The sequence below is a fragment of the Artemia franciscana genome, chromosome 5 (assembly GCF_032884065.1).
Source record: "Artemia franciscana chromosome 5, ASM3288406v1, whole genome shotgun sequence".
Taxonomy (NCBI): Eukaryota; Metazoa; Arthropoda; class Branchiopoda; order Anostraca; family Artemiidae; genus Artemia; species Artemia franciscana.
Genome location: NC_088867.1, coordinates 18609223 through 18681311, shown reverse-complemented (window position 1 = coordinate 18681311; position 72089 = coordinate 18609223). Strand labels below are relative to the sequence as shown.

At 34.7% G+C, this 72089-nt stretch overlaps 2 protein-coding genes across 3 annotated transcripts in view; both read right to left on the bottom strand.

Moving 5' to 3' along the window:
* LOC136027050 (uncharacterized) overlaps window positions 1-10614 on the bottom strand; it is a 21239-nt gene extending 10625 nt beyond the window's left edge. The window contains exon 1 of one of the 2 annotated variants that reach the window (XM_065703976.1): window positions 10526-10614. The gene's annotated coding sequence lies outside the window, so the exon portion shown is untranslated. Of the gene's footprint in view, window positions 1-46; window positions 157-10525 lie in introns of those variants that run through there. The other variant, XM_065703975.1, reaches the window with a different exon arrangement.
* Window positions 10615-38352: 27738 nt separating this feature from the next.
* LOC136027049 (large ribosomal subunit protein bL21m-like) lies at window positions 38353-55960 on the bottom strand. Its single transcript, XM_065703974.1, has 5 exons — window positions 55837-55960; window positions 46797-46934; window positions 45511-45674; window positions 41564-41720; window positions 38353-38500 (listed from the first exon to the last, which is right to left on the bottom strand). The coding sequence occupies exons 1-5, from the start codon at window positions 55889-55891 to the stop codon at window positions 38397-38399; spliced, it is 618 nt and encodes a 205-aa protein (XP_065560046.1). The 5' UTR covers window positions 55892-55960; the 3' UTR covers window positions 38353-38396.
* Between the last annotated feature and the right edge of the window lie 16129 nt (window positions 55961-72089).

Below are 72089 nucleotides of genomic sequence, written 5' to 3'. Positions count from 1 at the left end.
GTACTAATGTCAGTGTACTAAATCACGAGTTTTGAGTTAGACTTACCTTTAAACACACCAAGAACGTAAAATGTATAGAAGAAGTTTATTGTTTCCACTGTGTTTACTAACTGATTAAGAAAAAAAGAAAAAGCAAATGTATAGTATTTTGAAATCTGATGTTGTAGCAGGTGCAAACTGAGTAATTAGGAAAAAGTGCGGGAGAAAAAAAGTTCAATAAGCGGGAAGAATGAAACATAAGGGAATGTTGCGGTCAGGGATGTTCTCTTCTTTCGTAATTCATCAGCGGTTTACCCAGCATTTGACTCGAAAAGTGAACAATCAGCGAAAGAAAGAAATATTCTTTTGATGCTTATGACTTGGATGGTTTATCTTATTTAATGCCTTTAATACATTTAAAGGAAAAACAAGGTTTTTCAACTAAAAGTAAAGAGCAACATTAAATTGAAACTCCCCCTAAACGTTCCCTAAAAGTTTCACCTTAATACTCTTAGCGTCATGAGTTACAGTAACTGTAATGGTAGTATTAATTGTGTACACATAGTGCCTCTTGGCTAGTTCGAAATCCACCACTACTTACCATTAAAGGTTTAACTTTATAATGTAAGCCGTTTTGAGATATTGCTTCATCACCTTTTTGAAAATCCACATGCTCATGGTTTGTTTTGATTTAGTTCAAAAGCCACCTAAATGTAAAACAGTTCGTGGTAACGAACTGTAGTAAGGAGTGACCAGGCTCAATAGTAACCGAAACTCTAAAAATGGAATTCGATACCAATGAATACATCAAAAGAATTAAATTTTGATGACGAAGTTAGGAAAAAAAAAGTTACGAGCCTGAGAAAACTTGCCTCATTTTATAAAATAGAGGGAAACACCCCCTAAAAGTCATACGATCTTAACGAAAATCACACCATCAGCTTCAGTGTATCATAGAACCTTGTTGTAGAAGTTTCAAACCCCTATCTACAAAAATGTGGAATTTCGCATTTTCTGCCAGAAGACAAATCACGGATGCGTGTTTATTTGTTTGTTTTTTTCCCAGGGGTGATCGTATCGACTCAGTGGTCCTAGAAGGTCGCGAAAGGGCTCATTCTAACGGAAATTAAAACTTCAAGTGCCCTTTTTAGGTGACCAAAAAAATTGGAGGGCACCTAGGCCCCCTTCCCACGCTCATTTTCCCCCAAAAGTCACCGGATCAAAATTCTGAGATAGCCATTTTATTCACCATAGTCGAAAAACCTAATAACTATGTCTTTGGGGACGACTTACTCCCCCGCAGTCCCCGTGGGAGGGGCTGCAAGTTACAAACTTTGACCTGTGTTTAAATATAGTAATGGTTACTGAGAAGTGTACAGACGTTTTTAGGGGGATTTTTTTGCTTTGGGGGGGGGGTTGAGGAGGGGGGGTTACGTGGGAGAATCTTTCCACGGAGGAACTTATTATGGGGGAAGAAACTTCCAATGGAGGGGGCGCAGGATTTTCTAGCATTATTTAAAAAACAATGAAAAAACAAATATGAAAAGTTTTTTCTACTGAAAGTGAGAAGCAGCATTAAAACTTAAAACGAACAGAAATTATTACGCATATGAGGGTTTTACCTCCTCGTAATACCTCGCTCTTTACGCTAAAGTATTTTTAGTAATTTCAACTATTTATTCTACGGCCTTTGTAATTCAGGGGTCATTCTTAAAGAATTGGGTCAAAATTTAAGCTTTAATGTAAAGAGCGAGGTATCGACGAGGGGTGAGCCCCCTCACATACGCAATAAAAACATACGAATATAGAGGTTCGCCACGTAATTTACTTCGTAAGTTACGTATATTTTTTACTTATGAAAACGTTCGTAAAAAATTAACACCTCGCTCTTTACGCTAAAGTTTGACTCTTTCTCTTAACTCTATTTTTAAAACAGTAAGAAACTTTAGCGTAAAGAGCGGGGCGTTGAGGAGGAAAAGCCCCTTTCATATACAGAGTAAATCGTTTTAAGTTTTAATGTTGCTCCTTACTTTCATTTAAAAAAACTTGTTTTTTTATTTAATTTCTGGACGTTTTTGAATTAATGTATGTTTTGATCTTGGCTCTCCGCACATAAATAATTAAAAGGAAATTTGTATATTAATTAATTGCAATTAATCGGAAGATTTTGAGAAAAAGGAGCGAGGGAGGAGGCCTAGTTGCTCTCCAATTTTAGGATTACTTAAAAAAGCAACTAGAACCTTTAATTTTTTACAAACGTTTTCATTTGTAAAAATATACGTAACTTACGAATTAACTTACGTGACGGACTTCTATATTCGTATGTTTTTATTGCGTTTATGAGGGGGTTCAACCGTCGTCGATACCTCGCTCTTTACATTAAAGCAGAAATCTTGTCCCAATTGACCTCTGAATCACAAAGGCCGTAGAATAAATAGTTGAAATTACTAAAAATACTTTAGCGTAAAGAGTGAGGTATAACGAAGAGGTAAACCCCTCATATGTGTAATAATTTTTGTTCATTTTAAGTTTTAATGCTGCTCCTTACTTTCAGTAGAAAAAACTTTTCATATTTTTGTTCCTTGTTTTTTCAAATAATGCTAGAAAATCCTGCGCCCCCTTCATTGAAATTCTCTTCCCCCATGAGAAGTTTCTCCATGGAAATATCCTCCCACATAGCCCCCCTCAACTTTCCCCCCTAAACCAAAAAAATCCTCCTGAAAACGTCTGTACACTTCCCAGTAATCATTACTATATGTAAACACAGGTCAAAGTTTGTTACTTGCAGCCCCCCCCCACGGGGACTGCAGGGGAGTAAGTCGTCCCTAAAGACATAGTTATTAGGTTTTCGACTATGGTGAATAAAATGGCTATCTCAGAATTTTGATCTGGTGACTTATGGGAAAAAATGAGCGTGGGAGGGGGCCTAGGTGCCCTCCAACTTTTTTGGTCACTTAAAAAGGACACTAGAGCCGTTAGAATGAGCCCTTTCGCCACAATCTAGGACCACTCAGTAGATATAATCACCCCTGGGAAAAAAAACAAAAAACAAATAAACACGCATCCGTGATCTGTCTTCTGGCAAAAAATGCAAAATTCCACATTTTTGTAGATAGGAGCTTGAAACTTCTACAATAAGGTTCTTTGATACGCTAAATCTGATAATGTGATTTTCGTTAAGATTGTATGACTTATAGGGGATGTTTTTCCCTATTTTCTAAAATGAGGCAAATTTTCTCAGGCTCGTAACTTTTGCTATGTATAACTGATCTTGATGAAACTTATATATTTAAAATTAGCATTAAAATGCGATTCTTTTGATGTAATTATTGGTATCAAAATTCCATTTTTTAGAGTTTCGGTTACTATTGAGCCGGGTCGCTCCTTACTACAGTTCGTTACCACGAACTGTTTTAAAAAAGTGTAAGAGCCTAACTATAGATAAAATTAAATCATAGAATCAGATTTTTATGACGATCCTAAATATGTATTTGTTTATTAGTAATTAGTGCAGTTATTAATACAGACGAAAGTTTGCATAAATATAAAAAAACAAGGAGAACAACTTAATAAGGGGCAATTTTTGTTACAGTTATGAAGTACAAAGGTGTAAAATATATTGGTTTTTGGTATTCAAAATGAAATTAAAAATACTGAATTAAAAAATTTTATTAGATTTTCTTAATCTTAGTTTTAATGTTTTACTCTGAACAAACTACGTTGAAAATGCGTTACTTTTTATAAACACTGAATCTAAAGGCATTAAATATTTTGGTGTTTTATAACCATGTTCATAACTACCGATGTTGCTAAAAAAATATCCATCCAACGCTTCGGAATTGCTCAACAGAACTGAATGCTGGGAGTTGACATTTTATTTTTCATAAGTAGTTTATTGTTTTGTGAATTTTTTTTATTTACTTGCTTTTTTTTATTTTTATATGCTTTTACTTTAATTGACATACTTTTTTAATTGCCTTTAGACAAATGTTTGTCTCTAAGCTTCATTATTCATCAAAAACCAAACAGGGATCACTGAAATATTGACCGTTTTTTGAGTGTTACCAAAAGCATTGTGTTCATAAAACTTTACAGTTACGTGAAATATAATTCAACAAATACAAAAAGTTTTTCAACTAAAGTAAGGAGCAAGTTTAAAACTAGAAACAAATTGAATTACTCTGTTTATAAGGGGGGCTACCCCATTCTTAACACCTTGCTCATTAAACAAAATTTTTTATTAGTGCTTTGAAAAATCTTTTTATTGTCCAACGGCAAATTTTCTTTAAAAATTTAGACAAAGGCCAAACTTCACAGTACATAGTAAGGAGCTAAGGAAGAGCAGCTTCCTTCATATAAAGAACAATCTGTTCAAATAGGTTTCAAAACTGTTCCTCGCTTTCAGTTGAAAATCTCTTTTTCTTTGTTTAATTTCTGATTTTTTTTTTCTAAATTATACCCAGGCCTAAATAAAATATAATTTAAGTACCAGTCCTTTAAGTCCCTGGTTAATTGCTATTGAAATGTGTATATCAATAATAGTGCGTTGATTAGTACCGTCCCTAGTTTAAATTTGCAAATTGCAATTTTGGACAAATTTTGAATATACTTAAAAAATTGGCGTGAATAGTGTTTTTGGTAAAAAGTCCTTGTTAATATTACTACTAAGGAATTACGGTTGAATGAAAATGAATATTATTGTTTCTATGAATGGATATTCTCTACAATAGGATTTTCTTATCGATAAATACATTACATGCGTTTGTTGAAATACAGTTAAGTACTTCATATGAATAGAAAAAGAACCATATTACCATTTAAAATTTATGAAAACCAGGTTCTAGCAAAACTTGCCGCCCCAAAGAAATTTCCTGGCGGAGCTGATGATGGCCTGCCTTACATTTCCCACATCTGTGCTGGTAGGTGCGGAAATGGAACATTTTAGCTGTATAGAAAAGAATTTAATTAATTCCTACTCCCCCCTACCTTTTTCAAAATTTATCTGAAGGCTTATGAAGAGTAAGCAGTTTGGCCATTAAAATGTATTCTTTTAGGCATCTATCCCACCCCACACTAAAGAATGACTCACCCCCCTATTTATAGCTGATACCAACTTGCATATCACCAAACGTAGTTTCATTACAATTAAAATTACAAGTGAATAAACTTTGTTGAATCGAGTACTGTCATCGTGTGGCATTGCTTCTTTTGCAACTTGGAAGCCTAAACTGTAATTTATTGATACTTTTAAATCAATTAGCTTCTCAGAATCTTAAATTGATTACAAATTCGTCTTCTTTGGGGTAAAGTCATAGTTTGGTGCTTTAAAATGACAGACAACAAGACTTTCCCCTGGTCCAATATCTATGGTCAACTAAAAAAGAGCTTTAAATTTACGTCTGAATGAGCTTCCTCCCAATTATCTATGACCTTCGGTTTGATATAATTTCTCCTAGGAAAAGACCAAACAAATAAACATGCATCGACGATGTTTCTTCTGAAAAAAAAAAAAAAATGTGAAATTCCACATTTTGAAGATCGGAGCTTTAAACCTCTGCGTTAGGGTTCTCTGATATGATGTATCTATAAAAGAGATTTTCAATAAGATCATTTTGTTTTTTTTTTTGGGGGGTGTATAAACGTCAGAGGTGGCTCGTTTGATTGGAAATTGAAAGTTCTAGTTAGCTTTTCCAGAGTAATCAAAACTTACTGGAGGGTATCTACCCCCACACACCTTTTACCCCAAATATATCCGATAAAACCTTTGAGATAGCCATTCTGTTCAAAATAGTCCAAAATTCAAATTACTATATATTAGGGATTGAGAAATCCTCAAAAGCACCTAAGACAAGAATTGTAACTTACGTAAGTTGAAAGTTCTTAAGAATTGAAAGTGATCAAAAAGTACGACGCCCCCTCCCCTTCCCTTGTGCCTTTTTTCTCAAAATGCATCTTATCAAAATTTTGAAATAGCCATTTTGTTCGAAATACAAATTACTATAATTTAGGGGTTGAGAAATCTTCCCTAGCCCCCGGGGCAAAGATTTTACCTTATGTAGGTTGCCCATTATTAGAATATAAGGCTCTGTGGAAGGGATGGTTTGGTTTTCCTCCAAATGGTGGTTTGGTTTTCAAAATAGTCCAAAATTCAAATTACTATATATCAGGGATTGAGAAATCCTCCAAAGCACCCAGGACAAGAATTGTAACTTATGTAAGCTATAAGTTCTTAAGAATCAAAAGTAATCAAAAAGTAACAAGCCCCCCCCCCTTGTGCCTTTTTTATCCAAATGCATCTTATCAAAAGTTTGAAATAGCCATTTCGTTCAAAATAGATATCTTCCCTAGCACCGGGGGCAAGGATTGTAACTTATATAAGTTGCCCATTATTAGAATATAAGGTTCTGTGGAAAGGGTGGTTGTGTTTTTTTTTACTTTGTTACTTGAATTTAGCGATTTACGTGGTAGCTTCAATTTACGGTGCAAGGGCTGTAAGTTGTGCAAGTTGCTTATTGTTACTTTGATACCTTGTTATCTTTGATCCTTTCTTTACTTTGATACTTTGGTATTTTGATATTGTTACTTTGATACTAGTATTGATACTTTGATGAATGTTTGATGATGAAAACAAAAATATAAATCTTATTTTAAAATAAGGAGTTTTTTTAAACCTCAAATTTTTTGCAATCACAAAACGAACGAAAATTAATTAAAAAAACTTTCCGAAAGTTCTTCCCCCAATTATTTCCGATAGAATTCGGGTTATGTACTTCTAATGAATGGTTTTTTCACTACAAACAAGAGCATGGCTACTGCCCGTTTCCCTAACGGTAAAAGTATCATTCTCTTACTTAAATTAAACAAAAAAACAAGTTTTTATAACTGAAAGTAAGGAGCGACATTAAAACTTAAAACTAACAGAAATTACTTCGTATATGAAAGGGGCTGCTCCCTCATTAAGGCCCCGCTCTTTACGCTAAAGTTTGACTCTTTCTCTCAAATTTACTTTTCAAAATAGTAAAAAACTTTAGCGTAAAGAGCGGGGCGTTAATGAGGGAGCAGTCCCCTTCAAATACGAAGTAATTTCTGTTCGTTTTAAATTTTAATGTCGCTCCTTACTTTCAGTAAAAAAACTTGTTTTTTTATTTAATTTCGGAACATTTTTGAATTAATGCATGTTTTGATTTTAGCTCTCCGCAGATGAATAATAAGCAAAATTTGCATATTTATTTTATTGGCTAAAAGGCTTTCTCATAGTTTTGATCGAACGATTTTGAGAAAAAAAGGAGCGAGGGAGGAGGCCTAGTTGCCCTCCAATTTTTTTGTTACTTAAAAAGGCAACTAGAACTTTTGGTTTTTTACAAACGTTTTTATTAGTAAAAAATATGCATAACTTACATATTAGCTTACGTAACAAACTTCTGTATTCGCATGTTTTATTATGTATATGAGGGGGTTCACCCCCACGTCAATACCTTGCTCTTTACACTAAAGCTTTAGTTTTGTCCCAATTCCTTGAGAATGACCCCTGAATCAAAAAAGGCCGTAGAATAAATAGTTGAAATTACTAAAAACACTTTAGCGTAAAGAGCGAGGTATTAGGAGGAGGTGAACCCCTCATATGCGTAATAATTTCTGTTCGTTTTAAGTTTTGATGCTGCTCCTTACTTTCAGTTGAAAAAACTTTTCATATTTATTTTTTCATTGTTTTTTTTTAATAATGTAGAAAATCCTGTGCTCCCTCCATGGACATTTTCTTCCCCCATGACAAATTCCTCCATGAAAAGTTCCCCAACATATCCTCCTCTTCACAACTCCTTCCTCCAACCAAAAAATCCCCCTGAAAACGTCTGTACACTTCCCAATAACCATTACTACATGTAAGCACTGGTCAAAGTTTGTAACTTGTAGCCCCTCCCACGGGGACTGTGGGGGAGTAAGTCGTCCCCAAAGGCATAGTTATAAGGTTTTTCGACTATGTTGAACAAATGGCTATCTCAGAAGTTTGATCCGGTGACTTTGGGAAAATAATTAGCGTGGGAGGGGGCCTAGGTGCCCTCCAATTTTTTTGGTCACTTAAAAAGGACATTAGAACTTTTCATTTCCGTTAGAATGAGCCCTCTCGCAATATTCTAGGACCACTGGGTCGGTACGATCACCCCTGGGAAAAAAAAAACAAAAAAAAAGCAAAAAAACAAACAAACAAATAAACACGCATCTGTGATCTGCTTCTGGCAAAAAATACAAAATTCCACATTTCTATATATAGGAGCTGGAAATTTCTACAACAGAGTTCTCTGATACGTTTAATCTGATGGTGTGATTTTCGTTAAGATTCTATGAGTTCCCCCTATTTTACAGGGGTGTTTCACCCTATTTTCTAAAATAAGGCAAATTTTCTCAGGCTCGTAACTTCTGATGGGTAAAACTAAACTTGATGAAACTTATATATTTGAAAACAGCATTAAAATCCAATTCTTTTGATGTAGCCTAGCTATTGGTATCAAAATTCTGTTTTATAGAGTTTTGGTTACTATTGAGCCGGGTCGCTCCTTACTACAGTTCGTTACCACGAACTGTTTGATAATCAATTCTCTTACTTAGAATTATCATCTTCCTACTTAAGTGGCTACAAAGTTCTGAAAAATTAGTTTACCTTTTTTATTATAATAATTGGGGAAATAGAATTCAAACCCAAGTGAGAATTGGATTAAGGATTGGTTGTTAGACCATAGTCGTTTTCAGGGAGTAGGGTTGTGTACTTCTACTGAATGGTGTCTTCAATACAAATAAGAGTATGGTTTCTGCCCGTTTCTCTAACGGCAAAAGTATAAAGCCTACTGCGTATTTGGCTCTTTACTAAAAAGAATTATATTATAAATATTTTCTGTCGTTCTCATTACAACATTGAAAATAAAATCAAAATTGCAATGAAACCAGACCAGGATTTACCAATAGGCCCACTAGGCCCTGCGGCTTTCACTATTTCCAAAGTTCTGGGGATTCCCCCGAAAATCTTGCAAAAACAGAGCGGCGAAAACGCTTGAGCCAAGAGGCCTCAAAGCTTTAAATCCGGCCTGGGCGAAACAAAATCTTGAGCTGGTGAGCTTTCAGCAATTAATGTCATTACATATCCAAAATTCAGTTTAATTTATTAGTTCTAACCAAAACTGTTAATTTATTTTAGAATAAAAAAATATCTCGAAATAGGGTGTTTTGAAAAATTTGAAACTTTGGCAATCAAAACGAACAGAAATCAATTAAAAAAAAAATTTCCAAGGAGAAGTAAAGGCCATATGAAACTTAAGATTAGAAGAAATAGAAACCTCAAAAAACTCTAACTGAAAACAACCAGAAATTACTATTAAAGAATAAATGAAACCAAAAATGAACAGAAATTAAATAAACATTCATAGAAAAAAAATACAACATGTAATAATATAAATGAAAGAACAAATCTCAAAACGAGTTTTATAAGAGGGTTTTATGTTTTACACTGAAAGAAGGAGGCAAAACCCAAACTCTTCTTTGTAGAGATTTTTGTTCGTTTCAAGCTTTTTTCCATTGTATTTGTCTCTAAGCTCAATTAAATAAAAGAAACAAGTTTTTTCAACTGAAAGTAAGAAGCAATATTAAAATTTTAAACAAACATGAATTATTACGTATATGAGGAGGATTGCCCCCATCTTCAACACCTCGCTCTTCACGCTACAGTTTTACAGGACTTTAAATAAAGTTACTTATTGTTCTAATTAAACAACCGTTGCGTCTCAGGATTCGTTTTTAAGGAATTGGGACAATATTAAAACTGTAGCGTAAAGAGCAAGTGGTTCAGGAAGAGGCAACCCCTTTATATAGGTAATAATTTATGTTTGTTTTAGGTTTTAATATTTCTCCTTACTTTCAATTGAAAAAAAACGTGCTGTTTTTTATTTAGTTTCTGATCGTTTTTTAAATAACGCCAAAAATTACTGAAAACAAAGTTACTAGCAGTATTTGCCACAAGAAATTTTCTGGTGGGGCTGATGATGGCCTGCCTTGCCTTTTCCACCTCTGTGCTGGTAGATACGGAAATGGAACATTTTAGCTGTATAGAGAAGCATTTTAATTCATTCTTGCTCTCCCCCTACCTCTTTAAACATCTGAAGCCTCATGAAGATTAAGCAGTTTATCAATTAAAATTTACTTTTTTTCATAAATTCACTCTACCCCACCTAAGCAATGACTCATGACTTACTCCCTCCCTCATTATAGCTGATACGCAATTACAGTTCACCAAACGTAGCCTAATTTCATCACAAATAAAGCGTATCAACTTGGTTGTATTCAGTACTGCCACTGCCAGTGTCCTAAGCTTACATGCAATAGTATGTATCCAAATCAAAATCCTGAAAAGTGGACAGTGACATGCTTTGAATTTGGCTGCTCACAGATTCCTTCCTTCTCCCTATTTGTGTTACCATAATTAAGCTACATCAGTTGTTAGATAAATTTAGCTAGCACACATAATGTTTTTTTTTAACATTTACAAAATAATAAATTTTACCTTTAAAATAGTCCTTTTAAGTTGAGACTACTGCACATCAGCTTGAATGTTAGCGTATAGCTTCACTGCAAAGAAGTGACAGCGATATTTCTTTAATTACGAGAAGCTAGTTTGTTTTGAGGCATGGACTGCGGAAACTTCTACGCAACTAAGCATGGAAAATTCTATTCCAGAAATTAAGTTTAGAAGTTGTTTTTTCTACCCTCTATCCTCATTTGGTTTCAAATAGGTTAGTGGGTATTTTAAAATAATAATTGAGGGCTGTCGTGTACCTATTTTCTTCAAAAATTTCCTTTTAGTAGCTTTATGACGGTTTTCATTTAGAGACTCAACGATTTGTTATGTTTACACTAATTAACAGCCATCGTATACCCACTGGTCATTTATTATTTAGAGCCCAATTTAAATGGAAAAATTTACACAAAATGAGTAGAACTGATTCCAAGCAGAAAATTTTCATAGCAGACATGCAAGAGAGTTCAAATTAGGTCCAACTAAATCTCGTAGTTTACATAGCCTCGTTTTGTATGACCATCATGCTGCACTCTTTATATGTCCTTTTTTTGTAAATCTCTTCCCAAAGAAAATCGTCCCTTAACCGTAAAAGGAGGTACGGAAATATCACTTTGAAGAATGTAGCAATAGCAAGTCCAATAAATTTGTTTTATTAATATATTTAATTACAGAAAGCTGCACAGATCTATTTTAGTTCCGTATTTTGTTATTTCTGATAAATTAGCTCTTAACAGTATTAAATAAAAAAAAAATTTTACTGAAAATAAGGAGCGACATTAAAACTTAAAACGAACAGAAATTACTTCGGATATGAAAGGGGCTGCTTCCGCATCAACGCCCCGCTCTTCAAGCTAAAATTTGACTCTTTCCCTTAATTTTACTTTTTAAAACAGTAAAAAACTTTAGCGTAAAGAGCGGGGCGTTGATGAGGAAGCGGCCCCTTTCATATATGAAGTAACTTCTGTTAGTTTTAAGTTTTAATGTCGCTCCTAACTTTCAGTTAACAAAACTTGTTTTTTTTTATTTAATTTCTGAAGGTTTTTAAACCAATGCATGTTTTGATTTTGGCTCTCCGCAGAGGAATAATCAAAACGAAATTTGCGTATTTATTTTTTTTGGCTAAATGGCTTTCTCATAGTTTTGATCGAATGATTTTGAGAAAAAAATGAACGGGGGAGGAAGCCTAGTTGCCCTCCGATTTTTTGGTTACTTAAAAAGGCAACTAGAACTTTTAATTTTTTACGAATGTTTTCATTAGTAAAAGACATACGTAACTTATAAATTAGCTTACGTAACGAACTTTTGTATTCTCATGTTTTTATTACATATTAAATAAAAAAAAACTAGTTTTTTTTAACTGAAAGTAAGGAGCGAGATTAAAACTTAAAACGAACAGAAATTATTCCGTATCTTAAATGGGTTGTCCCCTCCGCAATCCCTCGCTCTTTACGCTAAAGCTTTTAATTATTTTAAAAAGTAGAATTGTGGCAAGGAGTCAAACTTTAGCGAGTCAAGGAGTCAAACAATCTATTTATTTTATTTCAAATAATGCTAGAAAATCCTGCACCCCCTTCATTGAAATTCTCTTCCCCTATGAGAAGAGTCTCTATGGAAATATCCTCCCACATAACCCCCCCCCCTCAAATCTCCCCCCTAAACCAAAAAAATCCACTTGAAAACGTCTGTACACTTCCCAGTAACCATTACTAGGGGAGAGGGTGGCGCAGTCTGCTACAGTGGCGCACTTGATCCCACTGCCACCTGTAATTAGATTAAATTCTAAAAAAATACGCACTAGGAGGGCAGTCACGTGGTCTATGATCGTCTGCCATTTTCAATTTTTTGGGGCGATTGCAGTTTTTGAGGTATGTGATTAAGTGCTTTGAAAAATAAAATCTTGGACAAATGGAAAATATTTTTTGACTTTGCTAAGGTTTGTAGGCTACAAATAGTGCCGAATTCTGGCGAATATTAGTTCATCTGGAAGCTCAAACATTTCTAAACATAGAGCAGCCATCTATTTGTCTCTCGGTCATTATTTCAAATTTTGGTTCACAAAATGGATAAAAGAGGGCATTTCGGCTACAGTGGCGCATTTTGGTGGAGGGTATAGTGGCGCACCCCAAAATTTTTTAAATTCATAAACTTCATGCGGTAGATAGCCTATATGATAGTTTTGACCTCTACTACTACTACTACAAACTCGTCGCAGCCTTAAGCCGCCTGAGACCGACACACTGGCGAACACTTCTCCTCCATATCACCCTGTTTAAGGCTTCTGCCCCCAAAGATTTTGGGTAATTTCTTATGATCTCGCCCTAGTCTAACATGGGACATCCTGTCCCCCCCCTTCAGACCACTAAGTAGAACTAATCTAGGAATTTGATTGCCAAGGTTAAGCTGGGGTTCTAGGTTAAGCTTGGTTCAGGTTAGGCTACAAGTTCAGTAACAAAGGCTACATCCCCCAAACATTAAATATTGGTCTTTTGCAGAATGCCTAATGAAGTATAGCATATGAAGCTTGCCGTGCACGCGGTACTGGAATTGAAGCTTTCACAACGGGCTGCTGCCAAAAAATATGAGATACCAGAGACAACACTCCGTTGATATGTAAATAAGGCTTGCAACGCGTCGGACGATAAAAAGCTGACTTTAAAATTTGAGCCGAATTACCAAGTCCAGTCCATCAAGTGTTAACTGATGAACTTGAACAGCAACTTCACAATTATTTGATAAAGGCATGCAAAATGCACCATGGTTTGACACGGCTCAACGTCCGCCAATTCACTTTCGAAATTGCAAAGATGAACCAATTGAAGGTGCCATCAACATGGCATGAGAAAAAGATGACAGGGAAAGACTGGTATTACAGTTACATGAAACGCTTCCCAGACCTGTCTATCCGCAAAGCAGAGGGAACAAGCTTGGCCAGACCCACGGTGTTCAACAGAACAACTGTAAACGAGTTCTATGACAACTCAGCCTAGTGATATTTATAACTTAGATGAGACGGGGGCAACAACGGTGCAGAGACCACCAAATGTGATAGCACCCAAGCAGCACGAACAGGTGGGCCAAGTGACTTCTGCTGAGTGAGGCGAACTGACCACAGTCTGCTGCACCATCAATGCTCAAGTTAATTTCTTGCCACCTTACTTTGTCTTCCCAAGGAAAATATTTGGCTCCCAGTTGATGAATGGTGCACCACCAGGCAGTGGCGGTAGCGGTTCTGCCAAAGGATGGATGACATCTGACATCTTCCTGCTTGTCCTTGAACACGTTGTGAAACATGCCCGCTGTACAAAAGAGAGATCCATATTGCTGATAGAAGACAACCACTCTTCTCATGTGTCGATCCAGGCCATTCAGTACTGCAAAAATAATGGGATAGTGGTTCTGACTTTGCCACCCCACAACAGTGGAAAGCTACAGCCACTGAACAGAACAGTCTACAAATCATTCAAAAACTACTACAACATCGCCTGCAATGACTGGATGGTCAGCAACCCCGGACAGACAATTGGCATCTCTATCATTGCTCAACTTGTTGGAAAGGCCTTCCAACTCTCCTTTACACAGAAAAAAATAGTCAGTGGCTTTGCTGCTACTGGGATTTTCCCCTTTAACCACCTACTTTTCACAGACGACAATTTTCTCGCATCAGCTGTGACCAACAGACCAGACCCTAATCCCAGCGCAGCTCCAGAGGCCAAAGAAGTTGAGCAAGAATTGAATAGTCATAACGAAGCGGGTCCAAGCTCTGCCTTCCCTACCGCTGTTACACCCGAAGCTGTAAGGCCCTACCCAAGAGCGCCCCCCAGGAAGCTGCCAGAAGGAGCTCGGAAGAGGAAGAAAACCGTTATTGCCACGGATACCCCAGTGAAAGATGCTTTATAGAAAGAATTCATGGAAAGGGAGGCAAAGAAAAAGGCGAAGACTTCTAAGATTAACCCCAAGACAAAGAAAGCCGTTGTCCAAAAGCCAGTGCCAAAAAAACAGGATGTCCAACCTAAGAGAAAGGGCAGTGCTGTTAGATCCTTTGCTAAATTTGACTGCAATTTCAAGAGAAACAGTCATGTAAAGACCCTGTTTTCTGATTCTTCATCTGATGATGACTTTGGTGACTCTGCCACAAAAGACAATAGTAGCTGTGATAGTGATGAAAGCCTCCACTGTGGCCTTGAAGACCAAAACGATTTTTTGTGTGACGATGAAGCCCGTGTTGGAGATTATTTTCTTGTTTGCAAGGGGGAGATAAAAAAAACAACAAAATTTACTCCGTGGGCAAAGTCCTCTCTGAGTCCAGCTTTGACATTGAGCTTATGTATATTAAGAGAATGGTTCCTTTCTACAAGTTCATCAGGACCAGTGAAAATTACACTTTCAGGAAGTCGAGTGTTGAAATGAAGCTACCTGCTCTGAATATTTCTGGTAGCACAGAAAGACAGGCGGGGCAACTGGTCTTCACCATTGACCTGACTGCTTACAATATTAACTAGTGTGCCTTCTTCTTTTATTTTCAGTTCATTATTTTTTATTTCCTTACTCATTATACGAAGTATTCATCTTTTAGGTATTTTCAGTTCATTATTTTGTACTTCCTTACTCATTAAACGAAGTATTCATCTTAGCAGTTTGATTGCGCCACTGTTCCAGATGGGTGCGCCACTGTTCCAGATGGGGTGCGCCATAGTTCCCGCCTAGTCGGCAACAATGGCGCAAAAAGTGGCTGTCAGAAAACATGACTCCATCAAACACTGGTTCAAAGAAGAAGTGTGAAATAAATCACCAGTGTAGAATAATAAACTGCCTGCACAACAGTTTAAAAATCGTCCAAAAATATTAATATTTGCCAAAGTTACGATGCTTTGACCTGAAAGTGCGCCACTGTACCCACTGTAACCACCTCTCCCCTATATCTAAACACAGGTCAAAGTATGTAACTTGTAGCCCCAGCCAAGGGGACTGCGGGGGAGTAAGTCGTCCCTAAAGACATAGTTATTAGGTTTGTCGACTATGGTGAATAAAATGGCTATCTCAGAATTTTCAGCCGGTGACTTTTGGGAAAAAATGATCGTGGGAGGGGGCCTAGATGCCCTCCAATTTTTTGGTCACTTAAAAAGGGCACTATAACTTTTAATTTCCGTTAGAATGAGCCCTCTCGTGACATTCTAGGACCACTTAGTCGATACGATCACCCCTGAAAAAAAAAACAAACAAATAACACACATCCGTGATCTGTCTTCTGGCAAAAAATGCGAAATTCCACATTTTTGTAGATCGGAGCTTGAAACTTCTACAAGAAGGTTCTCTGATACGCTGAATCTGATGGTGTGATTTTCGTTAAGATTGTATGACTTTTAGGGGGTGTTTCCCACTATTTTCTAAAATGAGACAAATTTTCCCAGGCTCGTAACTTTTAAAAGGTATAACTGATCATGATGAAACTTATGTATTTAAAATCAGCATTAAAATGCGATTCTTTTGATGTAACTATTGGTATCGAAATTCCATTTCTTAGAGTTTCGGTTACTAGTGAGCCGGGTCGCTCCTTACTACAGTTCGTTACCATGAACTGTTTGATATGAGGGGGTTCACCCCCTCGTCAGTACCTCGCTCTTTACACTAAAGCTTAAATTTTGTCCCAATTCATTAAGAATGAACCCTAAATCACAAAAGCCGTAGAATAAATAGTTGAAATTACTAAAAATACTTTAGCGTAAAGAGCGAGGTATTAGGAGGAGGTGAGAGCCTCATATGCGTAATAATTTATGTTCGTTTTAAGTTTTAATGTTGCTCCTTATTTCCAGTTGAAAAAAACTTTATCATATTTATTTTTTCATTGTTTTTTTTTTAATTGTTTTCCTGAGCTTCGTTCATGGAAATTTTCTTCCCCCATGACAAATTCGTCCATGGAAAGTTCCTCCAACATATCCCCTCTTCTCAACCCCTCCCCCAACCAAAAAATCCCCTTGAAAACGTCTGTACACTTCCCAATAACCAATACTATATGTAAGCACTGGTCAAAGTTTGTAACTTGTAGCCCCTCCCACGGGGACTGTGGGGGAGTAAGTCGCCCCCAAAGACATAGTTATAAGGTTTTTTGACTACGCTGAATAAAATGGCTATCTCAGAATTTCGATTTGGTAACTTTGGGAAAATAATTAGCGTGGGAGGGGGCCTAGGTGCCCTCCAGTTTTTTGGTCACTTAAAAGGGCACTAGAACCTTTCATTTTCATTAGAATGAGCCCTCTCGCAACATTCTAGGACCACTGGGTCGATACGATCACCCCTGGGAAAAAAACAAACGAACAAATAAACACGCATCCGTGATCTGCCTTCTGGCCAAAAATACAAAATTCCACATGTTTGTAGATAGGAGCTTGAAACTTTTACAGTAGTGTTCTTTGATTCGCTGAATCTGATTGTGTGATTTTTGTTAAGATTCTATGACTTTTGGGGGGTGTTTCCCCCTATTTTCTAAAATAAGGCAACTTTTCTCAGGCTCGTAACTTTTGGTGGGGAAGACTAAACTTGATGAAACATATATGTTTAGAATCAGCATTAAAATGCAATTCTTTTGGTGTAGCTATTGGTATCAAAATTCCATTTTTTAGAGTTTTGACTACTATTGAGCCGGGTCGCTTCTTACTACAGTTCGTTACCACGAACTGTTTGAAAAGGAGGTACGGAAATATCACTCTGAAGAATTTAGTAATAGCAAGTTGAATAATTTTTTTATTAATACATTTGATTACAACAAGCTGTCCAGATCTATTTTAGTTCCGTATTTTGTTATTGCTGATATATTAGCTTGGCCTGTCTTCAAATTTTTATTCAGGTGCTATAATTCTATTTATATTTACTGGTGTAGCAATTTTCTTCTACAGCTCATTTATTCATGAATCCTCGTTCTTCAATTACCCATCTTTGTCATATTCACCTATATTTTTCCGCTTATTCTTAAAATTTCCATCTATATCTTCTTCATCCAGTATATTAAGTCAATTGAAAATCCAGTACTTGTATTACACCGACCACAACTAAGAAGTGAAGTTGGTCGTAAAATATGATGAAAACATTAACTTTATTAACACAATTATGGAAACTACCGCAGAGAATCTATAGATTTTGAAAACCTGAGATTTTTTCCCCAAAAAACCAAGGAATTAATCAAAAACCTGTGTACACTTTTAAAGCGTGTTCTGACCCTCTTACTATAATTTATTCGTAGTCAAGTCGTCATAGACAGGTCCCAGAATCTGGACCATTGAAGACCAGTAATTTTTTTTTTTTGACAGATTTGCCAACATACTACGAGTCTCCGTTAACCTGGAATCAAATGCCAGAATTCACCACTGAAGAATGAACGTTTAGGCTTTAATACTCCAAAGTAGTAGCTATATGACGTTACTAATTGCTGGATTAGATGCGACTATGTCCAAACGGCTGTAGTAACGAAATGTCTATTTTGCTTGATGTTACGAAAGAAGCGATACCGAAAACAACCATATGCTTTCCAATCATGGTAAGAGAGTTACTACAGTTCAAGATCCGAACGTACTCTAGAAAGATGAGGGTTTTTATCCTAAGGTCCAAATTAAGGGCTAATGGTGCGATAACAGGATTCGGAAAACCATGTGTTTGAAAATAAAACTTTAGCCCATGGATTCTTTTTCAGTCAATAGCGTTGATTATGGGCCTGAAGCTACGTGTATTAAGTAAATATATGACCTATTGGTAACCTATGGCTAAATATTGACAAAATTGTTCCATCCACATGGAAAAATGCGTGATAATCTCCACAGAAAAAACGCGGTTTCCCACATCGTGCAAATTGCACTTTAAGTTCAGAATCATAGAATTTCCTCAGCGCTAAAGATGCGTAAGATTTTGACAAAATCCTAAAATGGCAAAGGAGGTTCCTTGAGGTTGAAGGAAGATTTATTCAGGAGTAAAGAAATGTTTGTACTGAAATCCTATATGATTTAATTTATTTTCTAATAATTGTAATTTCCCATCTTTTTTCGAACCATGCTAAGACCCACCCATGACAGTAGTAGTAGCAGTACCATGACTAGTAGCAGCAATAGTATTGTTACATTAGTAGCAGTGTTAACTGTAATAGAGGTAGCAGCAGAATTAAAGGCAGTAATAGTATGAACATGTTGTCTTTTGGTCAGTGAACATCGCCCTCATGGTTTCCTGGAAGTTTCAACTTGATACTGTAAGCCGTTCTAAAGATATTGCTTATACGCCACTTTGACAATCTGTATGCGTATAGTATGCTTTGATTTAGTTCAACTCCCAGTAAAGGGTTAAATTTCACGATGGCGCAGAAGAAGAAAATCCTCGTGAGAGGATTCTCTATAGGAGGACAACTGCGGCAAGGTGTAAGATCCAGATCTATGGACAACGGCCTCTGCAAAGAGCTGCCTCAATCCTTTCGGGGTACCTGCAAAACTAGGGACCTGACGGTCAACTCTATTCCCACTTGAGGAGTAGCACACCTGGAGGAAATTATAGCCTATTAAACGACACAGCTCTCGCACGGGATTCTGATTAATAGATATTTCTTCTGGGCTTGGTCTGTCTTGACGGACGTTTTTGGGCTGAGTAACCTCTTCCTAGCAAATTTATCTACTATGGATTGCCTTCCAGTAGCAGCATAATATTTATAGGGATGAATATATAATGAGTCAGAAGTAATAGGCTTGAGACGGTCTTAGCAGGAATTCGACTCTTGTTGATAGAAGAGCATCGCGAACTGCTGAAAACCAAGTTATGACCAAGATGCGCCCAGGATTGCACAAAACCTCAATTCATACTGGAGGTCCCAGTATGAATTGGGACTTGGCCAATTTTCACTCTTAGATAATAATTAAGAAGTGCCTGAGTTTTCAAACACCTTTGGTTTTAAATTTTATAGATCGTGAGCAAGTGTTCAATTCTGTTAATAAAAGAGCTTCAGCGATGTTCTTATCCGTGGATTGTATACCAGACAAATAAACTAATTAGTGCTATATACGAGAATAACACTATTGCAGTTAAGTAGGAAATGAGGTTAGCAGCTGGTTTCATTTTAGATTGGGAGTTGAGCAGGGTTGTATTATACCCCCCTTTATACATATGATTTTGACGGATTTTGTCTTAAGGAGCACAAGAAAGGAAATGGATGAGTACAGGATCAAATGGGAAGGAAAAACTCTCCTGGACTTAGATTATGCTGCTGATTTAAGCATCCTAGATGAAAGTGTGAACAAAATGAATGAACTTACAGAAGTTTTGAAAGTTCAGGGTGCTAGACTAGGTTTGGAAATTAATGTTAAGAAGGCTGAGTCACTGAGGCTAGGGATAAGTGAAAATGAAAAGGTGGCGTTGGGTAACGAAAGGATTGACCAGGTGAGCAGCTTGACTTACCTTGGTAGTATTATTAGTAAAGAGGGTAGGAGCAGTGAAGATGTTAAAAGTAGAATAACCGAGGCTCAGGGTGTTTTTTCACAGTTAAAAAAAAGTTTGGAAAAATAGGATGATAATTCTGCAAACCAAGACTAGAATATTGGAAGCTACAGTGATGACAGTAATCAAATATGGCTCTAAAGCATGGGCGCTCCGAAAAGCGGATGAAGCTTTACTAGCAGTTTTCCAAAGAAATTGCGGACGAGTTTTTCTGGCTACCGGCTGACTGACTGTATTACAAACAGTAGGCTGTACGAAAAAAGCGGTTCAACCCCACTTTCTAGGGCTATAATAAAAGAATAGTTGAGATGACTAGGGCACATTCTGTGGATGAAAGATGACAGATTGCCGAAGATCGTCCTTTTCGGCCAATCGTTGAGGCCTAAACGGAAAACAGGTCGTTCTCGTTTGGGGTTGAAGGTTACCATAAAGAAAAATTTAAAGAAAATAAGAACTTCCCTGGAGCACGGGCAAATCCATGGGGGGGAGCGGGGATCTTCCCCCCAAGATTTTTATGGCGACCTCATGCGCATTCTGTTCATTTTTTCTACTCTTATTAAGTAAACTTGTTTATTTGATCAATTATTCGTAGGTGATTTACCCAATTCACAACAAAAAGCAAAGTTTTCCTATGAATGTAAAGAGCAAAGTTGAAACTTTAAATGAACAAAAATTATTTATCTTCACCCGGTTCAGAGTACATCTGCCAAATTTGCATAAAAATCTTTGATAGCTGCAAAGATTTTTCTACGAACATGGAACTTTCCCCTATTTCAGAAAACCTGTTGAAAACAAACGTGGTATCTATTAAGACGTTTCATAAATGTGGTAAGACAGTTATATAGTTATTTGTCTGTTCACAATGACATATTGAATTGTAGCCTTGTAGCTAAAAGTTCAAAATGAATAAAAATAAAAAATCTGGACACGAGCATAGAATGGATAAGAGACGAAGACTGATGGCTGAATGTGCAAGGGGATCGAAGGATATTTCCGGATAATAAACCATTTGCAATCATAAAATAGTCTAATATCTTCATTTTTTCAACATACGTAGCTATTACCCTCGAAAACTAAAACTTTTGACATAGGAAAAGAGCCTTTAATCACATTCTTTACCATGTGCAATCATAAAATAGTCTAATGAAAAAATTAAAAGCAATTTAGGCCAGGAACAGATACATGAGGTCGGAGGGGGTGACCCTCCTCCTAAGACACTTCTGGCACACTTAATCCGCTCTTTTTTCTTTTTTTAAATCTTTTTTAAAATAAAATTTTTAATTTGGTGCCCACCTCAAGTCACATTGGCGCCCTTGGTTCGGCAGCTCCCTTACCCAAGATTTTGCTCTTGATGTGTTAGAGATTCAGACATGAAACTGCTCGCATGATCAGTTTACGATTCATTTCGTCATAAAATTATAAGATAAACCTAGTTTTCATGAAAACTTAATGATATAATTAATTTTGCTTGCTAGATCTTCATCTTCAGAATGTGTTTTTTCTCTTTTTTTTGGCGGATTTGTGTTATTCTCTTTCTTGTAAAGCGACTTACAACATTAATTTATGTTAAGGAGTAATTTTTTGAACTGCCCCTGTTCACTCCCCGCTCAAAAAAAATCTTAATTTTAGTTTTGTGACTAATTAAATAGCGAATGGCCCACCAGGGCTTTCGTGTGATAAATCTGTCTATCTATTTATTTTAACTATATAGCTAATTTGGTTGAAATTAGATGAATGAAAGAGTTAAAAGCAAGCTGGCCTCTCGGTCATGCCAGCCTTCCATCTCCTCCAGAGCGGAAATAATAGACGACAAGGAATCCCAGAACCGACTAATTGCCTCATGCCTCTCTACGAATCTTGTGGTACAAAGACCGCATCAGGGTCTCAGCTCTACAGTTGTCTGACATTAGATGTTTCTTCAGAAGCCTTGTTCGTTTGGCACTCGAGCTAAAACGAGAGACAGTTTCTCGTATGACATCTTGCGAATTCCGTAGAATTGGGACAAAAACTATCTTCGAGCATGAACGATTAGTGGCATGGCTTACGCAATGAAAATAATCCGCAAGTTGGTAACTCCGCTTTTATCGCCAGCAGCCCCATTTACCAAGCTTGACATATAGCAGCTTTGTCATAACCTTGGCCGACACATTATGTCATGTCTAAGCCAGATTTGGTGACTTCACTTAAAAGTAGGCTGCCGAGGCTTTTGCCACCTAGCCTTTCTTCAAAACTTTGGCTGGTGTTGGTCTCTTCATCTTTTGAGAGCCCTGGTAAGGTTTGAAAAGTGTCGAATATGGCAACAGGATCTTCTCGGATTGCGTAACCCTTTTCTGATTTGTAAACATAACGACTACTACGTTCTTGCATTGAGAAACCAGACACGTTGATCGGACTGGTCTGCTTGAATTCGTTTTCATCTGTAGTGAAACCATTGTCAGAGTCACTTCAACAAAGGACGGTGATCTTGTGAGAGCTTTAGAACTCATAAGCAGCGTCAAGACAACATTAGAGGAAATGCGAACCCGTGCAGAAACCGGGTTCCATTGTCTCTCTACGGAGATCGAGAACATGGCAATATACATCGATGTTGCCATGAAAGTCGTCCAGTCACGCATAGCCTCGCGTTCTGTGTACCGAACGGGAGTACCGAATCTGGATCCAGAAAGTCACTACAGGATGGCGGCACTCACCCCAGCCATGGATGCCATTCTCCTTGATTTCTCGGTAAGATTCAGCTCCCATTTTGCTCATGTGGCTAAACTTTCATCACTAATTCCAACAATTGTCCATAGCAAGAACTAGGGCGATTTGAAGGAAGGGTACGAGAAATACAAGGACTTTTAAGTGGAACATGTACTGATTTGAAAATGAAATTCCAGATCTGGAAGAGCCACTGGTCGAACGTAGCAAAGGAGAAGCCAAAAACGGCTACTTCGGCTCTCAACGGCTGTCAGGAGCAGATTATCTCCGATATCTTTGCATTGCTCACAATCCTTGTGACGCTTCCAGTCTCAACATGCGAGGCAGAAAGAATTTTCTTCTAAGGTCGACATAACGTGTTCTGCACTCAGAAGCACAACATCAGAGGAGAGATTAGAGGCGTGTTTATGCAAGTATACAGGAACGAGCTGCCGAAAACAGAAGATGTAATAAATTCATTTTCGATCAAAAAAGCTCGAAGAACTGATTCTGATACTCTAGTATGGCCCTTTCTTTCTTTTTGTTAAATTTTTCGCACCTTGAATTTGATAGAAGAAACGAGAATAGCCCAGCTACAACATTTCTCATCCTACGGTACGAACCAAATCTGCAGAAACGAGACTTACAGACTAACCAAAAAATCTATCAAGAAGAGAACCGGGTCTGAAAAAAAAAGGAATGCTACTACTACTAGCAGTGATATTTAGATTAGTAAGGTGATTTAGGTGATCTAGAAAAGTAGAGATGGGATGGTATGATATAGATTAGTACATATAGGATGATCTTACACTAGTAGAGGGAGATCTATTACTTTGATTTTTATGTGTGGGAGAAGAGAGTGGGATGAGATAGGGAATAAGAGTGACATAGAGTAAAAAAATATTAACGAAAGAGTACACCCACATAAACCTACGAGCACATACAGAAACACACGCACAAATACAAACTCACACACATACACACACAAAAAAGTAAAATTGGACATATATTATCTATATACATACTAATACCTATAGTCTTTTCTGCTCTACTACTACTACTACTACTACTAATTAAAAAAAATAAAAAAATCCTACTTTGGTAATTAAGACAGATAACCACTTGAATGAGGCCTTAACCTTACTCACCCATCAAATTACCTAGGATAAATAATTTTTCGAAATTCATATTTTGGAATATCAGATAGCTTCATATTACAAAAGAAAAAAAATAGCTAAGTGTTGGGAGCTGGTTTTATTGTTAGGAGTGCGGGGGTGGCGGGGCGGGGGCGGCGCTGGAGAACCTTCACGTTGGTACACCTGCTACTATTTTTTTAAATCTCTGCACTTTTTATGGAAATTTAAAGGAATGAAACAATAAGTTTTTGGGTACAAATCATACAATGTAAGGCTAATAAAGGTTAGTTTTAAGGGCTAGTAAGGGCTAATACCCCTTAATCTCCAGTTACCACCCTTATGAGACACTGATTTTTTTTGTAGTTTACAATTCAAACAAGGAGTAAAAAATACTTTCAGTGATGGGTAAACTGATCTTCCTTATAGTTTACATTTCAGATAAAGAAGGGGGAGATGTACAAGCTCAAGATATTACATTAATATCATTTCATCAGAATTCTCCTGCTAAAAACAAAACTTCAAATGGCTACGACATGAGTTTATAATATAAATACTTTCCTTTTTAAAAAAAAACCAGCTTTGACAGTGGGGGCCCATTCCATGTTTTGGTTCTGGTTCCGATTAAAGAATCCTCGATAAAAGGAGCCCTTGACACAAGTAAAAACCAAATATTCCTTTGCTTGTGGTGGAACGTCTTAAAAACATTTTCTAACTTCCAAAGCAACAAGGCAGAACCCGCAAATTTCAAGTGCTGCTCAGATATCCCGCAGCAACCAGGCTACCAGCAACCAGGAAAACCAGGGTTGGTTTTCAGTCTCTTTATATGAAATGTTGGAATCTTGTAGCGGATCAAGGGGCTGCTTTACAATTCTCTACCTCTTGTAAAAACAGTTGTATTTCCACTCTTAGAAATTAGAGGTTTCCCCATTAAGTATTTTTTTTATCCAACTCTAGAGAAAAAAAAGTCTTGTCTACTCATTCAGAAAGTCTCAAAGAAGCCATAGTAATTTATTCACCAAAGAATCTGCTCGCGTCTGTTGTTTATACGCATTTTACTGCTATAGGAAAACATTATTGGCTTTCAAAGAGGTTTCTTTGTCATTTTTCATCAGCACCGACCACATTCACAGAAACGAACTGGTCTGAAGAAAGCGTTATCTATACCCCCTATCATTGCTCTCGAATCATATTGGTGCCCTTGGTCCAGCGCCCCCCTCAAAGATTTTTCTCTAGATCCGCCCCTACCTGGGAGGGTGTAAAGAGCAAGGCTCTGAATAGATTGGGATGGAGCAGGAGAGTGCTTAGCTATATTGGCCCCAGGTAACTTGGCGCTGTGGTGACTTGTTAGGAGTAGTAGTAATCTTAACCAAAATCGCACCATGAGATTCAGCGTATCAGAGCATCCAATTGTAGAAGTTTTAGACTTCCATCTGCAAAAATGTGGAGCTGTCTATTTTTTTCCAGAAGAAAGATCACGGATGCGTGTTTATCTTTTTTTTTCAGGGGTGATCGCATCGAACTAGTAGTCCTATATAATATCAGTAAAGAGGTTACTTTTTAAGTAACCAAAAGGATTAGAGTGCAACTAGCCACCCTCCCACCTCACATTTTCCTCAAAGTCGTCTGGTAAATATTTTTAAATAGCCATTTTGTTTAGCATGGTTCAAAAGTCCAATAACTAAGCCCTTGGGTTTGACTTGACTACTCACAGCCCCTGGGGAAAGGTTTGTAAGTTATAAAATTTGCCCATTGTTTACGTAAAGGTTAGTATTGGTTATCGTGAAGTATAGAGACATTTTTTCCTGAGGGGGGGATTTCCTGCAGGGCAGATTTTATACGGGAAGATTTTACGTGGGGAAGGACGTGCTCGGGGAATGAACCTTCCAGGAGAAACTTCACGCTGGGAGAATTTGCTAGAATTCTAAAGCATAATTCTTTTTATTTGTCTCTTTTTCTCTTTGCCGACTCAATTTTACATGTGGAGAAGTTAAAGGGAATTGTCAGGGGAAAATTTTTAACTAGGTTGAAATTGTCTAGAGTATCTTCCCATGAAGGGGAAGTGTGGATTTTCCACGGGAAAAATTCTTCATGGGAGATTTTTCCACAGGATAAATTCTACAGAGGGAATTTTCTGGAGTAGCTTTTTCCTACTCGGGGACGGAGTATTTGCGGAAGAACTTATCCACAGAGGAGGAGATTTTAAGTACGATTTTAAAACAATAAGAAATTAAAGTTTTTCTCAAATGATAGCGCACTAAGAAGAATTTTCCGCCTGGAATCGTCCATAAGAAATTATCCGGGGGGACTTTTCAGCTAGAAGGGAATTGTCTCGGGAGAATTTTCCTGGCGGGGAGGGGGGTATTTTATGTAAAAAAGAATTTCCATGGAGAGACTATCCGTAGGGGAGGGAAGAGGAGCCAGATTTCACGGCATTATTTAAAAGCAATAAGAAATTAAATAAAAGAAATAAGTTTTTTTTAACTGAAGTAAGGAGCAACATCAAAAATTAAAACGAACAGAAATTATTACGTATACGAGGGAGCTGCCCTCTCCTCAATAACTCGTTCTTTACGCTAAAATTTAAATTTGTGTCTCAATTTTTAAGATCGACTCCTGAAACACAAGGGCCGTTTAATTAGAACAATAAGCTTTTTTTTAAAGTTCTAAACAAAACTTTAGCGTAAAGGGCGAGGTATTGAAGAGGAGGCAAACTCCTCATATACGTTACAATTTCTGTTCGTTTTAAGTCTGATGTTGGTCCTTACTTTCAGTTGAAAATCTTTATTTTATTTAATCACTGTTGGAGCAGTAATAGGATCAATATTAAAAGCAGTAGTAGTATGCAAATGTTGTCTTTTGGTCAGTGAACATCCCCCTAATGATTCCCAGAAAGTTTCATCTTGATACAATAAGCCGTTCCAAAGATATTGCTTATATGCCTTTTCACAATCTGTATGCACATAAAATACTTTAATTTAGTTCAACTTTTCCCTCAATATTACGTCATATTTTCACTTCAATATCCTCAGCCTTTGTAGAACTCGCTACAGAAGTAGTAGCTGTAGTGGTGGTAGCAGTAATAGTAGTTTCAGTGGCAGTAGTAGCAGCGTGCAAATAATGCTTTTTTGGTCAATCTATAATCCCACTCGTCATTCCCAGGAAGTTTTAAATCAACATACTCAGTCATTCCTGAGTTACACCCTTTTGACAACCAGTATGTACATAACGTATTTTGATTTAGATCAATTTCCATCCAATATTCTTTAAAATTTTCCCCTTCATGCTGTTAGACTTAACATTACTAGTGCCATACTAGGAGCAGTAGTGGCAGCAATATTAAAAGTAGTAGTATGCACTTGTTGTCTGTTGGTCAATGAACATCCCCCTCATGATGCCCTGGAAGTTTCATTTTTATATGGTAAGCCGTTCCAAGGATATTGCTTATACGCCATTTTGACAATCTGTATGTACATATTATTTTTTTATTTAGTTCAACTTTAACCCCAATATTTCCTCAAGTTTGCACTTCAATATCCTCACCCTTCGTAGTGATCGCTATAGAAGCAGTAGTTGTAAGGGTGGTAGTAGTAGTGGTAGTTTGCAGTAGCAATAGTAGTAACGTGCAAATATTGCTTTTTGGTCAATTGGTTATCCCCAGGTCATTTCCTGGAAGTTCCAAATCAATTCACCCAGTGATTCCTGAGTTACGCTCTTTTGACAACCGTATGCACATAACATGTTTGATTTAGTTCAACATTCCTCCAGCATTCTCTGAAAGGTTCAGCTAAATGCCCTTAGACTTTTTGGACGCTAAAGTTCAAACATGCTCACCACTTCTATAGAAATGCTACACATAAACAATGGGCAAATTGTATAGCTTACAGCCCTTGTCTCGAGGGTTGTGGGTGGAAAGCTTGAAATCCCCAAAGACATAGTTAAGGGACCTCTGAACTATTCTCAACAAAACGACTATCTCAAATTTTGATCATATGTATTTTAGGAAGTAATGGGCGTGAGAACGGGCCGGCTGCCCTCCAATCGTTTTTGCTTCTTTAAAACGGCACTAGAGCTTTCAATTTGCAATCGAATGAGCTTCTTCCAAAGTTTGAAAAACTGGTGAAGACAATAATATAATAGTGAAGATAATGGTTACTATGATTACAAACCAATTTAGAATTTATAGAAAGTGACGATTCAACATTGACTACAATACTGGACCTTTCAATAAAATATGCAAATTCAAACGTATGAATTCCATAGCGTGAATCAAAGAAGTTTCATTGACTGTACAAAGAGGAACAATAAGAATCAAATTACACTTCATTGTAGGAATTGCGATCCGGATTTTTCCCTCCAAGATGAATACATTGAAACATTAATGATGGTAATTGGCTATATCAAACAAAAGAAATCTGAGGGAAAAGTCCGTTCAACAGAGGTATCTCTGGAATCTCCACAGAGGAAAACCCTATTTGGGCGAATTACAGTCTCCCATCCTGAATGCAGAGATATGTCTCTTTTTAGCCTCCTTCTGTTTCTTTGTCACCGCTAGTTTGGCGCTAAATCATTGTTATATAACAAAATGAGGAAGGACATGAACAAAAACATGGCTCGCTCTGAGGGTGGCTCAATGCTTCCAAGACTAGAAACGAGGCTTCATAAAGGGCTGACAGTTTTGGCATCTAGAAACACTGAAATTAAATCGATCGCTCCAAAATAAAGAATATATTTATTCTAATTGGAGGTTTGGTTTTATCTAGTTTGTCCTCTTTTCAGCAATTGTGGATAATCGGAAATTTATATGAGAAACATGGGCCCGCTATTGACTAGAGAAAATGTTTTAAATTATTAAGCCGAGAAAAGAAATTTTTATATTATGTATTGAAACTACAGGATTCCGGTTTTAGAGGTTAGGTAATTTGGAAAACATCTAGGCCATCCATAGCCCAAACAATAAAACAGACCAGTAGTCCGATCTATGAAAGTTTCATTTCACCAAAGTGCCTGATTGCTGCTTGTAACTGAAATTTTCCGTTAAACGTGAATGCTGACACCCCGTCAAAGAACAAGAGCTAAGAGCTCATATGACACTTGTGACGAGGGCGGAAGAGCGAAGAGTCGAGAACTCACATGGCATGAGCTCAATAGATTGAATCAATAGATTCAATAGAATCAATAGATTGATTTAAAAGAAAAATCAGAGGCTTAATGCCGATCGGGATTTAAACTAAGAGCTCTGGCACACTAAGTCGTTCTAAATATCAAAATTCATTAAGCTCCGATCACCCACTCGTAAGTTAAAAATACCTAATTTTTCCGAATTAGCCGTCCCATCCCCCAGATAGTCGAATCGGGGAAAGGACTATTTCTAATTTAATCTGGTCTGGTCCCTGATACGCTAGCCGATTTTCATCGTCCTAGCTTATCTGGAAGTGCCTAAACTAGCAAAGCTGAGACCGACAGACTGACAGAATTTGCGATTGCTATATGTCACTTGGTAAAGAACAAGCGCCATAGAACAATACAATTGCACTCCCTTTCTTTTCCTCCTTGTTGCAGTGTTTTTTCAAACCATAAACAGTAACTTTGTTTCTACTGCTTCGTTTGTACTTAATTAGTAAATTTTCTTCTTTCTATAGCAATATTTCTTTCTTTATTTTTTCTTTCGTTCTATAACATTCTCATTTTTATTGCTTGGAAAACCAACCTGGTGTTTTCACAGCTCAAGATAAACATTTTACCTTGACATGTTCGATTTTTTTTTCATCTTAGTACATACTATATAAAAAAGAATTAGGTTGTATTTTTCAAATATTTGCGCATTGGATAAACGACAGCAACATTTTAAAAGTAGTTTCAGTTGATTGTGCTGTAGATATATGGACTATATGAAAAAAGTAGCTACCACAAAAAAAGAGACTTTCGGTTTAAAATTAGTTCCACTTTAAAGCAAATCAATGATCTCCAAGAACTAGTTAAATATTTCGGAAAACCTGTGTGCAGGAAACCTACTGCTGAAGAAAAGAAAATCTACCAAAATACAAGAAATATCCCCAGAAATGGAAATTAAACCTCCCGCTCCGTTCAGAGCCACCTATCCCAGGCACTAGACCATACAGGATATTCTCCCGCTCCGTTTCTTTATTTCCTTATTTGTTTTCGTCCCGTTCTTCTAGTCAAGAAGTACGTTTTTCTTTCAGCATATTCTTACTTTCTTGGTCGGAAAAAGCCATAGAATTCAAAAACATTCGCATCATTCAGCTGACTGTGCAGACTGACTGCTTCGACATCCTTAAAGGGATTTTTCTTACTTCGACAGAGGAGGGTGTCTGAAATGCCAAAACAAGCTTTCAATCTTTAAATAGATGGAATTTAATTAGAAAACATTGATCTTGGATTATGTCGTAAATCCCTCCCGCATCTGAGTAGTTGAGCATATACGGAAATTTGTCACTATGATCATATTTCTTCAGCGATATGGAGATTAGATAAGGATTTTAATTAGTTTTAAACTAATTATTCATCTAAAAATTTCCACTTAGCAACATTTTCACCCTGCTTGGGCCAAAATAGTAGCTTCACTGCGCAAAATGGCCGAAAACAGCATTTGCTTTGGAGCAAATCTTTTTGTTACTTAAAAACGGTACTAAAACACAACTTCCGTAAGAACGAATTTTAGTATCCTACGACAAGTGATTCGATACAATCGCTCCGAGAAAAGGGGAAAAAAGAAAGTAGGGGGAAGAACTGAGAAAAGGGGGAAAAAGGGAAAAAGGAAAAAAAGGACAGGCCGTGACCGTCCTTCTAAAAAAAAAAGCTTCCGTATTTTATAGATAAAGGTCTAAATTCTCTCTTGACGGTTTCTCTAGCACACTGAATTTAAAGGTACGATTTTTATAAAAGTCACTCCACTTTTCGGTTGTAATTTCCTTCATTTTCTGAATTAAACATTCTCTAATGCCAATAACCTTCAAAAGGCACTTAAGGCTTAATCAATTTTACATATCTAGAATCAGCATAAAAAGTAGATTATTTCTATTCTACTCTTCCTTAAACATTGGTTTTTAGAGTTTGATCTTCATTGACGATAGTAGCTCGCTACTTACTGTTTATTACCATGGACGGTGTGATAATACATACTTAGTTCTCTTTTTGAAAGTAGAAGAGATTGGCTTCTTTAAATTTACTGCTTCTCCACGTCTTGCTTTAAAAGCGTTAGGTTTGGACAATAATAAAAAGAGAAAAGATATTCTTCCTCCAGCAATTTCGTTGGTACCGTCGTGATTACTATTAAGAGCTTACAGTTTTGATCTAAGCGTGCTTTTAAAAGGTCTGTGTTTGAACAAGAATAGGCTGGCAACAAATGGAAAAGGATTAACTAACTCAGCAGAATTTGACACTTTTTTCGAATACATAACGGAAAGCTAAATGTATTGACGATAAAAATTTATTTTACTTATGACTGATAGCAGAAAAGGAACCGAGGGGATGATGATTGCCTTCCAATGGCTTTTAGTGTTTTAGAAGCGCACTACAATACTCAATTTCAAATTTAACTAGCACCCTCCCAAGTTTCTAAGATAATTCTTTCTATTTGAAACGGATTGAAAGTCTCTTAGTACTTTTCTGGTGTTTTTTGGGCTGCATTTTAAAGGGAAGAAGTGTTTTTTCTTGCTTATATATTGGTTAGATCGTTTCATTCTTATTTATACGAGTAGTATTCTTTTGACTTTAGATTGTTATTTTTCTTTCAATGTAAAGTTTCAGGTTTTCCCCCTCTCAACATTGAAAACTCTTAGATTGATACAGGAGAAATATTTGTGAGATTGTTTTCACAAGATTTCTTACTTGGTTAGGTACCCATAAATATTTTCAATAAGTCATAAATCAAGGACCTAAAATAATCATTGTGACACCGGTAACCAAAAGATAAGCTAATAGAGTAGTGATGACAAAAGTCATCAGAAATCAACATTGAAAACTCTTAGATTGATACAGGAGAAATATTTGTGAGATTGTTTTCACAAGATTTCTTACTTGGTTAGGTACCCATAAATATTTTCAATAAGTCATAAATCAAGGACCTAAAATAATCATTGTGACACCGGTAACCAAAAGATAAGCTAATAGAGTAGTGATGATAAAAGTCATCAGAAATGGGAGGTTCTAGCATTTACATAGTCTTCTTTCTTTAATGGAAGATTATGGCTGAGGGATTATATTCAAATGAGTAAAGAGAGTTCCAGGAAATGACTTATCTACAGGGGTTTTCATTCTTCTGCTACTGGAGCTCGTTTACTTGAACTATACACAACCCCAAGTCTTAGTGCTATTATCTACTGCTAGATGATTACAAATCTCTAGTATGATATGCCCTTAGGAGAGGGGTTCACTGATAGCTTTCTATCAGCATGTACGTCACGCGATTATGTAATAAGACTAATAACGGAGACTATAATTTGTGATATACTGAATAATATTCGTAGTGATCCAAAGTGTACTGTATGCACTGAGAAACTCACGAAAGATTCCGTCTGAACAGAGAGAAAATGTGTAAAAATCACTTGAAATCCTTACGGAGATTTAAGATGTAGGGAAAAGTGGTTAAAACCAATTGATTTTTAACTTTAATTGATTAAAATCAATGACAGACAAACAGTAAAATCGTGAACAGCAAACTTATCCTTATCAATCCTTATGAAAAACATATGTGGGAAGTAGGCTTCCTTCCCCATTCAGAAGTTTTTCGATACTTACGGTTTTCCAGATATTTTGGAACATTTTGATTCAAAGTTGGCTTTGTTTTCTTTTTTTTCAAAATCATGCCCTTTATAGAAATAAATTTCTGTGCATCTATACGCATCGTGTATTAAAAAATGAAGGTTTCCAGAAGAAGGAAATCTTTGCACTTTCCCCTCAAGATCATGAATATGACCATTTCACTGAAGTTTCCATTTTCTATAATTTTTACGTATTACATACACATGTAGCAAATAACATTTTCTTTCTTTTCGTGTTCTCGAGCGCTCAATCCTCAAGTTTTCGATAAATTAATTCGTATGTATTTGTTATCTCAGAGTTCTCACTTGACGGCTTTTTCGTCATCCTTGTGGCATTTTTGTGGATAAGGACTTGAAGCGTCTGTGATATATTTTTCTTGTAATGAATTTGATGGCAAAATTTCCCTCAAAATAAACTGCCTTCTTGAATTGGTGTCCCCCTCGGGTGCGTAATTTGCAATGGAACAGGGGGCAACTTGACATAGAAGAATCAGCTCCAAATTGCCCCCTCCTAATGATTATGACGAAATTATACCCCTGGTCCCCCTATTTCGAAAATTGGGCACAAAATAGAAGGGGAAGGTAAATATATTTTTCAAAATCTATGGATATATTTTTTTTCTTTTTTCGATCAATGAAAATTTTGATATCCAGAACTTTGTTGTCTAATTATTTCTAATAGGGTTTTTACGATGTTTCGTTTTTTACTACAATGCTACCTTTTAAAAGAAGTTGAGTTACATGTGACCCTTGACATTCGTATATCTGGGTTGCAGCGCTAGCTAGCAACCTAGCAAGAGACGATCATACCCCATAATAAAAACTAAAATAACCCATAACCTTTAAAAATAGAGTCAGATCAAAATAAGAAGTACACTATTAGAACCACCTTGTTCAAAACTCCTATATAGAAATTTTACCGTCTCTTGGCTTGAACAACAAAGACAATATTTTGGCTTGAAAATCAAAAAAAGTGGCTGCAACCAGGATATTCTGCATATACGGCATCTTTTTTCCTTTATTTCCGTTTTTTCTTTTTCCTCAGCTAGCTGGGCATTGGAAAATCATAAAGAGCTGTATAATGGCTCATTTTAAAGGAAATTGCTACATCTAGTGCCTTTTGTAATAAATATAATAGTTTTTGAAACAGAATCAATTTTGACAAAAAAAAACTGCATTTTCGTGTACAAGCTTGATGAATGACGTTATAATTGTATAGACTATAACCATAGATGACGTCATAATGAATGCAATATTTATACACGCTTATCTTTCGATAAGATAATAATATAAGAAATCCATAATTACAAGAATAAATTTTTTACGAAATTACAACAAAGAACGAGCTCTAGCCCCTATGAACTGAAATACTGAGTCACCACATGATATATCGTCCAGGTTGCAGCGGTAGATAGCAATCTAGTAAGACACAATCATGCCCCATAGTAAAAAATAAAATATAAAAACCATAACTCCTAAAAATAGAGTTAGATTAAAAAAAGAAGTGCACTATTAGAACCAACGTTGTCCAAAACTCCTGTATAGAAATTTTACCGTCTCTTGGCTTGAACAACAAGGAAATTATATTGGTTTGAAAATCAAGAAAAGTGGCTGCAACCATGATATTCTGCATATACGGCACATCTTTTTTTCTTTTTTTTCCTCTTTCTGTTTTTTCTTTCCGCATCCTTTTTTCTTTTCATTTTTTTCCTCCTCAGCTAGCTGGGGAATGGGAAATCATAGAGAGCTTTATAATAGCTCATTTTAAAGGAAACTGCTACATCTAGTGTCAACCTCCCCACCGTCCCAAGGTTAAGGCCTGTAAGATATTTGTACTCTAACACTGCAGCTACAATTACCACTAGTTCCCGGGTGCCGCACCGATAAAGGAAAGCCAGCAGCGGCAGGACAAAAAATTTTCCGGGCCATCACCGGTGAGATGCCGGCGGCTCGATAACTGTTGACCGCAAACATTTATGTTTCGATCAGTCTTTCTCAAATCCCAGCTTTAATTTAGGCTACAACAGATTTTGAGATATACATTTTGTTCAGCGTAGTTGAAAGGTCCGGAAATTATGTTTTGAGGATGATAACCCCCCCCCCCACAGCCCTCAGGGCAAGAGTTTTAAGTTTTTCCCTGGGGGTATATAAGGTTTTATAAAAAAAGATTGTCATATAAGCTTCGGAGAGGGCTTATTGGATTGGTAATAAGAAATTCTATTGCCCTTTTTAAGAGTCAAAAGTGATTGGAGGGCAGCTACCCCTTTGTGGATGACACCCCCCCCATAGTCCTCAGGGCAAGAGTTGTAAGTTATACCCTGTGAGCACATAAGATTTTAATAAAAAGGGTGGTCATATGAGCTTCAGAGGGGGCTTATTGGATTGGTAATCAGAAGTTTCAGAAGAAAAAAGTGATAACTCAGGTCAACTAAAGGAGGTATAAAACTAAATTAGACACTACTACTTGTGTGGAGATTTTTAAAAGGGCGTAAAAATTTCAAAAGAATGTTGTTAAAAATTGTTCAAAAAGTTTCTCCAGCGTAAAAATAGCAGGCCATACTATAGATTCTTAAAGAAAACTGGAGAGGTTTAAACTATTATTTTCTTTTTCCCTGAAAAGACTACGCCAATATAAAACGAACAAAAATTAACCAAAAAAACCTTTTCCACAAAGTGAGTATTTCAAAGAAAAGTAAAGAACTCGCTTAAACCTAAAATGAGCAAAAATCGAATCAAATAATCTACCAAGCGTAAAACTACCACATATCAATAACCGAGTCAAACCCAAAATAAGCAGAGATTAAAATGAGTAGGACTCAAAACCCCTATGCCTTCCCAAGGCCAGAAATTATATTCTGGTTATATTCAGTAAAGTGCAAATCATATATTTATTATAATTTCTGTTCATTTTGGTTTTATTTACTCATCGATGCTGATTTGTGGTAGTTTTATGCTTGGTAGATTATTTAATTCTATTTTTGCTCATTTTTGGTTTGATGGAGTTCCTTACTTTTCTTTGAAAAACTTATTTTGTGGAATAAATGTTTTCAGTTAATTGTAGTAAATAATGAAGTTTGTAAAGATGGCATCATTATTCAAATATAGGACTCAATTTTTTACACCATTTGTTAAATAAAAAGGAGGCTAGTTGTTAATGGGCCATTAGCGAATTTTTGATTTACGTATCGTTGCTTTTAGTTCTTTGTTATGCAATATACTTTTCGCACTCTTTTATTTCCAAATTACTGTGTCAAATAGAAGATTTAGCTTCAAACTTTCACATTGAAGAAAAAGTTCAGGCGAAAAAATTTCGGTCATCATGCAGAACACTCTCTCCTAGGGTTTCTAGGTTAGAAATCTAGAGATTTCTTTCCTAGGGATAGAGTCTTTTTACCGGTACCGTTTCTATAGTAACTACAACTAATTACAAACACTTCTACCGCGTTTATATACCTGTCAAGGCACGTAAATACGTGCGCAGGAATTTTTTGTAAAGAGTCTCAATAATAACGATAAAAATCTAATTTGATAATCAGATAAATTTAGGATTCCTTTACTGCTTACTTACATGTGTCTGTTCTCACTTTCGGGTCTTTCCCCGAAAATTTCCCAAAAAATTACTCCCAGTGGAATCCAACTCGGAGATTTCTCCCCTGGAGAAAAATCCCCCTCCGTCCGACTCATTGTCCCTGGAAAATTTTCCCAAATACAAAATCGAGTAGCCAAAGGGAAATTAAGGCAAACCAAAATTATGGAGAAAAGAAGGGACTATGGAAATTTTATTTATATTCCAAAATACGTGTAGAATATATATAAAAAAAAATAATTTATTTGTGACCCACTTGAAACAGCGGAGTATAAAAACAAACACACAGCGAAAAAAAAAAAAAAAAAAAAAAACAACTTCTGATAACACATTAAATTACTGTAGAAAACATTTTAGAAGATCATGAACTTGGAAAATACAGTTTCCGTTTTTATTTAAAAATCGAGAAAACCCATATCCCTCTTAGATTTGGAAAAAAAACTTATTTTGCGTTCTCAATAAATTTTAGTCTGTTCCATAAATTTTAGTATGTCAATTAATAAATTTTTGTATGTTTTTACTTCTCTAAGAAACTAAGAAACTCAAGCAACTTGAAATCCCTGAAACATGACGTACAAGCAGATCGTTAAAATTCTGCATAGCTTTTTACCAGATTTTCGAGAAGTGGGAGAAACACACCCAAAAGACAGGTGATTGTAACTGAAATTATTCCATCCAATTCAATATATTAGAAAACTCGATCGTGGAGGCTTCAAGCTCCTATCTAGGAAATGCAGATTTTTGCATTTTGCCCAATAGAAAGATTACTGATGTGTTTATTCTTTTATTAAGTAATTTTAACACCAATATCACCCAAATTATTCGGTAAAAATTGCCAGCCAGTTGGTAGAAACCATTGCCTCCTCTACCCAAACATTTTGGTTAGTAACGAATCTGGTGTCTAATGACTATTATAGTTAATTTTATTCCCTCCCCCCAAAAAAACATTTTAACTAGTGACGCTTCTGCTTGGCACAAGACCAATTCCATGGAAGATAATTACTGATATATCACGGGTGTATTTTTTTTTTAATGAAGGTATCGCAGTCGCAATCATCCATATAAAGTATCATCCATATAATTCGGTAAAAATGACAAGCCAGTATGAAAAATCTATAGCCCCATCTCCCCAAAAGTTTGGCTAGTAACAACTCTGGTCAGTTTCAGACCAAGCCTACGGAAAGTAGTTACTCGTACTTCCTAGTCCCAGCTTGTTATCTCTGTGCACTTCCATCATAAGACAAGTCTTATACAACTGCCACCAATTTCATATTTTAAAATTATTTTTTTAACTTTTATCTTACCCTGCTATGATAACTCAACCTCCAAAAACACGGAACAAAATTAAATGTTAAAATAAATGCTATTGGGCATTCTACAGCATACATTTTGCATAGGTAGACTATTCCCAATTTCCTTCTTTTCTTTATTATTTTATTTGTCGTGCTTTCTTTTTGGCAGCTTAATTTTGCACAAGCAGGAAATTTCTCCAGGAAGAGCTCTCTGAGGAGAGTAAGCTAAGCATCTCTCGTATGATTGGCATTTCTGTGAATAAGAAGAACAATAGCCTTTTGTGGGGGGTTAGGGCCATGCATTAATTGTATACTTAGTTCATACAAAAATCTTATTCAAGATTCTAATATGCCCCAAGGAATAAAGCAAACTAAGTTTTATTGCTGATTATACCAGATAATATGCGTAAATTATCCTCTAGTTCCGCTCTAACATGAACTACCCCTTAAAAGGATATGCAACAAGCTTATCAAATACAGGTTTCAAAAAAATGAAGTCATTTGACCTTGTTTTCCAAGACATACAAGTTGGCTTGGACAACCGTGACCTCTTAAAATACATATGTTTTCCAGGATGGTATGATTATAATCCTTTGGTAGCGCAGTGGCATGATCCCTGCTTGACCAAACGTGGCCAAGGTTTCGATCCCCACGAAAACATTATATTGTTCTTGGTTTTACTTAGAAATATTGGAATATGACACAATACTACAGCAAAAAATAAAAACTGATGTTCATTTTAGTTTCTTGCCAATGTTTGAAAGCATGCTTTAAAGTATTTATTGTTACCTAGACTTCATGAATTGTATTTGAACTCTTCCCCTGAACCAAATTTACCTTGAAATCGTTTTGACAGCAAAGCTATTCTTATTAACAAAAGTTATAATTAGAAAATCTATTTAGGATCGGAAACAAAAAGTGAAACTAAAAGGTTCGACCTTCTACGCCTTCAATTTCCGGTCTCTCGTCAAGTTTGCCAGTAATTTCTATCGAGTTGATTCGCAAAATTGTAGTGGGATACTTCAGAACTAAAAATAAAAAGAGGAATTTCTGTTAGTCTCCGTCAGTTGGTATACTAGAAACGAAACACGCAGTAACCAACACCCTTTTGATGAACTTTTGAGCAATTATGACATTGTCTATCTTCATCACAGTACATATATCTAGAAAGTACCATCATCTCCTATTTCAACGATTAGACAAAGCCGGACCGCGATGCAGCTCCTCTGGAGAGCATCTAAATCAAGAGAAAAATAACCGACATTAGATTTTTTTATGGGTAGCATGCGTGTAGCGTCGGTATTCACAGCTTGGAGGACAGGGAAAGAAATAAGATGAATCGAGCATCTAGGGGATAAGGAAGAATGCATCAAGTTGAAAAGATAAAAAGGAAAAAGGAAAATGATTGGTCTGGCTGTAATATGCGAAAGGTAAAGATAACATTGGTTTGAGAATGGAGAGGAAAACAAAGAATGAATTTATAAGGATAATCAAGGTAAAAATAAGTTTTATTTCAACAATGCCATAACGTGATGGCAGGAAGTTTGGTGCTTCGTATTAAAATTTTAGTTTCACAGTTTTATCAATTTTTTTCAAAGGGAAATTGTGTGAATTAAAATTATTTGAGTTGAATAAGAATTGAATATGAATTGAACATGAATTGAATAATACCCTAAATTCAATTTAGTCACTTCCTTGTTCACATATGTTTATTGATATTGGTTTGATTTTTACTGTCTCTAGCACTGAGGAGCTCATTAAGGAGATAATCAAATACTAGTTTAAAAAAATTTTGCCTCTTTGCTAAAAAAAAGGAGATAATCATGCACCTAACTTTAAACTACTTTGCAACGTCATATTAAAGCTTAATAATTTAGCTACAGGAAATTATGCAAGCAAATATATTGTAAAATGTAGTTCTTTTTATCGACAGATTCAGTCTTGTCCAATAAGCATGAAAACATCTTAGTCGTTCGAATCGCCAATTTAGTGCTAACTTAACGATTGATTTTCACCGTGATCACAGATCGGCTCACTCATTTTATGAACTTGCCAAACCTTATAGTGTTTTGGAAAAATCACCAATTTAGTGCTTTGTGTTTTTGAAAAAAAAGTAAGAGAATCTACGTTATGTCTTGGCAATCAATTTGTTATCGCTGAGGACTTTAATTCTGATTTATTGAACTCAAACCTCCGGTCTCATGTGGTTTTTGAGTCTTTATATGGATTCAGGCTAAGTAAGAATTGTCCGTTTTCTTACATCCATCATTATGGGAGCCATAATAGAATGAATCACCTTCTTTGTTTTCCTAATTTATTTGTTTCGAATATTTTGTTCATGAAACTAAAAGCGATATACACCACCTTGCTATATCATTTGTGATTAATATTTTTCTGTTGCAGATAGCACTATTTCATATATGAATTATAGATGGTTTACCGGAATACCTTGGAATAAGGAAGATTGGGTGCTCTAATTATAATCTTACAGATCTTCTGTCTGTGATAAAAGTTCCTTTTAAGTTACATTAGGTTGGGTCTCGAGTTGTAAACAATGACAATTATTTGATTCAGACATCTTTTTATTTCATACCTAAAGAAAGCCGAAAGGGTGACCGCTTGCGAGGGATATTTTCAATTTATCACATGGAAGTCTGAGTGGTTATGGGACCCCGCTATAAATCAGTGAAAAATAAATTCAGCTTTAGGCTACGTGTACACCAGTACACGTACTGGTGTACGTGTACATCATTATTTTGGTCACTATGAACCAGGCTCCTAGTGACCAAAATGGCTAGTGGCCTAAACGCATTAAAAAAAAAAAGTCTGAATTGTAAAATGTTATTTCGAAATCCTAAATCCTATGCATTTATGAAAGAAAACATAGAATTATTTCTATCTGGAGCCTCATCAAGTTTATACATGATGAAGCTCCAGATTTAAGGCTCCAACTGTCATCATTTGGTCCAGGTTTTTAGAAGTTTAGGTCAAATATCCAAGTTGGAAGCTCTCATTGAGAAGGATTAAGTTTTCTGGTCATGCATGTTAATGCTAAATTACCTAAGCCATAACAATGAAAATGTTCTTTTACCCTGAAATTATGTTAAAAACATATTATTGGCTGCTTCTGGATAAGTTCCAAAATTTGTCTGCTTGTTAAAAAAAGATCTTTTGATTTCATGTGCAAGCCTAATCTCCAACCCAGCATATAAATCTTAAGAGGCAAGAGAAAACACTTTTACTTTTCTTCTGATTTTCGTATGAAAGACAAATATCGGAAATTTAATTTCTTTAGCTTGCTATAAATTTTATTTATTTTATTGAAGTTACTGCTTTTTTTACTTTTCCATATATTTTACTTTGGTAAATGGATAGCAAATCATATAACTGACTTTCGTATAAAGTGAACATACAACTCGATGCCTTTTTTATGCTCTTTACGAATATAATAATCGCTTCTATTGCAAATTCAAATTTAAGCACTTTTTAACCTAACCCAACCTAGCCTAACCTGAACTAACCTAACCTTATTATAAATAATTTTTCATTGAGAAAATGTAGTATTATTTTGTCGAAAACGGCGCAGAGAAAACGTAGTATTATTTTGTCGGAAACGACAGATAACTCGTATTTTAATTGAAAATTCGTCATTTTTAAGAGATTAAAAAGTGCTTGAATCTCAATTTAACATAAAAGCGATTATTATATTCGTAAAGAACATAAAAAAAGGCATCGAGTGGTATATTCACTTTATACGATAGCCAGTTGTATGATTTGCTATAATTTTACCTTTACTTTTTTCATTAATTAAATATGTCTTACTTGCTTTTACAATTATTTTTCATAACTAATCTTGTCTCGTTTTTACTAGTTTTACATTCATTTAGTTTCATATCTTATTTCAATTCTATTGTCATTAGAGTTAATGAATGCTGAGTAAGATACAAAACTTGTGTCTCTGACTGCAGTTTAAATAGGAACATGAAAATTATATTACTCGTGTTATCTCAAGGTCAGTTATCAAAGTAAGAGCATATTGGAAAGTTCAAGGGGGAATATAATTAAAAACGTGTAAATGAGATTAAACTTACACCGTGATCTCATGAAATTAGATCTTTTCTTCTTTATAAAACGTATTTTAGTATAACTTAGATTCCTCTCGACAACAGTAGCTTCAACACGCACAAGATCCGGTCTTAGTATTGGACGTCCTAAAATGGTAAAGTCTGAGCTCCCAACTAACATTACCTAAAAAATGAATAAATACATATTATTTTTAAATACTGAAATTTTTCTGATATAACGCTCACTGTAATTATTTCATAAAAGTATCCTTAATGTTTTCTTGCTTTCCTTTTCTTATCTTATTTGAGTTAAAAACAATTTCAAAACATATAGCCAAACATATACAAATACTTTATAATTACGCAAATACAAACAAAATTTGCACTTAATTTAATTAAAACAATAAATAAATGAACAGGGAAAGAAAACAATACATCAAATTGCAAAAATTTAGAGCCCCTCAAAACTTCAGCAAATTAAGCTCCAGAAAAAAAATACCTATTTAGGTAATACATATTCCTACTATAGTTAAATTTGCCAAACTATGAGTAACAATATGGTTCTAATCATGGCAAATATTTCCTTTACATATAAATAGATTGAAACCGACGGGATCTGAACCTTTTTGAGTTAAAAGGGTCTAAAAACCTTTTTTTGTTCTATGGAATTCTTTGAAATTATTGAATTTTTCCTTTCACCACCATTAAACTTTCGTTTTTTTAAACGAAAAAAAAAATTCTACCAATCCAACTAAGAGATTTTTCAGTTTCTAAAAAGAAAGCAATTGAGGACAAGTATCGCAATGAATTTTAGTTCTAGTTCTCAGCATTAAATGTTTCAGCACAAGTCTTGGAACATATTCTTAACAATTCTTTAATATACTCCAAGATAAACAACGAAACAAATGGTAAAAAGTTATGTCTAATATTTAGTTGTGTTATATTAGTCCAGTTGATTCCTCAAGTAAAAAAGTAATTTTTATTTGCCTCGAGAAAGATCGGTCATATAAAATCAAAACGCACTCTCTAAATACAAAACATGCTGCAGAAAACGTCTTTCAATTTTAGATGGCAGACAGTTCTGACTTTTCAGATATGAAAACTAAGAAACAGGGACATAAATGCTATAATGAATGGTCATTACTCAGACAGATTTCTCAAATAAAAAATAAAAATCAAAAAAAAAACTTACAATTGACTGATAAAAGTTCGGTCATTTAGAATCAAAACGTACTACATTAAAACAAAAAATATTGAACAAAAACATCATGAAAACTTTTTCCGTACAAAAACTACAGACATCAAAACTGAGAAACAGGATTATTATTACTATAAAGAACGGTCTAACAGGTAGTTTTGTTATATTACCCACAACTGACTCCCCTTAAGTAAAAAAAGGCATCTTTTAATTGACTCAAGGATGATCAGTCATTTAATCATTTAAAGTCGAAACACAATCCATACATGAAAAACACACTGCATCGTCATGAAAACGTATAAAATTCTAGTCATGAAAATAGAGACATAAAGGCTATAAAGAAGGGTCTAACAGATAATTTTGTTGTATTACCTAAGTTAATTCCTCAAGTGATGAAAACGTAAATATTGTTTAATTCAAGATAGAGAGGTCACTTAAAATCAAAACGCATTCCGTAAATGCAAAACAGACTATGACAAATGCTTTTAATTCTAGATGGCATATAAGTCAAACACTGCAGACATAAGAACTCGTTCTGAAAATTATACATTATTTTAGGTAGTTATCATCGAGGTTTCATAACAAAAGATTTGTATAGTTTTCAGCTGTCAGACATTCAAGTCAATATTCTTCAAGTCTTCTGTACACACCTGTTTAAACGCACAGAGCAATGACGATAGAGGTATGCCAAGAATTAGCTGATTGCTTAATTATAAAATAATCTGAAAGTGATATTGGAAACAGTGGAAATAAATAATAATCAATAGAAAATAATGTTTTGAACACTTTAATCTGAGATTTAGCTTTGGCTTTTGAAGAGAATCTACAAGATCATTGTCTTTAAAGACAATTTCATATCTTTTTTTTTCTTTAAAGATAACGCTTTCAAAGAAATGAAAATTAGCACAATTGCACGTTTTTACAGGCTATAAGTGTGTTGTGATTTCACCACATCACGACAAAAAGATGTCTAGTAAATTATTTAACTGAAATTACTCAGTATTCAGTTATTTTGCACACATAGACAGAATTTCAGGAAAGGGGGCTTAAGGACAACTGACATCGCAAAACATTTTTTGAGGAGTTACTGCCCCAGTAAAGAGGCTTGAGAAGGCCTTCTATTAAATGTCAAAGTATTGACTTTAGCATGCTTGAACTGACTTACGAAGATTACCAGCCTAGTCGGATATATGCAACCTTCAAATAAATGACATTACATCAAATGACGCACGAATTGACGTTAAATTTAATGGCGTAGCCTACATTATAGAATTTTAACGCCTATGGAAATGACATATTTCAGGTAATTATCAGCCAATTATATGTTAATCAACAAAAAAATATGTCGTTTTTACCAATTTTCGGCTGTTCGAAGTCAACTGAGAAAAAATAAATAAGGTAGATTCTTAAAAATAATAAATAATAAATTCCTTGGTAAAGTTATTCAACACAATATGAACAAGGTTCTTGTTCAAAAGTGTTCTCGAAAGCTTTTGTCAAAATGAACAAAAAGGATCAAAGATTTCTGAATTTGTCTTAGTCCAATATATGATCAAATATATCTCAATATATAATTAAACATGTTTGAATACATAACAAGATAGTCATTTTCAATCCCCAAAAAGTTTCAGGATTGTTCAAAACAGCCGTCTGAAGGGCTCTTTGTCCCGTTGCTACGTCCTACGGAGCATGCTCTTTGGTCTTCTTCGGTGACAGGCGTCTTCTGGTTGATCTGGTTCTTGACCTGGCATGCGGAGGATCGTGTCCCAAGTATCACCATTTCTGTTGTCTTACAACGGATGCGATGCCAGTTGAGCCTGTACGAGTAGAAATCTCGTCGTTGCTGACATGGTCTCTCCAGCTTATATCCTTAAGATCAAGCAAACGCGATTATTCTGAAAGGCTATAAGACATTTTTCCGTTTCTACAGTTAACTTTAAGCATTCAATAGAGTAACTCAGCAGAGATAAAATATTGATCTGGAAAAGCAGAAGTTTAAGATTCTGCAACTATATTATGGATTGCCAGACTTAGAAGTCCCTGAGATGCTGCGTTGGCTAAGGGGCAACGCACGCTAGAGCTCGGTACATTCCCTTCAATGATTTGCCCTAGTTGGTTCTCTATAATCAAGTCCTTGAATCTACTTGAAGAAAATGGAAACACGAGTTTATGAGGACCAAGGACTTAGACGATTTTATCAATTCAAATCCGAGATACTGGATAAAGCTGCTAGATAAATACGCCTTTGAAATAGATTTGAAGGCATAAATTTAGCATGATTTAATTTCTTTTCACATTCTATTTAATAAGATCAATTTTAACTGTTCCTTTAAAAAATTTATATGGTTCTGGATCATCAAATCTGGATCATAAGATCAATTTATTTCACATTATTTGTGGTGTTCTATTGTTTTTTGTTTTGTTTTTTTCGTTAGCCATCTGTAGCTACACATCATTGCAAGCTTATCCTTTGGTGTGCTGCTGACTTAGTTTTGTATTTGACTTGAAGTAAATCACCGTGCCTTATTTCGTGATTGTGCGTGATTAAAACGTAATTCATCTATCCATCTAGGGTGGAATTCAAAGACGGCGAGTGTCAAAAATACGAACGGGTTAATTTTTCCAGGCCAAGTTTTCCCTAGGGTTGGGCGAAGGCGGAAGGGGAGTTCCTTCAACCAATCTTAGACTGGTGGGGAAGGGGGAGTCCTGTATATGCCGACAAGTTAGCATTTCCTGTTGATTTTAGAAAAGAGACAAAATTCATGCATATTCTTACCTTTTCCAATCTAATCTTATCCCCTGCAATGGGCGGGAAATTACCTTCCATTTGAATTAGGTCACCGTCTGTTACTTTTCTTTGCTTTCCCATCAAATGGATTATTGCGTACAGTCGTCCATGAGTGCTTTTTTCAATTTGACTATTAACCTTTTCAATTATAACTACAAGAAAAAAAAAACTATTGACTAGAACTCAAAAATTCTGGTAAACTATAATTCTGAGTAAATAAGATCGTTGCATATAACTCACAGAAAACTATCTAACTTATAGTTTTCTATTGAATACCCAGACCCATTTCTATAGTTAGTGAGATTTAGAAGTTACTGTTGTGGGGCTTGTCAAGTTTAGTACTTACTCCTTTGCTTATAAAATAGTTCTTTTAATTTCAAAGTCATAGCTATAATAACAGAAAATCTAAATAACAATAGAATATTATATCACTAGTCTTTTAAAACACCAAATTTAAATTAAAATGATCAATTAAGCCAGAACCGAAAATATATTAACAGTCAAATACTAATTACTCGAAAAGCTTGAGCCTGGAAAAAAACTGTTTTAAGGCACCTTTATATTATAACTGTGCACTTTCACAAGGAAGGAACTCTCAAAAACACAATGTTCATAGACTGGGGTCAGATGCTAAAAATCATACCTGGTAAAAGGAGATCCTTTTTTGTCACCTATCGAGTCACTCTTAATTATTCCTCCCATAACAAGTGGACTTGAATGCCCTTGCAAACACATTAAAACAAAAGTTAGCATTTGACACCCTATCACCAGATAGGTCAAACATGGTAGGCACTGCAAGGTTCTAGACCCAATTGAGGGTTACCACCCTTGGAGGTTATTGCTATTCCTTATCTTATGAACCAGTACTGCATCTAGACAATTCCAATCCGGAATACGAGCTAACCAACCATTTAGCAGAAAACAGCCCCTTACAACCCTCTATAGAAGTCCTTGGCTGATAATATTCCAAAGTACTCATGTAAAACTCCTTTGTTATGAAAGGTTTCACCTAGCAATTTCTTATTTTCTAGGACCACATGAACTATATAACGGGCATTCACAGGCCATTATATTAAAAAAAAACGAAAATAATAACTATTTCCCTCAGTAAATGGTATAAGTGCTAAATAACCACATAACTATCAAGATGATAATTCATCAAATCATCTTACGAAGTACCAAGAATCTTGCAACAAACAAAACTAAAAGACACTTGATATGTAATAACCCAATATTAAAACTCAATATAAAAGCAAATTTTTTATATACAATACCTTTTCTTTGTGCTTCTTCTTCTAGTGAGGTATCTTCTACGATTTCTTGTGCAGGTCTTACACGTTCATTCAAATTCATGGCTTGTAGACTTTTTGAAATTGTTCGAACCGACCTTGTACAGACATGTTCTTGCTGACCTGAAAAAAAAGAAGATGTTTAAGGAACATAAAGGGATGTGTGCAGCACTATCAGAACTGTGGCTGACCAAAACATGTGGATGTTTTTATTTCTTGGGTTATTTATTTGAGCAAACCTACACCTTCAAAAAGATTACACATGAATTTTTGGTATAATCAAATTTTTTTCACATGACATCCAAGACTAGCAGTTAATCTAAACACCATTTAAGTCTATTCACTGTAAAACAATTCAGGTATCTATTGAGGAAAACTATACAAGATTCAGATATGTAACATGTAAGAACTGCCCATTTTTCGAGAACAGAGAACAGGTTCATTTTTTTCTGCATTTACTTTTCTCTAACTTAGAATGCCAGACAGCTTAATTCAGCTTATTTTTGAAAAAAAAAGACCAGCCACTACATCATCCAAAACAGTATTAAATTGGAGAATAACATACAACAACAACAAAAAATACATTTCCTTTTTGTTCTCATTTTTTCTGAGTCTAAGCTACTTCTTATCACTATTTTGATTCCAATTCTTACACTTTGGACTCTCAAAGCCTACAAAAATCTGTTCAATTTGCTAGCATTTTTGTTAAGGGCAGTAAAATCATTTGCATGTCCTAAGTCAAAGGAGACTTTTTACCTTTTTATTTGATTTGGTCTTCTCACATAGCCTTTGCCATGTTCTTTAGGGCCATCAAATACTTGATCAAAATAATAATTCACACAAACAGGGGTAGGACACAACCTTGCTTTAGTCCTGATTCTGCATCAAACCAACTACTAACCTTAGTTCCTAAAATCTATCAAGCTGAGGACCAGGACTTAAAGGGACTGATGATTCAGATACTTCTAAATTATTTATATAAGACTGAAAATTAGGTCAATGCATTCTCTTTTATCTTAAAACCACTCCTCTCCTCCAAAACTTTGTCTACAGCATCTCTAAAAGTATTATTATGCTAAATAAGTTGCTTCCAACAGAAACAAAGGAAATACCTTTGTAAATACTAGGCTTACTATAATCAATCTTTCTTACAAAGGGGTTTTAGCTGCAACCTTGGCAAAACTATTATTCTTGTATATGACAATAATCACTTTAGAGTACTTATTAGTCATACCACACAGATAGGAAGACAACTTTTCTATCAGCTGGATAGACAACCTATCAAACTAAGAACATGGATTAAAAGGGACTGATGACTCAGACACTTCCCAATCATTAAAACAAGAATGAAAAGTAGGTTAATACATTCTCTCCCCATCATTAAACCACACCGTATAGGTATCATCATGCTAAATAATTTACTTCCATTAGAAAACAAAGTAATGGCTTTGTAAATACTAGACTCACTTTTATCAGCTTTCCTATAAATGGGTTTTATGTGAAGTCTCCCTAAAAACACCAAGTACTTCTCCTTTCTGAAAATCATATTCACAATCTCCAGGGATGTCCTGATAAGGATAGGCTATGTTTAAAAGGTTGGAGCTGTTCTGGTGCTGTGCAATGGCTTTGAGTCTCTGCCCCATCATTAGCTCCTGCGATAAATAGATAATTCTTCAGGGTTTGGTCTGTTTTGGTGTGCCTTTTTTGACTGAAAAACCTTTTCCTAACGAAGTTATCTATTATGGGTTGTTTCTCCATAGTAGCATAATATTTGTAGGCATAAATATATAATAAGTTGGAGGTAATAAACTTTAGATTGATTGTGCAGGATTTCAACTTTTGTTTATAGAAGAGCATCACCAAGTGTGGAAAACTAAATTGTGACCAAGATGGGCCCAGGATTGCACAAAAGCTCCATTCATACTGGAGGTACCACTGGCTTCTTGCTTTCCAGTTCTAAGGCAGCTTAAGCACTTAGCAGACTCCAAAAGACGCATTAGTCCCCATCCTGCACTGGTCCTGGGGCCACTGCTTTTCCTGAGGCCAAAATAATTTCAATGATTTAAAGAATATGAAATTGCAACTCAGAATGTCACAATATTAAAAAACTACTGTTAAATCGGCATTTTGACTAACAGATTCACATCCAAGGGATGGATAAAATAAAATTAGGCAACATATAATTTATTTACTCAGGCAGGAAGAACAGGATGCATAGGCAGGGAGTAGTGCTCATGATGAATAAGGAAGCCCAGGGAGAAACATGGTATTTTTATTAGGGATTTTAACACCCAGGTTGGTAAAAATAGGAATAGATGTTATCCTAGCCTAGGTGAATTTGGTGTAGGAAAATAAAAACAGTAATGGTGACAGCCTGCTGAAATTTTGTAAGTATACCAATCTAGTTGTAATCATAACAGTACTTGGTCATAAAGTGGCCAATAAGTGAACATGGTATTCACACAATAGTAAGACAGCTAACCTTATTGATACAAGATATTAAGGAACATAGGAATGCTGTTACTGATGTTGAAAGTAAAAGATGACCATCTAGTAGTGTCTAGGGCTAATCTAAAGCTGAAATTTAGGAAGGGTAAATACCTTCTAGAAAGCTATGACATTGGTAACTCCAGGATGAGAATTTGAAAGAAACTTTCCACAAGCATTTGAATACTAAAATGGAGAGTCTAAAATTTGACAATGTAGAAGATAGATGGAATAATTTTTGGAAAATAGTTCGTGAAGTTGCTGATGGCGGGAAGAAGTTAGAAACACAGATAAAAATATTAGTGAAAATACTTTATATTTAATAGAGAAGAGGAGGAGGAGCTTGCGCAAGAATTACATGAAAAATAGATCATATGAAAATAAAACCAAAGCACATCTTGGTGTCACTGACTTAATCACTGAGCCTGATCCCTGGAATTACATTGGTTTCAAACCTCTCTGAACCAGAAGAAAGAGGAATTATCCTGTACACCAAATCAACGCTGAAGATCAGAAACCTTAATCTTGATTCTCAGTATGAGCTATGGGTAGAGTAGGAGTAGATAAAAATTTGAGCAAAAGGGGCATCCCTTGATTATAGGTTATATTTATAGAAGCCCAAGCTCACTCTGTTGAAAAAATCCTTCCATGCAATTGTAAGCTCTATCAATTCAGTGACGACTTGTCCTTGCCATAATGTAGTGATTGTCTGAGAATTTACTTTGCCTGAACTTTCATGGGTTAATGGCTATATCACAAAATGCAAAGGTGATAAAAAAAAGGATAAAAAAAATCTGAAAACTACTTTAAATCAATCATAAATGCTTACATATGTTATTCCTAAAGTTAGATTGCTTAAATTTGCCCCCTGCCACCCTCCTCCTCCATAATGAATAAATGCACAGTTCGCTTTAGTCTTTAATATTGCAATAGGCTGTATGTTCTAATAAGAAGGTCTTTACATTAATCCATTCAGGGGGGGGGGGGATGGAGGGAAGGTTGTTAAGGTAAAGTAATAAGCCCTGAAGAATGAAATAAGTAAGTATTTATGCTTGTTGTAAAATAGGCTTGGCTATTTTTCAGAATTTGTACTGTTTCCTCTAAATGGTCCCATGGTAATAAGTGTTACCATGTGCTAAATCTAGAATTTTAGTTTCCTTTTTATTTATTATTTTCCAATAACCTAGTAATAGGTTATATAATGTCAGTAAAATTCTAGTTTGGCTACTTTTTGCTATCTTAGAAAGGGGTAGGTAAGGAAAAATGAAACTTTTAGTAATGAATCCAGGGCCACAAATATACTCTGGGAAGGTATTGCCAAGCTTCCATATTAATCCCCTTCTGATTTCTAAGTCTTAGAAATTTGCCTACATGTCAGAAATTTGACGACTTGACCTGTTGAAATTTTGACCAAGCAACATTTTACCTTAATTTTCAGTTATCAGTTTCTTTTTCTCTGGTTTTTCTTAGTTTTAAGCCTTTTTTGGACCCTTGTAAATGATAATTTCTTTCTAAGTTTTTCAATATAAAAGGGTTAAAACATTGGTTTCAAACTTACAATTTCATTATATAATCCCTTTTGTTAAATCTATATAATCCACAAGCATTTATTTGTCATAATTAAGTTGAAAAAAAAATTCAAAACAATTTCTCCCTTGTTACATCCACCCTGTTTCTTCTGTTGACTTTATACAAAATAATCCTAGTTAAGATATTTTCCAGCAGAACATTAATCTTCACTTCTTTTTCCAGTTTTGCAATAACATTTTTGAAAAGAGCCATGCTTTTGACAAGATTTTTGTCTGTTTTCAAATTTGTGCTGAGATATATACCATCCTACAAAACCTTTTTTTTATAGATGGCAGAATCTTTGTCATGCAAAGTTTCTTGAAGTTATTTTTTTTTAGCAATGATGTGCAATAGCATATATTTCCATACTTTTGCCACTGTGTTTTCAATGGCAATGCATATAAATTATTTTTTAAGATGGTGTGGCATTTAGCACATTTAGCTGATTTTTTGAAACTGAATGAAATGTTATTGTGAAAAACTATGGATTTCTTAAAAAAATGGAAAAAGAAGGAAAGAAGTGAAGATAAAGATTCTCCTGCTGAAAAATATGTTAACTAGGATTATTGGTAAATATTTTGCAGTTCATATAACTGACTTATCAATAAAGTGAATATACCACTTGATGCCTTTTTTAATGTTCTTTATGAATATAATAGTTGCTTCCATTGCAAATTCAAATTTAAACACTTTTTGAGGTCTTGAAAATGAACAAAATATGGGGTATAAAAAAGGCCTAAAACATTGGTCTCAAACTTACTGCTTCATCATAAATATATTTTTTTAATGGTATATAATCCACAAGCACTGATTTTTCACAATTAAGTTGGATAAATAAATTTTATTTTGCAATTTATGCGGTTTTCTTCTTCCTTGACACCAAATTTTGCTAATAGTTAGTTTCATCACAGTCTAGAGCACTTATAAATTCTAATTCTAGAATCGCATCCATTTCTGGTTGACCCTCCTCCTCCATGGGACAAACTAAAAATGCTTAAAGTGGGCAGGGTTTTGAAGGTGAGGGAAATGTTGTACAATATGACTGAAATTATATTTGAAATACTAATTCCAGTCATCACTAGTAATTTCTGTATAGTAGGAAGTTGAAAGAAAATAAAAAAAAAACTCATACATCCCTTGATGTTAATTATCCACTTTCACTTTTGAGTTGAAACTAGCCAGTGAACTGGTGAATCAGAGCAATTAGTTAAATATTATGTTTATGCTCTGTTGATTTGAAGTGCCTTCTGATGCAATGAAGATTATATGGTTTTTCAGTTTGAGATTAAATTTGTTTTAAAAAATTCTTTGGCTATGAGAAAGCCTTGATGAGTCCTGAGGTAGCGCAGTGGATTTGACCTTAGCTTGGTAATACGGGACCCAGAGATCGAATCACGCTGCAGGAATGCACAGCAGGGCCGAGCAGGGGCCATAGTAGTCAAGAAGCGTCGTTAATTCTTAAATAATAATAATAATAAGCCTTGATGAAACAAATTTGGTTGAATAGTGATTCTCACAAGTGAATATTACCTATAGAGCAAAGCAAATTAGTCCATGAGCCCTGCAAGCAGTAGGGCAAGGTCTGTATTCTGATTGGTTGAATTATTAGTTCCTATTTATACCTATTTTTGTTTGCACTTTCAGACTTTAGGCCAAATAATTATTCAATAATATAGAATACAGTCCTTGCCCTTCTGCCTGCAGGGCTCATGGACTAATTTGCTTTGCTCTATAGGTTCACTTGTGAGAATCACTATTCAACCAAATTAGTTTCACCAAAGCCTTCCCTTAGCATTTAAATAAATTTAATCTCAAACTTAAAACTGTATAATCTCCATTGCATTGGAAGGCATTTCTTCAAATCAACAGAGCATAAATGTAATATTTAACTAATCATTCTGATTCACTGGCTAGTTTCAACTCAAAAGTAAAAGTGGATTATTAGCATTAATGGATGCATAAGTTTTTTAATTATCTTTTGACTTCCTACTATACAGAAATTACCAGTGATGACTGGAAATAGTATTTAAAATATAATCTTATTCATATTGTACAACCCCAACATTTCCCTCAGCTTCAAAACCATGCCTACTTTATGCATTTTTTGTTTGTTGAAGGAGCATTTTAGAAAGCTAAAAAATGGATGCACTTCAAGAATTAGCATTTCTAAGTGCTCTACACTGGAAACTATACTGCTTTGCAGCATAGTTTCCAGTTTTGACAGCTTGTGATGAAACTAAACATTTACCCAAATTTTAAATTAAAGTATTTGTTTTTGATCATTTTTGACAAAATAATACTAAATTTTCTCAGCACCAAAATTATTTATAGTGGTAAATTTATGTCAGTTTGTGTAATTGACTTACCGATAAAACTAATATACCACTCAATGCTTTTTTTATACTCTTTATAAATATAATAATTGCTTCTACTGCAAATTCTAATTCTAGTGCTTTTTGACCTAACCCAAAATAACCTTATTACAAATAATTTTTGGACTGAGAAAATGTAGTATTATTTTGATGAAAATGACCAAGAAAACAACAGTGAGAAAACATAGTATTATTTTATTGGAAGAGAACCAATAACTCATACTTTAATTGAAAATTCGTCATTTTTAAGAGCTTAAAAAGTGCAAGCTCCAAAATTTGTGGTAGAAGTGATAGTCAATGTTCCTATTACCAGAACAATTGTTTAGGGTCATGAAACTATTATTAACAGATGCATTTTGACTTTTAGAACATCTTTTCTCTCTTGCAAAACTACCATAAACCCACCATTATGGAGTTATTCCAGCCAAAATATCCTGTATTTACACATATTAAGGCTGGGGGTAAAGCATAGCATATATTAAATATGTAAACTAACCATTGCTGTATTTAATATATACTATGCTCTACCCCTCTCCCCCCTAATGTCCAAATATATGATAACTCCATGAGAGTGAGTTTGCAGTAATTTTGCAAGAGAGAAAAGATGTTCAAGAAGTCAAAATACATCTATTAACAATATTTTCATGACCCTAAAGAATTGTTCAAGTAATAGGAACATTGACCAAAGCAATTATAATATTTGTAAAGAACATAAAAAAGGTGTCAAGTGGTATGTTTACTTGGTAAATTTCTAGTCAATTGACTTCTTGCTATCTCAGAAAGGGTTTAGGTTAAGAAAATGTAACTTTCAGGGATGAATCTACAGACTAAAGTATGTCCCAGTAAGGTATTTTGAAGCAACTACCTACACTCCTTCTCCCTCTAGAGGGCCCTGACCTTTGATGACCTTTAAAAATATGTGTGTTATAAAAGTGAAGCCTTGCAAAATAGATCTTCTGCTTAATTGAAGTACAACAAAATTGTTTTCAGCTTTGTAACTTTTCTCAATTCCATTTTATAAGGTTTTAAAGATATGCAAATACATTTCCTAAATTTTGAAAAAAAAAACATTGAAATTGCTCAAAATTCAGTAAAATTCTAGTTAATTGACTTCTTGCTATCTCAGAAAGGGTTTAGGTTAGGAAAATGAAATTTTCAGGGATGAATCTACAGACCAAAGTATGTCCTGAGAAGGTATTTTGAAGCAACTACCTCCACTCCTACCTCTACAGGGCCCTGACCTTTGATGACCTTTAAAAATATGTATGTTATAAAAGTGAAACCTTGCAAAATAGATCTTCTGCTTAATTGAAGTACAACAAAATTGTTTTCAGCTTCATAACTTTGCTCAATTCCATTTTATAAGGTTTTAAAGATATACAAATACATTTCCTAAATATTGAAAGAAAACATTGAAATGGCTCAAAATTCTACTCAAATAGCAGGAATTGCGTTTTTCAGAACTAAAGGCAGAGAAAAAAAAATAGTAACTGAAAATTAAGGTAAAATGTTGTTTATCAAAATGTAATTTCAATAGGTATGACCTGTCATGTAGGCAAATTTTAGGGCCCTCTAGATGGAAAAGGAGTGGAGGTGGGTACTTTAAAATATCTTCCTGGGACATACTTTAGCCTGTAGACCCAACCATGAAAGTTTCATTTTCCTAACCTAAACCCTTTCTGAGAGAGCAAGAAGTCAATTAACTAGAATTTTACCAAAAATTCTATTCAAATAACAGGAATTGCAATTTCAGAACTAAAGACAGAGAAAAAGCAACTAGTAAATGAAAATTAAGGTAAAACGTTGATTTGTCAAAATTTTGATAGGTATAGGCCTGTCATGTAGGCAAATTTCAGGGTCCTCTAGAGAGAGAAGGAGTGGAGGTGGGTAGACATACTTTAGCCTGTAGACCCATCCCTGAAAGTTTCATTTTTCCTAACCTAAACCCTTTCCGAGATAGCAAGAAGTCAATTGACTAGAATTTTACCATTTACTTTAATAGCCTAGTAAGTCAATTATATGAACCATCATAAATTTATCTCTATAGTCAGGTTAGGTCAAAAAGTGTTTAAATTTGAATTTGCAATAGAAGCAATTATTATATTTGTAAAGAGCATAAAAAAGCATCAAGTGGTATGTTCACTTTATTGGTAAGTCAACTGCATGAACTGCAAAATATTTACCAGATTATTTGGCATAGGCTATTATGAAGAAAGAATTGTTTACTTAACATGTCTCCTTATGGGGTGGAATGGTCATAAATTTACATCCTAGGCTATATTCACCTTATTTGTAAGTCAATTATATGAACTGCTCAATATTTACTGGTAGGCCTATGCTACTTCAAAGTACCTTCCCTGGACATACTTTAGTCTGCAGAACCATACCTGAAAGTTTTATTTTCCTAATCTAGCCTCTTTCCAAGATAGCGAAAAGTAGCTAAACTAGAATTTTACGTATATCATCTAAACAAAAAGGCACTTATGTTAAAGCTCAAGAATATAGACCTAATCAGACAAAACAGTTCAGTCATTTCAATGTCCATTAATTAAAAATACAAAATTTAAAGTAGAGGTAGCAATAGATACCGTACTTACACGCTGAATAAGTAAACGAGCTAATCCTAGATAGTAATGGTCTTACAATGCTCATTATGACTACAGGTTGGAGAAATTTCAAAAAAAATGTAAAAAGCAAAACCTAGGATAAAGCGAATCAAAGTAAAGTAGATGGCAAAAAAGTCTTTACAGTTTTTCTTCAAGTTTTCTCCGTAGGTTTGAAATTATCTGCTACATTTTAGGTTAGTTCTATGGTAAAAATAATGAAATTATTCCCCAAAACCTTCCTCCTTGATATATTTCAAAGATCAGAGTTAACATAGAGATAAATCCTAATTGCCTAACGTTATGGCACAATTTGTTGTTGTTGGTGTAATTGAATGGAGCTTCCAGAATATCTTCTCTATGCTCCAGGATCGTTTTTCTGTTTTATCATCAGCCTAGAAAAACCAAAAAAAAAGAAAAAAATCTTCACAATCATGCTTCGTCGTACTGATTAATCTACTACACACATACAAACAATTAGTCTAATACCCTGTCAAAAATCATAGAATAACAACTATTCCAATTATAAATACAAGATTTAAAATAGTCAAAAATTCAGAAAGTGTGCAAAATCAAAAATATTACAGCTAACAAAATCATCGCACTTCCTGCATAAAGAGGGATGTCCTACCGTTTTTAGAAAATACCTCATTGTAGTGGCATCGAAAAATACCAAAAAATAAAAAAAAAAAAAACAACAATCAATACACTTTCATCATATATATAACAAAAAATAATTACCAAATTTGGATTATAATTTAATTCAACAGACTGACAACTTGATTTCATTAACAAACATATATAAAAACAAGTGGTAAATCCAAAACCAACAAAAAAAAAGTAAAAAAAAGCTTAAATATATACCCCCCAGCAAATAATAAGTAAACTATATTATATATATTTTGACTATTCAACCATAAAAAAAATATAAAATTAAATAATACAAAATCCAATAAATCATTCTTACTTACCAATTTTTATATTTACAATTTTAATTTACAATTATTTAACAAGGGAGGAAGAACCGGAAAAATTTTTCAATACAATTCATGCATTGCCATACACCCATATATACTACACTATTCATTATTTTACAAAACATCAATTAGGCCAGTATCCCTTACATATTATCCTAAATACTTAAATACTTATAGCACAATAATAAGTCTTCCTTTTCTTCTTTTCTTCCTAAGCAAAATACTAAGGGAAACTTAATATTCATTCTCAGTATTAAATATTATCTCTTTCCGTCATATCAAGTTAGAAACTGACCTTTGTTAGCTCCGTTTGAGCATTAGGATAAAAATCACACATGTTTTAGAACCTAAACCGGCAATAAAATAAATTCATCTATGTGAGCTTTATCCAGTAGACTTATTAATCACATTTTATATCGTCCATGGGTTACCTGATGTTGCGTCATTTTTCACTTTCAGTCAGTCCTCTCAAATACTTCATTTTTTTATAATTTGGTGAAAGAACAGCTTTGTGTGCAGACTTTTGCTTTATAGGGAAATCAATGAAGTAATTAGTCATGTTGTTTTTACGTTTGTTGCATCACCTCGTAGCATAAATATGATATTAGATGAGCAGCTTCTGTCCATGTTAATGTCAACCTCTAGTTATAATTTAGCGTCTGGTAATATCATGAATAAGATCCATTCACTATCTTTTCATAATTTAGGGTATAGTTTAACTAGTTATAGGGCCTCCTGGCTCTACCACGTATATGTTCATCTAGCTCCTAGGGTTGCAAGGATGCAAGGCGTTGTGACTTAGGGGCACATCCTTTGCCAGTAAGAGTGGTTTGCAAAATTAAGACAAGCATTTTTTTTTTTTTTTTTTTTTTTTTGAAAGAATACCTACAAAATATGCTGTATTTGGATTGAACAATAAGTCTGTTTTTTTGCCTTCTCTTTCCGTAATTCACTAATGTATCAAACCTAAACGAAATCCCCAATTAATATAACTTGAAGCACTTCTCTCGTGGTTGGATTTTACAGCCCACTCTGTTATCACTAGTCTAGTTAAAATTTAGTCTCCACTATTCTTGCAGTGGTGCCAATTGAAGCAGGGACGGAGGTATGCCCCTCTAGATTTTTTTAAATCTTGATTTTAATAAATAACCTCTTTTGGGTGTTTTCATTGAAAATGCCTTTTTTTGGTATTTTCAGTGAAAAAATTGAGAAACAAACCTGCTCCCCACCCCAAATTCTCGTGCTTTGGTACCGCTCTCTTCTTGTGCCTTTCTGGTGTTTGGATTTCTATTTTTAACCACCCGTCAAGGCGAGCCTCAGGTCAATTCATCCTCCCCCTTGTAGATACAATTTTATATCTGCTTTGCTCATTGCATGAACGCATTGAAGTTTTTTTAAGCATTGTTTTATGCAAATTTGATAAAGCAGCTGTTAGTTTTTTTTTTTTTTTTTTTTTTTTTTTTTTTTTTTTTTTTTTTTTTTTTTTTTTACGGGAACAAAATTCCCAAAGGGGTCTTAATCAACGTCAACTAAAGGGTATGTTAAGTTTGAAAAATATTTTAACTACAAAACACATTGATCTCTTATAGCTAAATACATCTTTGTCCAGAGCTGTTCCTAAGATTGGTGGTGCTCGGGGAAAAGTCAATTACAGCACCCCTCCTGACTCAAATATAAGCAAAAATAGCCGAATCAAAGTGAAAAATTTGATTAAAGTAGGCAAAACCCTAGGCTCGGCCTCCAGCCAAGGTATCCGGGACAGATGCCCCGGTTACACCCCCTTCCTTTTAACAACTCTGATCTTTGACTCCATCTTCCAGAAACATTAATGTTTTAAACATAATAAATATCATAGTAAGTACTAAATTCAGAATGTAATTGAATGTGTTTTTTTAAGATATTCTTTGGTCAAGTGGCTGACTTAATGTGGTAGGGAGGAATGCCTAGTAATATTTTCACCTAAGAGACAGAAACTCTTGAGCCAACCCTCATTAATATACTTCCCCTGTTAAGTTTTGATTTATAGACATTTAAAAATCTCGCCTTAAATTTAGTTTCGCCTGCAAAATTAGTTGGAGTTCATAAGAATCTCAGTTCTTACTATTGTATTTTAAACAGAAAAAAGTGTAACGAAGAAGAAAAAAAGAACTAAATATCACAGATATAAAGGCTATGTGTGTAAAAAAAAGAAGTCCAACTAATGTTAGCACCTCTCCCCGGCTGGTCAAAATATTAGGCATCATTTAAACATCATATGATTGTTGGGAAAGCGTTTAAGGAAGTTAGCACCGTATTAAAGCAACAAAAATAATTGATTGCAAAAGGATTCTACACTTATTGGTGATTTTTCGGCGAAGCTTAACTTTTCGAGCAATATATCATAAGTAAACTATTTATGACCAAAGTAACATTTTAGGACACAATCCTTAAAAGGTGCTATATTTAGAATTGTCTCAGTTTAGAGTTTGTTTTTATTGCATGACAAAACTCAAGATTTTTCTGTTTTTTCATGACAGTTTTATGGTTGTGGAGAATATATCTGAGCGATAATTGAGTACAGTCTTAGCAAAACTTAGGGCTATTCAGTGGTTTCTTAGATGGCAGTGGCTTCTTCAAAGCATCTTTCAATGGCTTCTTCAAGGCTTCTTCAGGGAATAGCGTAGCCCTTTAAGTAAACATTAGAAGGCTTCTGAAATAATAGTTCACCTTATTTCTGTTTCATTCATAAAGAAATAATAGTGATCGTAAATTATGATATCGATAAAATAAAAATAACATTGCACTCCAGAATTTTGAAATTCGAACTTTTTTCGGAACCAAAAGTTTCTAATTTTAAAATTTCACTCAGCGAGTGAATTTGTCAAAGAAATGTCAAAAGTATATTAGAATTTCAGAAGCCTCATTTTAACACACTACTTTAAGGTTGTTAAATGTAATTCTACATTTACCTAATGTGTAATTTTCCTAATGACATTAGGAAAATGAACTTTGAAAGTTGTCTAGGGTCTAATTCACATACAGTGCCAAATCAATTTAAGCAGAACTACTACTACTACTACTAGCAACTCACCGCAGCACCAAGTCGCAGAAAGTGCCTTAATCCTCTCAACCTTTCTCTTGTTATAACCCTAGAATCCAGATTGAACCAAACTTTTCGTACAGCCCACTGTTTGAAAAACGGTTAGTCAGCCGGTTACCCAGAACAATCCGTAGGCAATTTCTCTGGAAAACATTTGGCAAATCTTTTCGGAGCCATGTTTGTCCCTTCATTCGCAGAACGTGCTCTAGCCATCTCAACCTTTCTCTCATGATAACTCTAGAAACCGGGATTGAACCAAAGTTTTCGTATAGCCTACTGTTTGTAAAACGATTAGTCAGCCGGGTACCCAGAACAATCCGTAGGCAATTTCTCTGGAAAACATTTGGCAAAACTTTTCGGAGCCATATTTGTCCCTTCATTCTTAGAACGTTCTCTAGCCATCTCAACCATTCTCTCATTATGACCCTAGAAACCAAGATTGAACCAAAGTTTTCGTACAGCCTACTGTTTGAAAAACGATTAGTCAGCCGGGTACCCAGAACAATCTATAGACAATTTCTCTGGAAAATATTTACCGAATCTTCATCCGCTTTTCGCAGCCATATTTGACCACTGTCATCGCTGTAGTTTCCAATATTATAATCTTAGTTTTCAGACTTATCTTCCTACTCTTCCAAACTTTCTTTTTAACTATAAAAAAAAACCCAGAGCGTTGGCTATTCTACTTTTAACATCTTCACTGCTCCCGTCACCTTATCTAGCAATACGATACTACGATACTACGATAATACGATACAAGACGATACTACCAAGGTAAGTGAAGCTCGTCTTGTATTGATCCTGCCAGTCTTCAACCAAATAAAAATGTTTAGTTTGAGAAACTTATAACTGTTTCAAGTTTTCCAATAAAGAATTTTTTTGAAGAAAAGTTAAGGGCCGTATTAAAACCTAAAACAAGGAGAAATAATTTAAAATAATTTTTAACTTATTTAAACTTAAAATGCAATAATTTAAACTTAAAATGAACAGAGACTGCAATGGATGAGCAAATGAATACAAATCAAAATGAACAATTACTTCGATCAAGTCTATAACGGGTACTGCTATAGATGATTAGATGAATCATAAAACGAACAGAGATTAAAGGAATAGTCAAGTCAAGTTTAAAGCGAACAGAAATTACATCATCGTTATGTATAATAACCATACTATTGCATAGCTTAGATTTGTAGCTATTTAATGATATCAAGTTGCATTTCAAATCCAACTTGGTAACAAGTTATCAGGTGTTTTGTTCTCACGCATTTTGCGCCGATTTTTCACTTTTTTTTACCTTAGCTACAATAACAGCTAAAGAGCAATACCTTTTTGATTCCCCATTTAACTCATTTGTGAATATAATAATTATTACTATGACAGTCACTTTTTGATACTTGGTATTTTTATACTATCAGGTCTCACTTTTCGAAAATGGTTAGTGTATAGCTTTCATTGGCACTGTAATTATTCAAAGAATAAACAGACGTTCTCTTAAAACTAAAAGTCTTATATCTTTGGGAGATTAGAAGAAACCCACGAATATTGCATACCTTCCTTATATCACGAATATTACAACAAAATTGAAAAAAGTTAGTCTACAAAATAATTTATCCGTTGTTAAGTAACTCAACCTCTACGAATCATTTTAATTGTGGCTATGGTAAGTTTCCATTTAGTCATCAAAGAGGGGCATATCAAATGTAGTACAATTTTGGAAAATACTACGTCAGTAGATACTATTAAAAATTTGGAAAACGTCTATAGGTTAAAATATCTCCTGAAAATTTCACCTCAATACCCTTAGCCTCAGTAGTAGTAATAGTAGTAGGCCTAGTACCAGCAGTAGTAGTAGTAGCAGTAATAGTTGTAGCAGTGTCCAAAGAGCAATATTATTTTGATTCCCCTTTTGAGATTAATTGCGAATATAACAATTGTATCTTAGCCATTTTAGCTCCGGCTAAGATAAGACCCCATTTAGTCATCAAAGAGGGGTATACCTAATACTGTATAATTGTGGAAAATATTACATCAGTAGATACCGCTATAAATTCGGAAAACGTCTACGACAACGCAAAGAAAGCATAATAACAGAAATAAGCTCTATTGTAGTTCAGTATCTTTTTATTCAGCTCTGAACAACTACATTTTGAAAACCCCAGCTACCCAAAGTTTTTGAGGAAACACTTATTATTAGCAATCACAAGGGAATTAAAAAAAAGTCCCTGAAACAGTTAAATTTAAATAAAATTTATATAGGGATTTGGGTGACTACACACTTAGCCCTATACTGACGCATTTAATGATGAAAGTGATTTCAGGCCATATAAAATAATATCAGTTGCTAATCACAGTGAACCTGTATCCAAAGTACATATGAGGCTAGCTAGCCAAAGAACAAATATCCTAATACCAAATTTTTCTTTTTTTTTAAATAAAATCGTGTGGCATGAAATTATGTTATATCGTTAATTTATCGAATAGTTCTTGAATTAATTGGATTCTTAATGATTTCTCTGTTTTAGCATTTGAATTATATTTTGCAGAACACGACTATGCTTCATTTAGCCGAAACATTCGCTTATGCTGCATTTTCATCACTGTCTTCAAAAAAATCCTTATTAATTTCTTCTAATTTACAATACAAGGCTTTTTGACACTTTAATATGAAAAAAATTGATATTAAAAAAATAATCAACGAGCCTGATGATGAACATGGCAAACAACAGGTCAAAAATATCGCTTAAGCTATGTTTTTTCTAGAATAGCGATGTCATTATGTAGCGGCTGTCATATGATGGTTGTTAATAACGGCCATATTTACGTTGACTAACCTGTGGTTTCCGAGAAGATGACACAACCATGAGCAAACACAGTCGCTCAGCACTCAAGCCACCGATGCGTCCTGCACTGGTGGCATTGTTGGTACACCGTTTTTTCTAATTGTATATTTCTAATTTTAGTAATAAACACACATAATTATTAAAATTTTATCCCGATATTATTTCACAGCTTCTGTTTCAACTGGGCTTGTCTATATTCTTTTGGTTTGATAATGTATAATATTTCAAAATTTTTGACAAAGTCTATTAATTATTCGTCATTTTTGCTCGGCAAATTCACGCTAAAATAATGCATTTTGGAAAACTGAAAAATATATCAGGCTTTAAACAACAGGGTTCAAAACTTTATGTATGGACAAAAAAGCAGGAAGTAATTTTAGGTAAGGCTTTCTATTGGCCTGTTTTCTTACAGACTGAAAAATAAAGGAATACTTAGCACAATTAAGTGGTAAAAGGCAAAAAACAGGAAAACGCTAAATTCATTTCAGATTACTTCACATCTGCTGGAAAACAAAATTATTGTGAAAAATCGCTAAAAAACATTTTCCATATGTTAGTTTTAAGGACTTCATTGAGTTATTTTGTTTGTTATTTATGATTTTTCCAAAATGGTTTTCAAATTCTATAAAAACATCTTTTCAAGCTATTTTGAAAGTAAAGAGCCATATTAAAACCAAAACTTAGCAAAAATAAAGTTATGTGATAGTTCAATCTTGAAACAGGCAGGGTAAAAGGACGAAGGATGCGGCGCTAGACTCCATAGTGCAAATCGGCGATGTTAATATCCGTTTCATGGCCCGTCAGCCAGGACATGCAGTAGGGCGTCAAGGACAGTCATCCTGCAATTGTGCATGCGGAAAATCATCACAAACGTAAAATAAATGAAGCCTAAAACAAGTAAAGTTTAAAAGAATAACAACCTCGAACATAAAAACGGGACATCTTACAGTGGTTGAATCGATAAAACCGAAAATGGACATAAATTAAAATGAGTAATCAAGTGACATTTCAAACCAACATGCGTAATAAATGGGGTACTACCGCTCCGGTAAACCTTTTAAGTCCAAGGTGTGATTTATCACACATAAATTCTTTTGATTTCCCTTGCCATTTAACTGCAAAGATTATGAGTTCCGCAGTGGCTTATTGTGCAAAAACTTTTAGGTGGGTCAGAAAAATAATTTGACCTCTTATTCTCTCCTACTAAGCACATAATTAAAAATCCAATTGCTCCTCCTCCCACTCTGAACCAGCTGAAGGTTCAAACCTGACCCCCACCCAATAATTCCAATATATTGGAGATATTCTGTTTTTATATCCCGAAAACGTAGAGTATATTTTATTTTCCTCGCAACTTAACCATAGATAGATTCAAGTCCAACAGGGACTTATGTTATGAAAACTTTAAGGGGGATTAGATAGCTTGGCAGCACATAGCGTCTTTTGATTTAGAGCGCTAATTAAAGGTGGATGAATTTCATGTTCCAGTGGTTTACAGTGAAAATAGGCTTAGTTGAGTCGGAGACATTACATTTTTATCTGTTCTCCCACCCGGCATGAAATTTCAAGTTCTCTTTGCTCCCTTTTCCTCCTGGACTATCCTAAAGTTTCGACTCCATTCACCACCAAAATATTCCTAAAATATTGCAGAAATGTTGTATTGATATCCTGAAAACACATGGTGTCTTTTGATTTATGTCTACCTTCCTCTCCACACGACAAAATTCCACTTTCTGCTCTTCGACACACCATGAAAGTTTCAATTTGACCTCCAAGCCATTCCCGAGATATGACACTTAACGTATTTGGAAAACTTGTGTGGGGCAAAAGTCTTTTTGCTTTCCAGGTATACGTGTCACCTCAGGTGTATAACTCTAGGATACACTGTAAATCCTGGTCGAGCGAACGACCCCTAACAGTTCCAAGCTGGTCAGATAACTGAGACCAAACATGTTTGTATTTTTTTTACTATAATCTATCTGTGAACAATGCGTTTTAAATAACTCAGGGTCGCTGTCCTTTGGTCTGGAGGGATCAGGCCGATCCTGGAGGCTTACTTATTAGAACTTTTGAATATGGTAAACGAAATGGTTACCTTAAAAAATTTTACCTAACACCATGGTGGGTTTTGGGCATGCCCGGATCAATAAAGGGCAGAGGAGTGAGACTGGTTGTCCACCAATTCTTTTAACGATGTCAGTATTCAAAAAGGATGCTAATGACACTGTATATATATATATATATATATATATATATATATATATATATATATATATATATATATATATATATATATATATATATATATATATATATATATATATATATATATATATATATATATATCTATATATATAAAAATAAGTTGTCTGTGTGTGGATCTGTGAATCAGGTGACGTCACCTGAAAAAACTGGATCAGGTGACTTCAAAACTGAAAAAACTAAAAAAAGGCAAAAACTACAAAAAAACTAAAAACTAATAAAAAAAATAAAAAAGCTAAAAAACTAAAAAAACTAAAAAAAGGCAAAAACTACAAAAAAACTAAAAACTAATAAAAAAGCTAAAAAACTAAAAAAACTAAAAAAAGGCAAAAACTACAAAAAAAAACTAAAAACTAATAAAAAAATAAAAAAGCTAAAAAACTAAAAAAACTAAAAAAACTAAAAAAAGGTAAAAAACTAAAAAAACTAACTACAAAAAAAACTAAAAACTAATAAAAAAAATAAAAAAGCTAAAAAACTAAAAAAACTAAAAAAAGGCAAAAACTACAAAAAAAACTAAAAACTAATAAAAAAAATAAAAAAGCTAAAAAACTAAAAAAAAACTAAAAAAACTAAAAAAAGGTAAAAAACTAAAAAACTAAAAACTAAAAAAAACTAAAAAAAAAGGAAAAAACTGAAAAATAAGCTAAAATAAAGGTAAAAACCAATAAAAAACTAAAAAAAAAACTGAAAAAACTAAAAAAAAGGCAAAAACTACAAAAAAAACTAAAAACTAATAAAAAAAGTAAAAAAGCTAAAAAACTAAAAAAACTAAAAAAACTAAAAAAAGGTAAAAAACTAAAAAAATAAAAAAATGAAAAAAAACTAAAAAAAAGGAAAAAACTGAAAAATAAGCTAAAATAAAGGTAAAAACCAATAAAAAACTAAAAAGAAAAAAAGGAAAAAACTAAAAAAAATTTTCATCTAAAAAACTAAAAAAAACTAAAAAAGGTAAAAACTACAAAAAAAACTAAAAACTAATAAAAAAGCTAAAAAACTAAAAAAACTAAAAAAAGGCAAAAACTACAAAAAAAACTAAAAACTAATAAAAAAAATAAAAAAGCTAAAAAACTAATAAAACTAAAAAAACTAAAAAAAGGTAAAAAACTAAAAAAACTAAAAACTAAAAAAAAACTAAAAAAAAGGAAAAAACTGAAAAATAAGCTAAAATAAAGGTAAAAACCAATAAAAAACTAAAAAAAAACTGAAAAAACTAAAAAAAGGCAAAAACTACAAAAAAAACTAAAAACTAATAAAAAAAGTAAAAAACTAAAAAAACTAAAAAAACTAAAAAAAGGTAAAAAACTAACCGGGACACAGGGAGTATAAATGACGACCAGGACATAAGTAAAAAAAAAAACTAACAAAACTAAAAAGAAGGTAAAAACTACAAAAAAACTAAAAAGAAAAAAAAAACTAAAAACTAATAAAAAAACTAAAAAATCTAAAAATCTAAATAAACTAAAAAAGAAAAAAAAGGAAAAAAATAAAGGAGAAAAACAAAACTAAAAAACGAATGTATATACAGACCGGGACACCGGGATACAAATGACGACCGGGACACAGGGAATATAAATGACGACCGGGACACAGGGACACAACTACAACGGGGACACCGGGGGAAACAGGGGGATATAAATGACGACCGGGACACCGGGACAGGGAATGGTCGATTAGCAATCACCATCAACAAAGCTCAAGGGCAATCATTAGAATCATGAGGTATAGATCTGAATACAGATTGTTTTCCCATGGACCATTATATGTTGCATGTTCAAGAGTCGGTAAACCTGACAATCTATTTATATGCAAAGACAATGGGACAGCAAAGAATGTTGTATATTCGCAAGTTTTACGTAGTTAAAACCATATATATATATATATATATATATATATATATATATATATATATATATATATATATATATATATATATATATATATATATATATATATATATATATATATATATATATATATATATATATATATATATATATTTATATATATATCTATCTATATTCACAGGTGGGACATAGGGACACAACTACAATGGCGCGTAACTATTATGGCGCGTAATGACTTACGCGCGCGGGGGGGCTTGGGGGGGGTGTGCGAAGCGCCCCCACCAACTAGGTGTTGGGGTGGCGCGAAGCGCCACCCCAACAGCTAGTATATATATATATATATATATATATATATATATATATATATATATATATATATATATATATAAGTGACATTGGAGATAACCTTACGAGCCCTCCGCATCACTTTGTCGATGACACGACAACACATTTAGTCAACCTATAACATGATGACCAAATCAAAGCCTTCCTGTCACTATAAACAAAATTGAAAAGGGGTCTGATGCCTGATTGGTCAGAATTAATGCATCGAAAACAAAAGAGCTGATAATCTCCCAATCAAAAGTACAACGCATGCACCCCAGCTTCATCTTCTTTAACGAGGCTATAAAAAAAAGTTGACGAGCTTCATCTTTTTGGAATCTTCCCCATAGATCTCTTTTAGAACACCCACTTTGATCGGGTAAGAACATCCTGCACAAGGAAGATGGGAATAGCCCTTCGCTGGAAAATAAAACCTTCTACCGCTCAGTGCAATCATCCCACTTTACAAGTCTTGCATCAGACTCAATACCAATTGTGGATGCCCACTGTATGCTGGTGCTTCAAAAACGTTGCTGGCACCACTTTAAACATCAAAAATAGGGCTAGTAGGGCAGTTTTAGTTGTTCCCCACGACTCTCGCCAGTCCGTTAGTGAGAGGTTTGATATAGCAACGATGTGTTCTGTAAAAGTACTTAAATTTACCTCCTTCTCTAGAGCTTCCTCGAATTGTGCCTCCAATTGTCCAACCAATGACACAGACACAAAGGTACACAGCTCGGTCCAATTATCCTGTTGCTGGCAAGCCGAGAACAGAGTACTCGAACAACAGCTTCATCTGACGTTGCCAATCTATCTGAAATATTCTTCTTTTTAATTTTTCAATGAAGACACCATTAAAATATACTTTTCAAAATGAGGAGTGATTTTGTTTCTTTCCCTTTTTAGTGCCAACAATTCTATTTTTCAAGACTTAGGGGGGGGGGGAAATCTACCCCTACTTCAGTTGGTGTCCCTAGAAGTACAATAACATAATAATTAAACTTAGATGATGTTTGTCCTATACCGTGTAAAGAAGAAATAATTGGAAATCATTGACGATATTAATTATTTAATCTCCTTTAAAATAATAAACCTGCTGCGACATGACTTTCTCGCAATGCTATCCATTTATTAAGGCAATCACGAGAGCCAGCGCCTTTTTTCAATCTATGAAGTTCGTTTAGTAAGAGCACTGACCAAACAGTTTTATTGATATCGGAGATTGACATTTGGAATTTTTGGCTTTAAATAGAAAGTAATATTATCTCATGTGCAAAAAATCAAATACCAAAGTTCTTTTTCTCAAACCACTTTCTTTTGAAACAAGCCAATTTTAGTAGTAATAAGCATTATTTTATTATATACTTTCCTTTTACCGTTTTCTTATTGTCTAGTTTTCTTTCATTTGCTTTATGAGTTTGGCTATTGTTTTTCGTAATTACTTAAAGACAAGGAATGTTTTACTCAGTCTGGTTATCTTGTATTTGGTTTTATTACTTTTAGGCTATTGTTTTTACTAATTACTTAAAAGAGAGATGGGTTTTATTCATTCTTTCCATAGAGTTTGAAACAGCTTATCACACTTAAGATGAACCAGGATAATATCAATCAGCTATTGCCAGGGGCGTAGCTCCAGAATTTTTATAAGGGGAGGGGGGTAACAGGGGTCCATATCAGGATAGTCAAGGGGCATGGCTATATAATATTTTTTCTCCAAATTATTGGAAGAGGGGAATGCCCCCTTGTAGCCTCCCCCAGCCATGCCTCTGGCTACTGGTGAACTATTCTTAAAGTTTGAGAATATGAGCCACACAGAAGAAATTGGAATTGAAATGAATGAATATACCCAGGAGGAAGTTCAAATGAAACATCATCACTAATTTGGGTTTTGTTCGAGCCAGTAAAGTATCCCCGACAGGAACTGTACGTCAATAGTGTTCTTATTATATCTAGTAACAATGCAGAAGGATCTCTGCTTATATTGGTTTACTGAATAAAAAAAAAACAAGTTTTTTTCAACTGATAGTAAGAAGCAACATTAAAACTTAAAATGAATAGAAATTATTCCGTATATGAAGGGACTGCACCTTCCTCAGCCCTCGTTCTTTACGCTTTAAGTCTTTAAGTTCTTTAAAAATCCATCTCATAAAATTTAAGGGCCTTTGTGTTTGAGCAGTCTTTATTAGAGAATTTTGACAAAAAGTCAAACTTTATCACAAAAAGTGAGTGTTGAGGAAGGACTGTCCCCTCATATGCTGTAATGTCGTTTTGTTTTAATTTTTTAATGTTGCTCCTTACGTTCAGTTGAAAAACTTTTTATTTATTAGATTTCTGACCATTTTCAAATCATGCCAGAAATCCCCCCCCCCGTGTAAAATACCCCTAAAAACTACCCCAAGAAACTTTCCTCTCCTCGAAATATTCTCCCCAAGGAAAATCCCTCCTGATTGATATACACCAAAAATATCTGTATATTTCCCAATAAAAATACAATAAGTGAACAATGGGCAAATTAAGCAGCTTGCAGTTCTTTCCTGAGAGACAACGGGGGATCATATTATTCCCAACAGAAAAGCTATTGAATTTTTCAACTATGCTGAATCAAGTTCCGCTCCTAAGATTTTGATCGTGTATCTTTGGAACAGAGGCTTCGGGGGGAGGGTTAGTAGCCCTCCATTTATTTTCATCGCTTGAGTTGGAAGCTAGAAACTTTCGATTTCCAGTTAAATGAGCCCTCTCCAGATCTTCTGGGATTACTGGTTCGATTCGATGACCAGTGTTCGGGAAAAAAAAAGAAAAAAAAAACAGAATCACACATTTTTGTATATAGGAGATCGAAATCTCTACAGTATGGTTCTATGATATACATAACCTTCTGGTATGATTCACTAAGATCGCTTTTATTTTCATAAGATATTTTCATAAGATCGCTTTAAGATCACCATTAAAATTGACCATTGGGGGTGTTTCCCCCCTCTTTTCGAAAGTCAAATAATTTTTTTCATGACCGATGACATTAAAACTTAATGCCCTTTATACATTTAGAATCAGCACAAAATCATATTCTTTTGATGTATCAATTGTTATAAAAAATCTGTCTTTTAGAGTTTTGGTTACTATTAAGCAGAGTGGCTCCTTACATACAGTTCATCACCACGGGCTGTATGGTATACCAATTTTTTACTATTTTTAATACTAATTCTTACGTTTGGATAATATCCTTGTGTATATAAAGTTAAGAGCCGATCCAGTTTTGACGCTAAACCTTAAAATAAACAAAAGTAGACTTGATCATCCTGGCTTTTGAAAGTTTCATTTAACTCCTTATGTTTTTGGAGTTTGTTAAATGGAAATTTGATGAAATAAAAGATCCTTCAAAATCAGCATGGCATCTGCCCGTTTGAATTCAAACCAAAATGAATTTCGTCTCGAGAATAATTTGCTTACAAAACCTAACATATCAATTTATACTCTCACCATATACGGCTCAACACAAATATTCTTCTGAGTGTTTCTAGCCACAGCGGTCCTTTGATGGGTAGCATAAATCAAATTTGACAAGCTAATTTTCACACTATCCATGAGTTACACAAGGTATTGGTCTCCCTTCGAGGTGAGAATGATTGAGAGATTAAATGGAATTAGTATTCGGTTTGAGTGGCGGTTAATCAAAGTTTTGGTGTCTATAACGTGTGGCACGGGGTATAAATAAGTCATAAATAATCATTGGTATGTCTGTTAAACAGGTTGGAATTCACGTAAGAGATGCTCAATCTTGGTCAGCTAATTTAACTCAGCTGGGCTAATTGAGTCTGCTTGAAAATAACGATCCAATTCCTTCCTATTGTAATTGCTTTAATAGTATGAGGAAATATATTTCACACCCTATCCCTTGAGGCTCAATTTTGATTTTTAAGTCTTAGTCTATAAGTGTGGGCCGCACTTCTAAACTTGATGCAAAGGGCATAGGTTATTCTTTGGGGTTCATAGTGAGCTAGTAGGTAGAGGTGGAATTCCTCTTCAGAATTATTGTCATTGCATATAGTCCTTCCTTTCTCTTTTGTACTCTTTGTTTCTCATAAAATATATTACAAAAGGTCACCTAAGTAAATAACACGGTTACATATTCTTTTGTATTTGAAGTCACCTGTAAAAGCACGTCAGTAAAAACTTTTAGAGTCGCTGGTGGAGGATGATTTAGTCTGAATAAATCTAGATGACAGTCCTTTGGCTAAGAGGTTTGTCGGTTCTAATACATTCCAAATGGTCCTGTAACTGATTTCTCCTTCTAAAAAAAAAAAAAAAAAAAATCAATCAAAATGGAATAGTTGTGGGCATCAAGCCATGGCTAATTGTAGAAAAAGCCAAAACATATAGTCGAATTAAGTGAAAAGTATAGCCTAGCATTAATTCCCCCCTTCATTGCCGACGTTACCATCTCCCACTTATGCTACACCTCTCATGTCACTCCACGATGCCGAACTAAAGTCAATCTTTTGGAGGTTCTACCATGTTCATCACGCTCGGTTGGGCAAATATATTGGAAAATTATCCAATATATTTGGTCTTAGGCAGGTTGAACCAATCTGCTCTAAAAAAAACTCTAAAAAAGAATTTTTTAACTCTGAAACATTTACGAAAATTTATACAAATTCTTTGAAGATAGGTTATCCCCAAATGCTTTGGAAGGCTGAAGACCCCGGAAAGGCACATAATAGGGCAGACCTAGTGTCTGGATTCTTGGTGGATGTAAATTGATTCGGATCAAATTGAATTGCATGTACTTTGATCAAGATCTTACTCAGTAATGCGAGTTTCAAGTTCTTTTCTATTTCTAGACCCCCATCCTTCAATTCTGTGTGTGGGTGCAAAATGTACAGAAAAAAGCAGAATTCATAGAAAATTGGGAGAAAAAGAA

Excerpts from the sequence above, each read along its gene's own strand:
- LOC136027049 (XM_065703974.1), bottom strand. The coding sequence starts at position 55,891 with ATGAGCATTGTAAGACCATTACTATCTAGGATTAGCTCGTTTACTTAT. Across the intron at positions 45,675-46,796 it reads AGAAGAAGCACAAAGAAAAG|TTATAATTGAAAAGGTTAAT; the intron begins GTATTGTATATA and ends TTTTTCTTGTAG. Across the intron at positions 41,721-45,510 it reads ATAAGATTAGATTGGAAAAG|GTAATGTTAGTTGGGAGCTC; the intron begins GTAAGAATATGC and ends TTCATTTTTTAG.